Source organism: Octopus bimaculoides, chromosome 6 (genome assembly GCF_046866305.1).
Source record: "Octopus bimaculoides isolate indiv1 chromosome 6, ASM4686630v1, whole genome shotgun sequence".
NCBI classification, from domain to species: domain Eukaryota; kingdom Metazoa; phylum Mollusca; class Cephalopoda; order Octopoda; family Octopodidae; genus Octopus; species Octopus bimaculoides.
This window is the reverse complement of record NC_142933.1, coordinates 47579853-47651941: the sequence shown is the minus strand read 5'-3', so window position 1 is coordinate 47651941 and position 72089 is coordinate 47579853. Positions and strand designations below refer to the sequence as shown.

Genomic DNA, 72089 nt, shown 5'->3' with positions numbered 1-72089 from the left:
CCCTGTATAGCTGGAATGGGGTAGACAGGACTCCCTGAACCGAGGTGAAGGTAAGCTGCCTAGGAGAAGGAAATCTCTTATAAGAAAAAAACCATCCGCAGAACTGAAATACCAAGCTTGTGTCTGCGCGGGATAAATTTACCTCATGGCTAAGGAGAAGTCTTAAGCTTTGGACAGCAATCTCCCTTGAGATGGTGTCGTGTATGTAAAAATATCCGGATGTAGGACTGGCGATTCACTTCTGCATGAGCTACTGAAAGAATAACCCTGATGTCCACTTGCAGCGCCAGGGTTCGAGCCCCTGCTTCTTCAGATCCAAATTCTTACCTTGTTTCCCATGAAACGTATGACCACCTACCTCTAAACTCTTTAGAGTGGGGTAGCTGTGACGAGGTAGATGTAGATGCGGGAACAACAAACAAGTTTATGAAGTGCAAAAGACCTGTTGCCTACAGCACTTTTTAACTCACAAACTTTATCAAAGACAAGCAGAAAACAAGAACTCCTGCATCGTGTAAAGAAGAACAAAGTCGATATCTTGAGCATCCAAGCACACTGGCATCATCACCCTGACACAAATTTGAAGTATGCCAACCTTGATAGATACCAACTTATTACGACCTCTGTTACCAAAAACTTCCAGGGCGCCACTATAGGCGTTGTTGGTATTCTCCTGTCTCCAAGGGCCTCAGAGAACTTGCTCTCTGTTGAGAAAATATCTGACCGCATAATTGTTGCATTCATTGGGTGTTACTGCTCAACTAACAGATGTGATGAGACACTTGCAGACGACTTCTACTTCGATCTGAAGAGAGTAACAGAAAGTGTCTCTTCCCACAACTTTTTTGTTATAGCAGGTGATTGTAATGGACAAATAGGGAGGGATGATGCTCTATTCACCTATAACAAGGAGACTCATCGGAACAGGATAAAACTGATTGATTTTTCTTACGAGTTCCAACTACAGATTGCAAACACAAGGTTTATGAAACACCCAAGGTGTTTGTCAACATTCCAGCATCCATCTAGATCTTATTCACGAATCGACAACATACTTGTGATAAACAAGTGGAGGAACAGTGTCCGAAATGCACAGGCATACTCCTCTTTCACATCTATTGGATCAGATCATAGAGTTACTTCCACATGCTCTGTTCTCATCCTTAGATCATCAGAACCACCAGTGTCAAACCCCATGAAACAGGTGGACTGGTCCAAGTTATCATCAGATAACGACTTAGCGCACTCATTTTCAGTAGATGTCAAAAACCGTTTTGAAATGCTCTCAGAGCACACTGACATCATTGAAATACAATATTATAACCTCGTAACAGTCACAGAAGAAATTGTCCTTTCAAAACTACCAAAGAAAGAAAGAATAAAGCACAGATCTATTCATGCAGATGTCTGTGTGAGAGAAGTAAGGAAGCATCTAGAAAGATCGAAACTTAGACATGAACTGAGGCCTACTAAGAATAACTTCAAAGATGCTTCCAAAGAAGCTCAAGGAACACTAAATGAGGCATATGTCAATGTAGAAACAGATTACATTCTAGCTGAGATTAACAAAATTGCATACTGCCAAGCAACGTGCTGCAGTATGGAAATTAGTAAACACACTAACTGGAAGAAAATTTACGCCCTCCATCAAGCTTAAAGGTGGTTCCTCTGAGAAGCGCAACGCCAACTGGTTTGACCACTTTCAGAAACTTCTTGGAGAACCACCACAAAGTAACGGTCTTCCACTTACTCTACACCAAATATCTAATGTATTAAACATCAACGCGAACCTTTTCACGTTGGATGAACTCAAAGTAGCTCTCAGAAGTTTGGCTAGCAATAAATCTCCAGGACTTGATAACATACCAACATTACTGTGGTAGAGCCAATATTTCATGAAACGTTACTAGATTTCTGCAACGAAACATATGCACATCATTTGCCTCCATCAGCTCAGTTGAAGGGTGGAAATGTCCCTGTCCAAAAAACAGGTGATCTAACAAATGCAACAAATTATAGAAGCATTACTCTGATCCCAATTGCATCAAAAGTTTCTAAACAAACTTCTGCTTGATAGGATTGTACCTATGCTCGATCCACTTCTTCGTAGGAATCAGAATGGATTTAGAAGGGGGCCAGTCAACAACTACTCGAATCCTTTCCATCTGTCGCATACTTGAAGAAATGAAAAAGTTTAACAAGAGCGTCACAATCTGTTTTGTCGACTTCCGCAAAGCATTTGACTCCATCAGCAGAGATCTTATGTTTAAAATTCTTGTACTCTATGGTATTCCTCCCAGGATTGTTGATGCTTTCAGAGCGCTGTACACAAACACCACTGAGTTCTTATAATGATGATGCAGTGGTACAGACATTGAATTACTGTTACTAATTGTATTCAATACCTATGTTGCATCCGTTGCAACACTCTCAACAAAATAATTAGCAGAAATCAGTACTACCCACTTTCAAAGTTAACACCATTTACATTAATTACATATACGCACACCATAAAGTACAGTAGCGTTGAGAAAAACAAGAGAAGAATGAAAGCACTAAATATATCATAAAGGATCGTGAATTATCATCGCAAAATAACCAAGTACTTCTCAGTTTGACAAGCAGAAGAGCCACTTCTATCTTTAAGATTTTCAGGGAGAGTGATAATTGCTATTGTCATTGTCTTTCATCCAGACACTACTTGAAAGATATGTGTCATAAGTTTGATAACAACAGTAATTTACTGATTGATGCTTCCTCTTCTCATGGACTACTTTCGATTAAATTAGGGGAGAGTTGACCAACTTCCATTTGAAAATATGTAACCGATGTAAATCGGCTGATAAATGGCTTCAGAAATACACAAGGATCCAGTAACGTTAATTTTTGAATAAAAATACTGTTATTTTTCAGTATGCACAGTTAGACAAGTAGGAGAAAACAAATTCGATATTGTTATAAATAGAAAATATATCCAGGACCTCCATACTCATTAATGTAGCTAACGTATAAAGTCGAAAAGGCCGCGAGCTGGTAGAGTCGTTAGCACACCATGCAAGATGCTCAGCGGCATTTCGTCCACCTATCCGTTCTGGGTTCAACTTCCATCGAAGACGGATTTGCTTTTAACCCTTTCGGGTTCTATTAAATGAGGTACTTATTGAGCACTGGGGTAGATGTACTCGACCTGCCTCCTCCTCTCAAACTGCTGACCTTGAGGTAAAAGTTGAAACCAAAGACAAATCTAGGATTCTCTGATAAAAAAAAAAGCGTTTGTTTAGTTCGTTTCTTCACCAAAGCTCCAATCCTCGATCAATACAAAACTGGAGGCAACAAGGTAACCCACGTTAGTGGGTAAAGTAGAGAAACAATAACAGAAATTAAAGAAATAAATCTAAATATAAATACCTAGAGATACTACAAAAGAAAAGTGTAACAAGTATTGTTTTTGACTAAACACTTCACATTACAAAACACAATAGGTAACTTGGATGTGAAGATATAGTTGCTCATATTTCTCCTAGATTTCCAGTCTTAATCCAAAAGAATGTATAAGCTCTTGGTGCTGTTTCAATTTTTATACATTGGAAAATATACCAGTATTAAAGAATACTGAAAGAAGGTAGATGGTACAAATTCACACCATAAATGTCTCAGAAAAAGAAAAAGTGACCAAATCTTGAACTACACTCGTTTAACACATAAACGGAAATGAGAAAAAATGCGCAGACTGTATTGTCAAAAGAAACAAAAAACATATTTTTTTATACATATACATATGCAGTCCTATGGACTGAAGTAAACAATTACGATTGTGTTAAACGTTTATGGCTGATGTGACAGACAATTACATATGTATTACTTGATGAGATATTCTCCATAATGGAAGTAGAAAATGTACTTCAGCTAACGAAATATCTATATTATATTTACACAATCATTCAGAAAGAGTTGAAAATATGAGAAAAGGCTAGCAAGAGACGATCGATTGAGTATCTGTTTCGAATTCCAGTATAAAGTTAAGTTGTTTTTTTAAGGGAGAGATACAATTTGACACCAGTACGTGACCGGTACTTTATTTTATTGACTCCAAAGGGATGAAAAACAAAATTGAGCTCGGCGGGATAGGAACTTAAAAGGGGAAGAGCCAGAAGAGCGCAAGTTATTTTTTTCCGACGATGTGACGATTTTGATAGCATGCTGCCTTTAAATATGGCTTCTGATTTGGGTAGAAAGCCAGTGATTTTAACGGGTAGACTTAATCGATACCGCCCACTCTAGTACATGACCAGCATTTTATTTTATCGAACCTGGATGTAGGAAAAGCAATAATGATTTGAACACAATGTAAAGAACAGGGAGAAATGCTACAAGGCAATTTGTCCAAAGATTCAATGATTCAGCCAACCCGCTACCGTGAACATCTAAAGCTAATGAAAGGGAAAATAATAAACATAATGAGAATAAAAATAATTATTACGGATTAACACAAACCTTACTTTGTGATTTTGAAGCACTGGATTATTTGATATCCAAATTTAACACATTAGCAAACATGGCAACACAGCGAAAAAAGAAAACAACAAAAAAGCACGGACAAGAGTAAATGATCAGTATAATTGCGCTGTGAAATATGTGAAAGAAATGCAATTGAACTTCTGTAGTTGTCCTTCGACAAAATTAAAAGAAACGAGAAGAGAAAGAGAAAAAGGAAGAAAAAAACTTGAAGCTGTATTCAGAGATTAAGTCGGCTGAAATGGCAGGCCGGAAGTCAAGAGAGTCCATCCTACTATATTCACATCCTGTTTGCCTTCTGGCGTATTACATCTACGAATCCCATGTTATTTTGTTCTTAATTTACTTTTCTTTCCTTCAGTCTGTCATGACTGAAAATATTTCCACCTATTTTCTTTTACAACATAATTACACGGAGTTTTGTACTCTAGTTTTTGCTGTTTCCTTGTTATTTTGGCCCCGGTACATATTTACAACATACACACAGACACGAACACACACGCGCAAACACAAAATACGCACACACACACACACACACACACACACATTACGCACTGACGCAGACATACTTCAGATTACCGATGATACCTTCATTAGAATATTTAACGAGCCAGTAACAATTTCTTATTAGCTTACAGGTTACTGGTGATAAAACGACTATATCTGAGCGATTCGCTCTCCCAGATTATCAGACAATATCACGATACAGAATAAAGAAAAGACAGTGTAACTTAAATGATAGATCGTGCCCTATACAATATACGAAGGCCCCTTAGGGTACGCATTATACCCATCAGTTACGTGAAATCTTGATATATGAGAAACAATCTTCCCTTGAATTACAAACACGTAATCCAAGGGAAGATTGCATTCGACTTAGTCGATCCAAGTGAAGACTATATACCATAAGTTAGATCGATGAACATAGAGTAAAATCAAGATATACAACACAGCAATTATTCCAGGAGTGTTAGGGTTATAAATATTTGGGTACGCTGCAGGCAATGAGTTGAAATAAAAGATAGAAACAAACAAGATCTATGAAAAGATCAAAGAAACAAAACTAAATGGAAGACACATCGTCAAAGGAATTCGCTAGGCTATAACAATATTCAGCAATACGAAACCTTCCTTCAGTGAACGAAAAATGAACTTAGTGAATTTGAGAGATGCATCAGAGAGCAACATCCAAAATGAGATACTGGCATGAAATAAAGAATGCGCCTACCATGAAAATAGGAAAACAAGAGAATTGCTAAGAATAACAGATACAGTAGACTTGACAATTACTGAACATGTGAGAAAACTTATCGTAATTAGATAAAAACAAAGAAAAAGTGAGAGAATGGGAAACTGGAGAGTAGTGTTTTATAGTCAGTACTGAAATATAGAGAGTTTAAAAATCATTGATGAAGTATAACCAGATGTAGTAATTTTCAGCTCTACGGCTAAATAATCGAAATTGTTTATGAAGATTTCACGATAAAGTAGATAAAAATACATTGGAAGGCATTTAAGAAATTTTAATACATATTAAATGTAAACGGAAAGGATAGCTTTAGCGAAAAAGACAGTGTGAAAAACTGTTCAGACGACACTGCAGACAGTGTTAGGTATTTGAGACAATGATACCAAAATAATGATAGGAGAGGAATAAAAGCAATATCAGATCCTAGATACAAGCATCAATGCTACAGGAAGAAAAGAAATACAAACTTCCTTAAATTTGGGCAGAAAATTCGGAAAGTTCCGGATCATGTGCACCCCATGGGAATATTGAGCAAAACATGAATAGACAGAGATATATACGAAACTGATAAAACCAAGATACCAGAATTTAAGAAAATTATCTTTATTTTGCAAAGATAACTGTGTTAATTTTAGAAGTGAAAAATCTCTGGTTACAAACAATGAAATATTTGAGATATTAAAATTTCATATAATAATAATAATAATAATAATAATAATAATAATAATAATAATAATAATAATAATAATAATAATGATAACATTCTACGCAAAACACTTTCAATACAGTAAACATAAGAGCACCACAGCAAACCACAGCACATACCCAAGGCGCACAGAGCTGCGCTCGGTAGTGAAGTGAAAGCACGTTATAAAAATAAAACTACTGAATAATAATAATAATAATAATAATGATAATAATAATAAATGCTCTGATGCAGTACCAGGCAGTGGTAAGTAAAAATATCCGCATGTAGGACAACCTGAGACCAACATCATAAGTATCAAAACAAGAATCACTAATGGTTAACAGCTACTTAAACTTCAGATCCCTTGATTATTCTTTACAATAACCCCTTGTTTATTTTTAAGTTTCCGAAGTGGTAATTAATATCAAGCAAGTATTCCTGTTATGTCATGTGTTACTTAAAAAATGCTAACGATCAAACAGATAATCATAGCATTAGTATATTGGGCCAAAACTTACCGACATATTTTTCTTTTGTGTTTCGGCAATACTGATTGCTACTCTCTCATGTAAACAAACAACAGCAGACAGTTGCTGGGGGACACAGATTTCCTTATAATATACCGAATGAATATATTTGTAACTCGTTATATTAAGTACACGTTTATAGCTATATTTTTAATTCATAACATTCAGTTGCCAATCTTTCTAAAACTAAATGCCGGTAGGCCTGCCGCAGTACTACAACTAACACTTGTCAGTTATCCACGTCTATACAAAGCCTGACTTTCAGCATATAGAGTGCAGGATGAATTTTAGGGGGAATATTTGAGGAAGAATAAAAACACGCCTTATATGTCGGAAAATACGATATTTGAAAGAATACTTTTGCATAAAGCAAACACTCATATGATTATAAATTTCTGATGAACAATTCCATAACTGAAGAAGAAAGATAATGCGTTTGACAATGCATGCCATACATAGCACCTGTAAATGCTAGCTTGAGCAAGAATGTCACCAACAATAAGCAGATCCTTTAAGTACGTCACGAGTAATTAACAAAGAATTCTGCATAAATAAACAAAAGTTCGATTATTAAAAATATCCATCTCTATCAAAAGAGAAAAATTTTTTACTCCATTTTTGTTTGGTGTTAACAGCTTGCTAAGCCAATCTGAACAAGGGTACAATGAAATGCGAGAAAAAAAATATTTTATATATATGGTCCCAAAGTTGTACACAGCAATAGAAGTATTGCTGTAGGCAATATCCAGGTTTGCTATGAAATTCAGAATATAGAAATGCACCAAGAAGGGCCATGAAAAGATGAATATGAATTAAAATTAAGATTATAGCAGCTAAAAATATGAGAGAATTATACTAAAAAAGAGACTTACAAATTTTAGAAATGAGTGACATAGACAGAGCATAACATACAGATTGAAAATGCAACAAAATGTCCCTGTAATAAGTTATAATATCCCTATTGAACGTTCAGTAATCAAGAATGAATAGACCTAATAACACGAAAATTGACTGAGTTTAGAATAAACGATTCTGAGACTGGTGTAGGGAAATTATATCTGCAGTTAATCGGGGAAGGTAGAGGTTCTCCATCTAGAAAACTATCGTAAAATTACGGCGTTAAGACAATATGAATATAGAGCAATGAAAGAGAAGTATGATCAAAACAAAAAAAAAATGTTTCATGTCTTCAAGGAAGCCGAGGAAATTGTTATGAAATAAAGAAAACTGCTCTGAAAATGGAATTTCAAAAAATCGTGCTGAAACGATGGAGAGAAATTCCCCTCATCACCAATGCCTTAGAAGTGCAGCGCTCAGAGCTGACATCGAAGCAAAGGACTAATGTGTGCCTATCAGAAACGTCGAATAGTACTACGATTAAGGAGTGTATCCTTCAATGTTTTGTAATCGGTACCAGAAATACAACTAATTCTGTAAAAAGATTAACACATCGTGTATCATATTACCGAAAGGGTATGCAGTGTGAGATTGAATTCGAACAAAAGCTTAGTGCATATTCTTAGCTTACAAATAAACGTTTCTAACTTAAATCTAAACTGGGACAATATTTACATCAAGTAATAATATACCTATAACAATGGTACGTAAATATTCTAAATACACGGTCTTGGGCTAAGACTAATAGAAAATTATTTTTTAAAAACAACTCAAATCAGAATGATCGATATTTAAAGTAAGAACGTTTCCTTCTAGAACTGTTTATTGATAAATATCTGAAATTTACAAATATATAAGAAATTTCAAAAATTGACAATATATTTCTAGTTGAATACACCAGATACACGTCGTCCAATATTTTCTACATTGTAATAAAATAATTCTTTCTTTAATTATATAATTAAAGCCCTAGTCAGTGGCATTCGATAAAATATAAAAACACATTTAATGTCAATTTAAACACATTGCATCGGATATTTATTGTTTACTATATTTTTTAAACACTATTTTATATCGGAAAAATTATAGTCATTGTAGGCTAAATCTCTTGCAAAATATCACAAGATTTCTCCTTAGTTCACATTCACTAATTGCACCGATGTTTGATTAAGCTTGGATTTACAATGTTAAATGCATTCAAATATACACAAAACAGCGTTGGATACGATAAGTAGTTGTTCGCCGTAAGCCAGGAAACATTTGAAATTGGCGAGAAGTAAACATAAGAGTAATTGATTTGTAAAGAAGAGGTCATAAAAGCAAGTTTTCTCAACAACACTTCTTGACTCAATGTTATCTGCTGCATTTAAAAGTACCAAAGTAGCCGGTAGCAAGAATAATTAAAGTATAAAGATACAGAAAATGAATCCCATTCATGTATTAGAAAGTGATAGTTATTTAAACGTGATTATCAGACATGAAAATTATAAATATGGTTATGATTAATTCAAAGAATTTTTAATATGTTTCAAAATCGAATTCACTGAGATAAAGTTAGAAATGAATTAGTAACAAGAAAAGCTGAATGAAATATCCAAGTGCAGATCATGAAATGTTTGAAGCAATTAACCAAACAAGTACACATTTTTGTTTACAGAAATTCCTGTAAACATTGCTCCTGAAACTAAACTTATTTTTATAAAACGAAAAAATGCGCTTGAAGTCAGTTGTAAAACAATATTAACGAGAATAACAAACAACTGACATACCTGCCGGACTAATGAAGAACAATTTATAAATGGCGCTAGTAATGATGTTAAAACAATAACGTTTAAGTATGTTTAAAGAAAAATTCCATGGAAAGCTCAACCACAGTTGTTGTAGAGAAATAACTATAAGAGCCCTAATAAAGACATCACGAAAAGGACTCTAAAAAGAATAACTAAAATATCTCGAAAAAGGAATAATTAAAAGGGCCCTTATAATGGAGATGACTTAATAATTTAGTGATCAATAATGTTCTTAAAGGTCTTAAAGAGTTCAAGTATGTAAGCATATATAGAGTAAAATGTAGTAGCGTATCAATGACAAAACTGCGTATATATTTTTTATTATTCTATAGTCCACATCTGATGTATTTCTTATGTCACAAGCATTGCTTTCACGTCAATATTGTTTAGTCCCATACCATCGCTGATTGAGCAAATTTATGATCAATTAATTCCAACCATTGCTCTCCCGTTCTTTAAAGCTCATGATGTGTAGAACTACACGAATCCTTCGCTTTACGAAAGTAACGCATTCCTGAAAATCCGGCTGTAACGTCGCTTTTCAAGAGCACTCACTACTAGTTCTTTTAAAGTCTTATTTGAACGGTCTGATGTCAGTTTATCAAGGAATAAACAATGCGGTTATTATTATGACGAGTTAAAATTATTGCGTGCAAGATTTCAAATCACTCTTCATTGCCAGCCTATGAACTTCTCAGCCCATCCTCATAGATACATGTGTGTGTGTGTGTATGTGTGTGTGTGTGTGTGTGTGTGTGTGTGTGTGCGTGCGTGCGTGCGTGCGTGTACCAATGAATGAAAAAGACAAAGAAAATTCATTAACATGTCTTTAATTATAAGTTACAAATGTTTCTGTACCATCAACGTAATATTTGTGGATTTAAACATTGGAGAGGCACGCACTTCCTCAGACTTGCATCGAAGGTGTACTATTACATTGTACATCCTTCAGACCTTGTTAGGAAAATATGCATATAGTATTATGTTGTATTTAGGCTTGATAGCCTTAATGGTGATGAACACAGCAGGTCGGAATACTCTGGTTAATGTTCAAACCGACCAAACTAAATTGTAAGAAATTTCGTGATATTGTCATCAGAACAATTTTACCTTGCGCATGTTCTTTCCGAATTCCAGGCTGAATAAATTGCACCTTGAAATCCCCTGGTCTTTGTTTATGACAGTTCATGGAAGTTCTATTTATACATATCCTTTGAATATTTAGATTTCCCCTTCCTAACTCGTTTTGTGTCAAAAACACTGCATTAGCTAAATGTTTTTTGAATGCATTTCGTAGAAGAATTGACAAGTATTAGCAATCTGGCTCCATATTTTCTCATAATTTGAAAAAGGAACTGAGTTTGTTCATTGAATCTTGCACAACTTTATTAATTTCATATTTCAGTACCTATCAGCTGTTCTACTTGTGCTGTCAATTTCTCTTCCCCATCACTTATTTCATTTTCTTCCTAGATTTCTTTATATTACTGTAACATTTGTTCAATCCTATCGCTTCTTTCTTTCTCTTTCTCTCTCCATTCTATTAGTTACTCATATAATCACAAATGTTCTTATTCATTTTCACAATCCTCCTTCATAATTATGCACTTTTCATCATGCTATCTTATCAGACTGCATCCATTATTATCATAGTATAGTGGCTGCCCTGTTCAATCTCTTGCTGCCGATTCCGCCTTTCTTCATCTTCCCCTGTCCACTATTAATATTTTTTTTCTGTTTTATTCATCATTTTTACATTTCATTACATTTTTTATTCTTTCTTTCTCTATATTATGTGTACATCTGTCGGCAAAATGTATCAGCAAATGATGTAAAACATCGATCAGAAAATTGTTAAAACGGGGTTTTTAAAGAAAAATCTGTTGTGACATTTGTTCTATCTTAGTTGCACAGACAATTTCTTGTTACTCTTGCCTTCGTAATTACAGTGAATGAGTAATGGGCCGTTTGAAACTTGTAATCAACTTGTAATGATGTATTAAATAAACAACAACCAATATCACATAGCGGATTTAGAGGAATATAAGTTTCTTTTTAATAGAGAAAATGTTGCCGAAATATTTTCTTTATTATATTTCCATTTAGTCTCTTATCCAATTGGCTTTTATTAGGATCTTGATTCAAGCGAATGTAATTATAGATAAGCCACAAAGTATAACTGATTCATATTCAATCCAAATTATGTACCTGGAACTTAAGTTATGCAGTTATTTCATGTCAAATAATATAGAAAAATATAAAGAAAACTCATCTGAAATAGGAAACATTCTTCAGACGGATCTATCATAAATTATTCCCCTCAAAGTGTTTCTTTGTTTCTTATTCTGTATTGTGCACCCTCCTTCGAAACATAGCATGCAACTATAGAGCTACTGGGCCACAGTGTGAGTGAGTCATTATTGAGAAGCATTCTTATATTGGATATTGATGCGATGGTAATAAGTGTCAAAAAGCGATTATAGATGGTTGTATTATGATACATTATGCTATAGAGGTTATTTTCATATTTCTACAGTTGTAGACAGACATGTATAATTTTCTTCAAGAACCGCATTATTTCCTTTGCATCGTCTTTCCCTGTAGTTATTAATATATTTTCAATAAATCATCCTGAAATTGACTTCTACAATTTAACTGTCAATTTTTATTAGGGTTATTGCTTTCTCAAACTAATCGATTGCAGTAATTGTTATTGCGTCTGAATATAGCGCCTTATAGCTTTCATAAGGTAATGCCCCAGAAGAAGAGGTCAGCCTCATATTATGCTGTCATATGCTATAATAGACTACCCCAATAGATATTATGTGTATTTTTCAGAAGTTAGATTATATATTTTTAACATGCATCACTTGTAGCGTATCTTAATAAATCTATTAGACTAGATGCTCTTTTTTCATGAATACGACAAGTCCAGATTGATATTTGTTGGTATCTTCTAAGAATAATATTTAGAATGATATTTATGTAATAGATCTTTTAACTTGGTGTCAAGATGCAATCATTTCTAATTTGATTATCTATATTTGTCTAGGTCAAATTATATGTAGACTTTTAAAAGATCCCTCAAATTTTAATACCAGTTAATAACAGAATAACAATTAGTTTAGTGATTATTAAAAAATCACTTGCCATTTGCTTTCTAAAGGAATATGCAAAATTTTTCCTCGATGATCAAACAAGCATATATTGGAAGCCAATCTCTTAACAGTACTATCAAAATTCAATAATAATACATTGTCAACAAGTATATAGGTGAAATCTATTTATCTAAAACATTATCTTTATTTTCTTTGGACAACTACTATTACATAGAAGGGAGCAATTCAAATGATTTTCGTATACTACACGTCGAAAGACAATATAGATTTCTATTCTTTCATGGCTGTTGTATAAGCTTTTGCTATCTTATCCATTAAAGCTATATATATATATATATATATATATATATATATATATATATATATATAAATTAAACAATGGGGTAAAAAATTGGATATTAATTCATGTCAATTTAATACCAGGTAACTAGCACATTAAAAGATTCAAGGAGATTTTGTTGCTTCGCTGAATTCCCTTTGAGAATTATTTAGTCTTAGTAGACACATGACATGTGATCTTCTTCTAGCACTTTACCAGTCCACCTAATGGCCTCCTGTATATAAACTCCTATATATTTTTATATAAATACATATATATATATATATATATATATATATGTGTGTGTGTGTGTGTGTGTGTGTGTGTGATGATTGTTTCATCTTGACAGATGACAGCCGTCCCATCAATACACGCCACACACCATCCCACACCACAATCCCTCCGTTGATGAGCCCTTAGATGACTTTTAAGACCAGCTGCTGACTAACAGCGTTTAAAAGACAAGTGACAGATATTATTCAAGTTTCTTCTACATCTTTGCCCTTTAGAAACTGATTGTGAAGGAATGTATTTGTGAAATAGCACATGTCTTTTAAGTCCAGATATTGTTTTACAAGTTTTATGACATATGACACAAGACGTCGTAAGAGGAATTTCGATTTTCCTGTGATTTCGTATGATTCACGTATCCTGCTTTTGACAACAGAACAGGATTATACACAATACATATCCAATGTTGACTGTTGATTTCAGTTCTAATTCTTCCTTTGAGACAGACCTTTTTAAGCTCATGCACACATACGAACACACATCTATATGAGTGTGTGTTCATGTATATATATATATATATATATATATATATATATATATATATATATATATATATATATATATATATATATATATATATATATATATATATATATATATATACATATATATATATACGTATACATATACATATATATACATACATATATATATATATAAGTGTGTGTGTGTGTGTGTATATATATATATATATATATATATGTATATATATGACGGACTCTCTTGTCAAAGAAGACCGACCTATGAGTGTTCAGTGAGAAGACAGGAAACAAATCTAACCAAACGGACAATCAACATACATTACTATTACTACTGTTTACTAATGTTTACAATTATTTAACTTCGCCTGGTGACTCCTCCTGTGAATCTTCAGGCCACCAAATGTAATATGAATATCAGCATCGTTTATTAAACTAGCACGTGTTCTAACTGAGAAACAATAACATGGACAATGGTAGTTTGCGAGAAGGCTGTTGTTCTGTTGATTTATTTTCCTATTTTCCCGTAACAGCTCTTAATTAAGTACTCTTTGAGCTTCGAAATTTTGACGCTGGAAAAAGCACTCCTTCCTCCAGTTTGCACGGTATCTCGCAAGTTTCCCAAAATATTTAGATGCTTCAAATTATCTTTCAATTTGTCCTTATTCCGCAGAATTAATCAGCCTACATTATGTTGCGAATTTACAGGCTGGCCATAAAACATTTGTTTCTGTATTCGGCCACTATTCCTGTGAAGGACGTATCCACACTATCACAAATGATCTCACTAAATCACTCAACTTTGCATATTTGTCTAAGGCATCATATATGAAAGCTGTTCAGCGGACTGATGTTCCACACTTCTCCATATAAAAAAGTTGTTAGAACAACTAACTTATACACGTCTATGTTCGTACTTAATAATACATCGTAAGCATTCCAAAGTCGATCATAAAGCTTTCCAAAAACCGTACTGGCCTTACCAATACACGTTTGGAATTTCCTCTTGAGTTTAGCATTGCTTGTTACTGCATAACCCAAATATGTGAAAGCATCAACGGTTTACAGAGCTTTGCCTTCAACAAATATGCTACACAAGATTTCCAGATTGTTACCAGCACCGGCTGATACAATACTTCAATCTTTTTTATTCTTATATTTAAGCCAAAAGATCTGGCTGAAGTACTTGAGTTTACGGTCAATTAGGACACAATCATTTGCAAACAGTTAATCTCTTATTGTCTGAGATACACCTTTAGTCCTCGCTCTGAAATGCTGTTGGTTGAAGATGCCTTCTGCTGTACTACATTCATGAAACACACCTTTTTCTATCAGAAAGCACACAATCACGTATTACTGCAAATCATAGTGCAAATAATACTGGTGCCAAAACAGAACCCTGTTTTGTACCATTTTTAACATTAAAAGGCTGTGACTGACTGCCATTTAAGAGAGCTGATGCTTTCATAATTTCATGTTGGGACAATATGACATTTAGCATTGGGTCGGAATCTTGAGCTTCCACAAAGCCTATCGATATATAGAGTTAAAGGCCTTTGTAAAATCAACAACACCACATATAGGTCTTTGTTATGCTTCTTCTGAACTTGTTGCAAACTGAACATCACAGCCACTGTCCCTCCACCTGACTTGAATCCACACTGACTCTCTGGATAGACAGAACCGACTAAGTCAGGGTAAATTCTGACTCTAGAGAGGATTTTTCCTGCAACAAAAAACAACGATATACCTTGATAATTGTTACATTCACACTTACTGTCATTATACTTATATAGATGTACTACTGTTGTATCTATATATTGTTAAGAGGCAGTTTCTATTTGCCACATTTGGTCTATAAGCTCCGTCAATTTCTCTATCGAAATATTTCTCTAGCTATACCATTCTCTCTTGGAGATTTTCCACTTGTCAATTGTTTTATGATCACTTCCACTTCATCCAAACATGGATCCAATGCAAGAGAGTAGATTACTAGTCTTTGGGAGATATTGATTGAGTTCATATCTACATTTGTATTTGTCCTTTATACATCTTTAAAATGTTCTTTAAAATGTCATTTGAGTTCATTTTGCCAAGGCCGTGCTTACCAAGAATATTTAGCCAACAAAAGTAATCTGATACAATACGGCCATTAAAATATCCCACGAGAAAATTTTTTATTTTGATTGGGTATTTGGTTCAGTAATATTCGTGAATCAGAGTACAATTTATCTTTAGCTGCATCTGCAGAACCAAGTATTCGTGTAGCATATTTTTCTAGGCCAAGTGGGTTTTGCAATAACATAGGACAATCATTAATTTCATTTGGTAAGGATTCTAGTTTATGTATTATATTATTACTAATAGCGAAACCCACACCGGATTCCCCTTTTTTCTGCCTCAGATTTACCAATCCAGAAGGAAGTGTACCCCTTTAACTCCTTTATTGAGCTGACTAGAATCTGGTAGCCTCGTCTTCGAAAGAGCTATAAGTGCTGTTTTGCGCTCAGGATGTTTCTTGTGACCATGAAGTGTGCGTACTTTCCACGCTGTTATACTCATATCTATTTCGCGACCCTTTTCCTTTTGTCGTTTCATATGTTCTCGATTGTATAGGTGAAAGTTCAGTCATTCGCAGTTTAATGACATGATTGCGTGAGCAAGCAATTTTTAGGGTACCTTTTCTAACCCACACCCCACACAAGAGAAAGGAGTGTCATCGTAAATAGGCTGCTTTGTAGTTAGGAAGAGGACACGGACTGTGACATTGTTCACACAAGTTTCACAGAACGGTCATTTGCTTCTTCCCACCATACGTGCAAAACTCAAGCTAGAGACCTCCAGTAACCAGACTCCACCTATCCCCGTCACTATCACTTCATCACCGTAAGATTTGATTTGTCCTCATGTTGTCGCAGAACGACTTGCACTATGAGTTTGTTTAAACTGGAATTTGCTTGTGCAGGTCAAAACCCACACTCTCCACCTAGAAAGCAAATCAGGTCGCAGATCAAGTAGTGATGGTATGACTTGGTCAACTATTGAGGTGAGGGTTGGTGACCCAACACACATATAAACAGACATATAAAAAGTCTATAATATATTTAAAAAAACATATAGAAAGGAATATAAAATGCCTTCTGTCCTTAGGGTCTGCCTTGAGGAGAGAGAGGGCAAATCATTGATGAGAGCAACGAAAGGACTTTCACAAACAAACAACCGATTGATTGTTTAACCAACACATTAAACATATATTTAACTGTTTGTCAAACAAGAAATAAGTGATATTGAACCAGTGTGTATCTTTATTATTATTCGCATAATGACCGTCCCAGGACGCAACAAGATTGCTTCAACGCTGGAATTCACATCAAGACTCTTGCAAACCGAATGCAAAACGTTGTGAGTGAAAGGTTTAGAACAAGATCAAATTGAAAATGTCTATGATCTTCAGAATGCGTATGACAAATAAAGATATCAAAGAAGTTTATTCTCTTAGAAAGCAAGTTTACGACCCCTTCGCTACCTTTTTGTGTCCCCATTAAGGCTAATGATAGCAAACACAAAAGCTTCCAATAATTTCCATCGATAGAAATAATCCCTTCAAATGTTCTACATGTTACCAAGTTTGTCTTTCTAAATCTAATCTCGTTGCCACTAGAGTTTTTGTAAGACAAAGTAGGACTATAATAAGTCCACCACGTGAAAAAACATGAGTCTGCCAGTTATTTAATATATCTTGTTTTTCTATCAGTGATCTTAATAAACACTGCCCGCCAAAGAACATCAATTGTGAGAATTCTTTGATGCATTTAACCGAGAAGGATCGTTTATATGACACTTGTGGTATAAACTTCCTGAGAAAGAAAATTTGAAACATAAAGTAAAAAGCATACGACATACCATTACTGCTAAAGTAAATAAACGTGGCTCGATTTGATTCGTTTGAAGCTTTGTTAAAAACTCATTACACATGGCATACAAGTTTTCTGTTCAGAGAAGCTTATGACTATAGAGTATACAAATTCTGACTGAACAAAATTGGAAAGCTTCATTAGCATAATAGTGGAAACGGAGCAGCAAGAATGAATGAATTCTACACAAAACAGCATTTCGTTTTTCTTTTCTTGTTAGAATAGATTCAAATTTAATGTTAATCTTACATATATAGACTTTTAGTAAACGACGAATTTTGCTTCGTTATAAAAAAGTCAAAGTACTGAAACCATACATTAATGTTGCAGAAATAAGAAGTCCGTCTCTCTAGTTTCATGGTCTCTTCAGATATCGCTTATTCATTTTCTCCCCTCCGAGAAAAGAGTAGTTTATAGCTATATATAGTCTATACAAGCACAGAAGTAGTTAAGTACGCATAACCAATTTGCATAGCTGCGTAAATGGTGGGAGCGTGAATCAATAATTCACTATACCTTAGTAAAAACAAGCATGAGGAAAACGATTTACTTTTCGCAGCAAAGCAAAACTGCATGTTCAATAAAATTATACAAATATAGCTTGTATATACGCTCAGATGTTTATACAACGCAGACACGCACACACGCACGCATGAAAATATGTGTATGTATATATGCAAATGTAAGTGTGCGTGAAGGTCTGTGTGTAAATGTATATACACAAATACACGTTCACACACAGAGGCACACACACACACACACACGTGCACACACATGAATGTACATATGTAGGGATGTAAAAAAAATCTATATTATACCTGACGCAACATGTGTGTGCATATATATATATACATATATATATATATTTCTTTTCTTCCTTTTACTTGCTTTAGACACTTGGCTGCAGCGATGCTGGAGCACCGACTTTAGTCGAAATAATCGCCCCCAGGACTTATTCTTTGTAAGCCAAGTACTTATTCTATCGGATCCTTTTGCCGAACCGCTAAGTTACGGGGACTTAAATACGCCAACATCGGTTGTCAGGCGTCGGTCGGGGGGACAAACACAGACATACAAATACATGCGCACATACACACACACACACACCTATATATATACGACGAGCTTCTTTCAGTTTCCGTCTACCAATCTACTCACAAGGTTTTGGTCGGCCCACGGTTACAGTAGAAGATACTTGTCCAAGGTGCCACGGTATGGGACTGAACCCGGAACCATGTGGTTGGCAAGCAAGCTTCTTACCACGCAGCCGCTCCTACGCCTATATAATTAGATTTTGATTTAGCAACAGCTCTAATAGTGTAAACATATTTAATATTACATATTTTGTGTAAGTTGATTTGTTATTGCCCACAAGGGGCCGACATAGAGGGGACAAACACACATGCGGGGAAATTAACACGTGAAAAATGAATAAAATGAAATTATACAATGAAGGTGAAACGGTCACCCCCGCCCCACTCCGGGATAGTTATGTGATTTTAATTATTTCAAACAAAGAGTCTTTAACAGTTCTTTAAAAATAATCTCAACTTACCACTTTATGTCACTTTTAATGTCATCATAATTTACCACTGGAACGCTGGGTTCAATACTAACCTCGGACGCCAGTGGATTTACATCTGAAGGAAAAGCTTCTTTCAGAGTTCTATATTTTCCTTCCTCCATCAGAATACATCTCATATCCTTATCATATTCCTCTGAAAGATTCACCCTAATAATCCCTTTCATATTCGTTATTTTCCTCTTCAGTTTTTGGGCCGTATGATATGTCACTAAAAAGATTTTGTTTCTCTGTACGCCTTGTGTGTCTGCGTGTTGTGTCTGTGCTTTTAGGTTTCTGTAACTCTGTGTTATCATGTATGTGTCTGTCTGTCTATATTTCTATGTGTCTGTATGTCTGTGTGTTTATGTGTCTGTGAATCTGTGTGTTTATGTGTCTGTAAGTCTGTATGTTTGCTTGGCCTTACTGTTCTGCTTGTAGCATTTTTCTTCGGTGATCCCAAGGGCGTACTGCTTCTACTTCTCGCTGTTGGTTGGTCCACTTCCTCCTGTACATTATGTTTCTTCTGTTGTTGCTCTGTTTAAGGTGGTGAACTCCTCTCTTTCTTCCTTGTTTTGGTCTCCATAAACTGTGTTCTTTTCCACTTCCTGTGTCCTCCTCTCCACTTCCATTACGCCTTCTTGTGTTTCTATTTCTGTGGTTTCCATCGTTTGTTTTTTGACACCTTCTTTTAATGTGCCCCTTCACTCCACACTGATGACACGTCGGAGGCCTCCACTCTAACATTACATCTAGTTTGTCCTCATTGGGCAGCTCCAATATTTCTGGTATTGCTTCGTACTCTTTCTGATTCGCCATAAAAATTATCTCTATCTCATACCCCCAACAATTTACTTGTTGGATCCGGTTTATCAGAATTACTTTCACCTCCTCGTTGTCTCCTTCCTCTCTTGCGATGAAAATTGCAGCTATTATCCATTCTGAATCAATTCTAGGTGGGATCCTGCCCACCTTAATTCTGGTAACTCGTTTACCCAGGTAAGTGGGCAGGTGTGTCCATTTTCCCCCATGTAGCACCTTAGTGGAGTGTCTTTTTGCCTCCTCTTCTGAGACAAAGGTAACCACCACTTAATCGTAACTTTTCCTCTGGTATAAAACGTTATACTTTCCTTTAATTTTTCCAGACATTCGCCCACCTCCTCCTGCGTTGTATTCTCGAGCCCCTTACTTTTTTTTGAAAATGTTCTGTAAATTATCACTTTGCTTTCCATCTTCACCTTGTCTTCCTCTGGTGGGGTCAACTTTGTTTTCGACCCTACCTCTTTACCATATGTTGATATTTCCGGAGCAGGTCCAAATTATGTTCCAGCATATCCGGGACGACAGAACCCTAACTTCCCGTTGCTGCCGCGTAGCTCTTCATTTCACTATTCCGTCACAGGCCATCAAATGATGATGGCGCCATACACAAAAAACTGCTGCAAAGCAGCACAACAAAATTCTCAGCACAAAACAATCCTCAGTACAAGACGATACTCACAAAGCACTTCGCGACTGCGGTATGTTGTCACTAGAAAAATCCCTTTAAGAGGCCGAGTGTTAAAAAGCACTGTATATCTCAAAACCAGGTATCTGGAATTGCCGCGTAGGTGGATATCTATATTTCGCAGTTATCTCAACTCACTTGAGTAACACTCGAAACGATTTCGAATCGCAGGTTCGAAGCGTAAAACCTATCAACTGATAGATTTGACTTATTGCGTGAACCTTCGTATTTTTCTTTTCGTACTTTTCTCATGTTTTCTCCTAAACCTGCAGTTTGTTTTTCAAATACGTTTAACGGTACGCAATTAGCCAGAGAGATTGTTGGGAGATACATGGTATGTTATAGAAACCTGCCTAATTATTGTTTCTCTACAGCAAGAAATTATAAATAGCTCTATTTTAAATTCGGTGTATGAGTGGATTTGGTAGACGGAAACGAAAAGAAATCGGTCGTTGCAGATGTGGCTGAGTGGTAAAAATCACATGGTACCGGGTTTGGAAATCGTCCACATGGGTATATAGAAGAGAGAGGAGAAAGAGAGAAAAGAAAAAAATGGGATAATTGTGGGAAAGAATGTAAAATAAGCGAATGTAAAATAAGATAAAAAAAAAGAAGATAAAGATAAAGACAAGATGCCAGTGTTATTTCTCGTAAGGGTCGGTTCGGGGTGAGAGGTCAGACATTAAGGTTTTGTCCTGCTTTAGGGTTTTTTTTTGTCATTTTTGCTCTAATATGGTATGTACCTGCTAACTTGGAAGCCTAATGCGGATACCTAGCTCCAGCCTCAGCAGTGAACTTGGAACCTAACGGATGACCAATTATTATAGCATTTACTCAGCGTTTAGATCACCAGTGAACTAAACTCCTCATACTCTTTAGGCACACACACACACACACACACACACACACACACACAGATATATATGTGTGTGCATGTATATATGCATATGTGTGTGTGTGTCTGTGTTTGTCCCATCAGCATCGCTTGACAACCGATGCTGGTGGGTTCACGACCTCGCAACTTAGCGGTTAGGATTACAAAGAATAAGTCCTGTGATTGATTTCTTCGACTAAAAATCCCATTAAGGCGGTGCTCCAGCATGGCCGCAGTTAAATGACTGAAACAAGTAAAAGAATATATATATATATATATATATATATATATATATATATATATACAGAGAGAGAGAGAGAGAGAGAGAGAGAGAGAGAGAGAGATTTACGTGATCTGATAAATAAGTGTCTCTTGCCATTGTAACGAAGCTAAAGCACGTAGAGTAAAGCCGCCTGGCACAGATTGACCGTCAACTCGGCTGTGTATGCGCACTAAGTTTTAACGTTCTAGCTCACTTCAGCTGGAAACAAGGTGTGTAGTGTGTGATCGTCGCATTGACCATGACAAATCTGAGTAGGGAATCTGCTCAGAGACCTACGCAAATTTTTCAAAAAGTTTTCTTCTTTCTCGACACTTTCAATGAGATTTTGTGCCACTGATCTCTATACATTCCTCTCAATATACTTTCTGCAACATTGCGTAGGCCTCGGAGCGGGTATCACCATGACAACTTTGTCGTGGTCAATACGACGATCACGCGCTATATAGTTCCTTCCAAGCACTGCTGTAAACAGCGGAAGTGAACTAGAACGTTGAAACTTAGAATGCATACACAGAAGAGTCCAAGGTCAGTCATTCCCAAGTAGCTTCACTCTGCGTGCTTTACCTTCATTACTATGGCAACGATCCGGTTACTTATTGATCAAATCTCATATATATATGTGTGTGCATGTATATATACACACACACACACACACACACACACACATATATATATATATATATATATATATATATATATATATATATATAGAGAGAGAGAGAGAGAGAGAGAGAGAGATTTATGTATGTAATTATACATATATAAATGTATATGTGCATGTGCGTTCTGTATTGGGTATGTGAATTACAATACATATTCTTGGGATGGCCATTAATAAACCTGTGCATTGATTGTATTACATTTTTCATTGTCATAAATGAACTAGATAACCAAATAACCAATTAACCAGTTAATTAAACGATTACCTGATTAATCGTTTTATCAATCTTTGATTCAGCTCGTTTGTCAAATTCTTTTCAGCACCATTCGATATGACAAACTTGCATTAACTAGGTCAGACTCGTTCTGTCACAGCATGCGAAAAGAGTCTGATAAGGAAATGTTTCTGACAAAGCAGGCTGTTGAGTGCTCGAATGATAAATCAAGCAAACGAATAAGTTTGAGGTTTTATATTTAACTAGCTGACTAATAATTGCAAACAAAGTAAAATAACCCGTGTATTTATTTCTTAAATTAGGAAACAGCATAACGCTACACATCTGCTTCAACACAGGATTTCACAAGAAGATCGGCAATATTTCTATATACAGTAATCCCTGGCCATATCACGGTTCACTTATCGCGGTTTATTATTTGAGCTTACGTCAATTCCTCTGTGGTGTCGTTTTGCATTTATAATAAAATAAATTTATACAAATTATAAAATAATAAAAAAATAAATACTGTACAGTACGGTTTCTACTTCGCAGATTTTCACCTATCGCGGAGGTTTTGGGAACGTAACACCCGCAATAGTCGAGGGATTACTGTATATGTGTGTGTGTATGTCTCCCTCTCTCTCTCTCTCTCGTTCTCTCTCTCTCGTTCTCTCTCTCTCCCTCTATCTCTCTCTCTCTCTCTCTCTCTCTCTCTATATATATATATATATATATATATATATATTCTTTCATTCTTTTACTATTTTACCTGCTTCAGTCTTGTGACTGCGGCCATGCTCGAGCACCGCCTTTAGTCGAACAGATCAACCCCAGGACTTATTCTTTGTAAGCCTAGTACTTTTGTCGAACCGGTAAGTTACAGGGATCTAAACACAGCAACATCGGTTGTCATGCGACAGTGGGAGAACAAACACAAACTAATTCATATATATATATAATATATATATATATATATATATATATATATATATATATATATATATATATATATATGCACGCATATATATACGACAGGCTTCTTTCAGTTTCCAAACCCACCCAGAAGGCTTTGGTTGGCCCGAGGTTACAGTAGAAGACACTTGCCCAAGGTATCACCGATTGGAACTGAACCTGGAACCATGTGGTTGGGAAGTAAGCTTCTTGCCACGCAGCCGCTCCTGCGCCTATACATACATACATACATACATACATACACACACATACACGTGTGTGTGTGTGTGTGTGGGGTGTCTGTGTGTGTGTGTGTACGTATCAGGATACTTAGTTGCATATAACAAATATACCTTGATACATATTCGGACGAATATTTGGTTAGAAAAAGTTAAACGCCAGCAAGTCAGATGTCAATGTATAGATAGATATAAACCTCTAAAACCCATATAATTGTTAGCTCAACGTGACCGCAGTCCATATGATGAAACCAAAGGAAGAAACATTTAAGTATGTGTGCTTGTATGTATGTACTCGTATGCACGTGTGCATTTATATGTATATGCATATTTACACACACACACACTCACACGCACACACACATATATATATATGTATAATAATAATAATAATAATAATAATAATAATAATAATAATAATAATAATAATAATAAGATACCAGGAAACCCCAAAATGGCTGAAGTTCAAAAGATAGTGCTCATGGGAACTGCCCATATCCTACGTAAAATACTGTCTATGTGATCTCAAATTTTAAAACAAACACAATTTTCTTATGATTTCTTAAACATTCACTAGAACAACCCTATGTACAAATCCAAATATATGGTACTCTAGGCATAACACCTACATGAACTTCTGGATATCCTTGTTGCTTATTTTGATTATATATATATATATATATATATATATATATATATATATGGGTGGGGGTTACACGTGTTTAGTGCAATTCTTTGGTATGTACTATTGGAATAGGCATAATACAATTTAGCTAAAAACAGACAACTTTTGTTATGAAATGAATTAAGCGCATGTTTTATCTATGATTACAATAGAGAAGATAAACGGATTAATGTAGACGAGGATTATTTTCAGAAAAGATCATGGGAAAAAGAATTTCTAAATAAATTTTACACCTATTATCATCAATAAATTGAGTGACTATTCGTAGTTTAAGAATTGTGACAAAACATCTTTCATATAACATTTTTCAAAACATTTCTACATAAGAAAGGTTAATAGAAAATTGTAAGGCAAATAGCGTAAGTTGCATGCTGCAACGTTTCTTTCTTTCAGACTAAGACCCTTGACATTTATCTTGATGCATAATGTTGACAAGTTATGGAAGCGATTCAATAGATTACTCATCAGCCGAGAATTCTGACAAAAGAACTTTACAATCGATTTTTTTTCCTCCTGCAGCCTGCTACGAATTGCATCATAGTACAATCCAGACAAGAAATCTGTGTATTCTAAGTTGTGGCTAAGAAAGCAGATTGGTTAGTTAAACTCATGAATAATATAGTGTCAATGAAGTATATAAATGTTAGAATGTATATTGTAAAACAAGAATATGATAATGCATTTAGATATATTTTAGCTATTTGATTCTTTACACAGTGAATGCGTCCTGCCATGTTGTATCGTTGTTTTTAGTTTTTAATTTATGCTTATGCAAATACATTAGCAGCGTTGCAGAAATAAATCATAGCATAAATGCATCCAAATCCTGTTAAACTGACATGTGTTAGCTTTGTTCATCATTTTCAGTCGAGCATATAATTACATGTGGTCTGAATGATTATTATCCTGGATAACATATGGTGTTTATATATGTTGTTAATATTGGTTTCAAATTTTGGCATTAGGCCAGAAAATTCGGGCGAGTGAGTAAGTCGATTACATCGACTCCACTTCTCAGCTAGTACTTGTTTTATCGACCACGAAAGGATGAAAGGCGAAGTCGACCTCCGAAGAATTTAAACTCAGCACGTAAAGATGGACGAAATGTCGCAAAGCATTTTATCCGCCATGCCAACGATTCTGTCAGCCACCTTATCACTATTATTGATATATCATTAATGTTAGTAATATTAAAATCCTCAATAGTGGCGAGGCGGCAGAATCGTTAGCACGCCGGGCAAAATGCTTAGTGGCATTTCCTCCGTTCTTTCGTTCTAAGTTCAAATTCCGCCGAGGTCGACTTTGCCTTACAACTCTTTGTGGTCGATAATATAAGTACCAGCTGAGCCACTGAGCCGATGTAATCGACCTACTCCCACCCCCGAAATTACCCTAAAAAGCGCGGCGAGCAGGCAGAAACATTAGCAAGGCAGGCAAAATGCTTAGTTGCATTTCATCCGTTCTTACATTCTAAGTTCAAATTACACCGAGGTCAGCTTTGCTTTTCATCCTTTTGTGGTTGATAAAATAAGTACCAGTTGACCAATGTAATCGATTTAACCCTCCCCATATGGCTGGCCTTGTGCCAAAATTTGAAACCAGTCTTAGAACCCTCAATATGGATAAAGTAGAGATTAAAATCATAGAAAGAGAAACAAAAACAAAAAATAGGTGAAGGCATGGCTGTGAGTGGATTTGGTAGACGGAAACTAAAAGAAGCCCATCGTGTGTATATATATATATATATATATATATATATATATATATATATATATATATATATATATATATATATATATATATATATATATTCACGATAGAATAAGTACTAGGCTTGCAAAGAATAAGTCCTGGGATTGATTTCTTTGACTAAAATCTTTTAAGGCGGCGCTCCAGCATGGCCGCAGTCATATGACTGAAAGAAGTAAAAGAATAAAAAAACAAATGAATATATAATTGACACATGAATATATTTATAAACGAATTAGATTCAAACATTCAAAACTTAAATTATGCTTTTGACAATTACCCTAACTGTTAAAAAAGTGTCAGAATTTACAGTGGTGAATCTATGAATGTACCGGAGATAAACCTCTGTTGCATTCCATTTTGTATGCTTGATACGAAAAATATTCCAGTTTTTCAGTAGTTGAACAAGTACAATGGCATTCAGTTTTACATAGAATTTGAACTAAATAAATTTGAATGTGGATATTCTTTTCTTTTATTTGTTTCAGTCATTTGACTGCAGCCATGCTGGAGCACCGCCTTTAGCCGAGCAAATCGACACCAGGACTTATTATATAATAATATTTTAATTTTTTTTTATTTGTCACAAGGCTAAATTCATTAATACAATAAAACGTACAAAACATTTGGCAATAAATAAGAGAAAGCTAGATAAAAACCAAGCGAGGGTAAAGACGTTGCATGATATATGAAGAGGTGGTAATGTTCTGTTAAGTCATTTAAAAATGTTAAAGGAACAGAAACACACGCACACATATACACACACATACATATATAGATATGTGTATGTATGTATATATATATATATATATATATATATATATATATATATATATATATATATATATATATATATATATATATATATATGCATATAGGCGCTACTGGTAACATGTAACCCAGTACAACCTGTTGCATGGTTGGGTCGCCGGCGACTAAACTGGCTACCCCATCAAGCTTGTTTGCTGATGAGGGTGATTGTCGGATAGCCTGCAGGATGAAAAAGGGACCTGTGAAAAGGTGGAAGATCATAAGCATTCAACGGCCATCCAGCAATATGTTTACATGTGTGTCTGTGTGTGTGTGTGTATGCATGTAAGTATATAAGCGCGGGGACGTGGAAATACCTGGGTTGGTGTCCAGGCACACGGCTGGCCCACTGGGAATGTGAGGTCCTTCTTTTGTTGTCACATCTCTCTAGGAGAAGGAAACTCTGAGAGAAAACCTGTGGCTCTGACAATATTCGATTATGTATACCAGTTCTTCTTTTCGAGTTTATATTGTCCATGTTCAGAGAGTGAGATTGGATTTGTTCAAATCCTTTCCCCACTATAAAAGAATCATCATTCATCGCTTGAAAATAAAAGTAAGATCTATCACATAAATGGCTGGTTGAAGCCTTCACATGTGTGGGACTTTCGATCGGGCGAACTTGAGTTTGCACCCTAACCCTAATATATTTCCTATACTGTAGTGAAACACGTGTAACAAGGAATTAAAAATGTACAAAATTTGCCAGCTTTTGTTTTAATATATACATGAATATATATATATATATATATATATATATATATATATATATATATATATATATATATTAAAACAAAATCTGGAAAATTTAGTACATTTTTAATTCCTTGTTACACGTGTTTCACTACTGTATAGAAAATACATTGTGAATATAAATATTAATATTGGTTTCAAATTTTAGCAGAAGGCCAGCAATTTTGAGTGAGGAACTAGGTCGGTTACATTGACTACAGTACTGACTGGTACTTATTTTATTGAATCCGAAATAACGAAAGGCTAAGTCATCCTCGGTGGAATTTGGACTCAAAACGTAAAGGCGAATGAAATACTACTAGAGGTTTATCCTTATTCCTGATCGAATTTATGTGAGTATCAGATTACTACCTATAACCTTAAATACCCACAAGCTTTGAATAATTTTGTGTTGAAAACCCTCCGGATAAGCTTTCCTATCTCTACAAGACATTCTATTCCAATCTCATTCAACCATTTGTTTATATCATTATTTATTGTTCCTCCAAGGCAGAGAACTGGCAGAATCGTCAGCGCACTGGACGAAATGCTTAGCGGTATTTCGCCCGTCGCTACGTTCTGAGTTCAAATTCCCCCAAGGTCGACACTACCTATCATCCTCTCGGGGTCGATAAAATAAATATAAGTTGTGTACTGGGTCGATGTAATCGACAATCGCCTCCCCCAAATTTCAGGCCTTATGCATATAGTAGAAAGTAATATTGTCTTCTGAGGTCAGTAGGGTTTGTATATCCATCAAATCTCGTCTGCTAATTACATGTTGCTCCTGGTTTACTTGGCATTCTCCACTAATGCTTATTGTGTCATAAAGGCGATAACAATATAAGCTCCAATATCATTGCCAGTAAATTACTGTGTTCTTAGTATTGTGTTGATTCGTGTATGGCAAAATTATTGAGTGGGCAGGTGTGTGATGTACCAGCACAGGTTCCGTATGCTTTACCTCAAAGTTAGATGAGATGCTCTCAGTACTTCGTTGTCTGATCAAGAAGAGTTATGTTTGCATTTGCCTCCTTGACAAAAGGATAAAGCTCCTTCCCGATTAATAAAGACCCATAAAGCTGGTTTTTCGTTTTCTGTGGCGCATATATTCTCACACCGGTCCGTCGATGAAATATTCATTTTTACCAGCTGAGTGGACTGGAGCAACGTGAAGTGAAGTGTTTATCTCAAGAACACAACGCATCTCCTGAAAGGAATCGAAACTACAATCGTGTGATCATTAGCACAGCACTTCTGGCCACTAAGCCACGCGTCTACTCTTTGTTGACTACGACTGAAATTTTGGGGCAGAGGGTACTTAATGTATTGACCTCGAAAGGATGAAAGACAAAGCCGACCTCGGCGGAATTTGAACTTCGAACTAAGCATTTTTTACACATGAATAAGGAAATCTGGGAAGGATGCACTCGTCTTACTCACGGCCAGTCTGTCCATATTCAGTGTCTGTATGTTATTGGTAGCGCTGCTAAAGGGAAAAATTACTTTTTGATGTTTGCTACAGCTGGCAAAAACTATATGTGTGTTCGTGTGTGCGTACGCATGTGTAAACGTTGTGGTTAAGGGCTTTTAGTACTAGTTCTGGGGGTCCCGGACAAATCGTCCTAGTCCTGATTCCCTTTCTTTGAATTATTAACAAATGTATTTGAATTAGAACTATTACATATTATATAATGATTGTTTCAAATTTTGTCACAAGCCCAGCAACTTTAAGGGAATGGATCTAGTCGATTACATCGACCCCAGTGCTCAACTAGTGTTCCATTTTATTGACCCCAATAAGATAGAAGTCAGAACGTAAAGAGCCGGAAGAAATGCCGCTAGACATTTTATCCTACGCACTTACGGTTCCGCAAGTTCGCTTCATTCGTGTGTAGTATAATAATAATAATAATAATAATAATAATAATAATAATAATAATAATTATTATTATTATTATTATTATTATTATTATTATTATTATTATTATTATTATTATTATTATGCCAATACACACAGATAGAGAAATTAAGGCAAATAGACCAGATATAGTTGTCAAAGATCATGAAGAAAAAAAATGCTTTCTAATTGATGTATCAATACCAGCAGATGACAACGTTTCTCTAAAAGAAATGGAAAAACTTTCAAAATACAAAGACCTGGAAATAGAGATAACTCGAATGTGGAATCTAAAAACAGAGACAATTCCTATCATAGTAGGTGCCTTAGGTATAATAAAAAAATATTCAGACAAATACATAACAAAAACCCCAGGACTTACAAATATATATAACATACAGAAAATTGCACTACTGGGTACTGCACACATTCTACGCAAAACACTTTCAATACAGTAAACATAAGAGCACCACAGCAAACCACAGCACATACCCAAGGCGCACAGAGCTGCGCTCGGTAGTGAAGTGAAAGCACGTTATAAAACTAAAACTACTGAATAATAATAATAATAATAATAATAATAATAATAATAATAATAATAATAATAATAATAATCCTTTCTACTATAGGCATAGGCACAAGGCCCGAAATTTGGGGACAGAGGATAGTCGATTACATCGACCCCAGTATTTCACTGGTACTTAATTTATTGGCCCCGCCAAAAGGATGAAAGACAAAGTCGACCTCGGAGGAATTTGAACTACGAACTAAGCATTTTGCCCGGCGTGTTTACGATTCTGCAAGTTCACCGACTTAACATAGTATAAAAATAATGTTTAGAAGTCTAAGGTGGCGAGATGGCAGAAACATTAGCACGCCGGACGAAATGCTTAGCGGTAGTTCAAATACCGCTGAGGTCGACTTTGCCTTTCATCCTTTCGGGGTCGATAAATTAAGTACCAGTTACGCACTGGGGCGGATGTAATCGACTTAATCCCTTTGTCTGCCCTTGTTTGTCCCATCTATGTTTAGCCCCTTGTGGGCAATAATGAAATAAGTAACATTAGCACGCCGGGCAAAATGCTTAGCGGTATTTCGTCTGTCTCTACGTTCTATGTTCAAATTCCGCCGAGATCGACTTTGCCTTTCATCCTTTCGAGGTCGATAAATTAAGTACCGGTTGCGCACTGGGGTCGATCTAATCGACTGACTCTCTCCTGAAAGATTTCGGGCCTTGTGCCCAGAGTAGAAAAGAATATTTAGAAGTCTAATTATCATCGTGTCCTTTCTCAGCGGTATTATTCCTCCTTGAATACAGCGGGAAAAATTTGCCGTTTTATACGAACAGTAATAAGCCGGAAGGTCCTTTTCTCCTAAGATCATAGTGACCCCAAACTTGTCCAATAGAACTGCTATGTCGTATCACGTTGAAATATTTAAGCAACCAGAAACTCACAACTGGTTTGTGTGTGACAATTGTGTTATAAGATCTCTAATCAAAATCAAGTAATATTCCAAAAAGAGGAAAACAAATAGAACTGAAAATCTATGATTTACTTGGGACGTCATCCTGCAAGAACAAAAAGATTGCTAAAGCCTATCAGTTACTTTCAATGCATCATATAACAACGTATAAATTAACAGTAACATTTTAACACTTAGCGTGTTCAGTTCAGTGCTGCAAACTGTTCGTTCCAAGCTTTCTAGCTCCTTTAGATATACTTCCTACTCCCTATGAACACCTTGATATATGAACAAAATTTCAGAAAACTGCTTATCCCACATGATGGAAATAAATGAAATTTACATCAATTTTGATGTTGAACTTAACTTTAGAGATGGTTTGCTCATTAAAATATCGCAGCTTTAAAGAAATTTAAAAAAAACGAACATGGTCTTGCTATTTAATTGAAGCTGATCTTCAAATCATTTTTAAGCAATTCAACATGAGTCATATAATAGAGTGCGAGAGGAGCGCTAAAGAAAGCAGCTGCTTTTGCACAATAGTAGTAGAAAAGGGATTTAGAGAAAAAGAAGTGTGAAACAGCGGCACTAGCAGCAGCAGTCAGTGTAGAAGCTAACGCAGCAAAAGCACTCACAAGGAGATATAATTTAACATTAAATCGCTAAAGAATTATCAGCACAACTGGCATCGAATTCCATTTATTTTTATGCCTTTAGGAAATGGCACATGGCTTTTTTGCAGTATAGCCTAATTTACGTAATCATTTCCTGTAATTGTAAAATATCTGTCACCGGGATAAACTACTAATTTTGTGACATACATGACAAATATGTCAAAATTCTAATACCTAACATATTTCAGAATAATACGTGAATAATATCTAGAAAAACGAGTAGAAAAAAATTAAAAATCCACTCAATAATACAGAAGCCTTACATTACTTTTCTTTCAGTTCTACTTAAAGCAGTTATAAGATTGCTATAAAGCATGTATTTTAAAGATTTTAGTATTTCGGAAGAATATCTTTTTACAACACTGAAATTTTTTTTTGAGTTATACTGATTTTTCACTGAACAAAAGAGAAAATATTCCAGAGTTATGAATTGCTGTTAATTTAGCTCCGTAGCTAAAATAATTCTAAATTATTGAAATAACTTACAAGTTGGAAATTTCTGAGGCATAAACGCAAACACACACACACACACACACACACACAACCACATACATAGGGAATAGATAGATAGATGGATAGATAGATAGACAAACAGACAGAAGACATACAGACAAACAGACAAACTGACAAATACATACATACATAGTCAGACATATATACAGACAGACAGATTGACAGACAGACAGAGAGATAGATAGATAGATAGATAGATAGATAGATAGATAGATAGATAGATAGATAGATAGATAAACAGACAGACAGATATATAGATATGCATACACATACATGCACATATTCAGAGATACAGGCAGACAGATGTAGGAGAGACAGACTATAATCTGAATTCGATTCGTTTATAGTGTAAGATATATAATATAAGTTATGTAGGTAGTGTTGAATATGAGCTGGCAGACTGGTTCGAACGTTGGAAAAATACCTCATAGTATTTGTTCCGGCTCTTTAAGAATTTTAGTTCATATCTCGCTGAGGTCAACTTTGCATTTCAACTTTTTGGGACCAATAAAATAAAGTACTTGTCAAGCACTGAAGTTGATGATTACCGATATAGCTCTCATTCTCAAAATGTGTTATCCTTGCGCCTAAATTAGAAATTAAGTACTTAATAAAAGGTGTAGGTGATTTTATTGAACTTTGTTGCTCTCAACATAACCTCAACCGTTTGCTCTCAACAGAGATATTTCAGTGAGCAAGACGCCGGTTTTAAATAAACATGTTTCATTGACGAAATGTCAACGTCATTACATTTGTAGACGTCAGCATTGTATATTTAAACGATTTATTAACCAATCCGTTATATAAAGAAAAAAAAAATTACCATCATCCGTATGCTTCATAAAAATTGTATTTAAATTTTTTCGTTGGATATATCATTCACAAAGCTTCCGAACACTTACAGTCACGTCTCAGCGTATAAACAATTTCTACGTTTACATGCGAAGCTTGCGTCAGTGAAGCAGTAGTTAGGCAGCAGTGAAGGAAATGAAAATAGCCTGTTATTCTCGGATATTACAAATAAATGAAGTAGCTGATTGCGCTGCCGAACAATTTCCTCTAAGATGAAATAATGTTATGATTTCTGAGTAAAATAAACGCAGTATATAAAGGAGATAGAGGGATAGTGAAATGATTTAGTGGACTAACTTCACAATCAAAATACGTTATGTGTTGTTATTAAAGGAATTTTACCTTTACCGCTTACGCAGTATGCAGTATGAACTGATATATGTACATATGTTCATGCATGAATATATACATATGCATGTATGTATGTATGTATGTATGTAAGTATGCATGTATGTATGGGAATACATATATATATATATGTATATGTACACACAATCACACACACACATGTATATATTTTTATATATTTACACATGCAAACATGCTTATAAGTGTGTGTGTGTGTGTGTGCGTGTTTGTATGCATGTATACACACATACACACACACGCGCGGCGTACGCACACACACACAAACATATACACATTATGTTTCTTATAATTTTCGTCTTTTGCCTTTTACTAGTGTCACTTATTAGATTGCAGTTGCGTGCGTATGTTTATTCCGGCCCGGTACGTGTCTTATATTCTTTCTATTTGTCGAACCGCTGCATTATAGTGTATAAAGGGAGATACATAGTCAGTCATAAATATCGATACCACCTCTCACGTATATGCAGGCACACACAACATACCCTTGCCAACACACGCACACCTCCTGCCAACGCACACGCGCATACACACACACACACACACACACACACACACACACACACACACACAAACAAAGCACACAAACATTTATTTCAGTGATCTAGATAAGTGGTTCCCAAACTTATTCTGATTGACCCTCCCTTGGTACCCAGGCCATATTTCAAGCGCACCCCCCCCCCACCAATACCGCAAGTATAGATCTCTTTCTATTGCAAATTCAAATCAACTGTATTTCACAAAGAAAGCTTAACCTAGTTAACACATCATTTTGCTGTTTTTACAAAATAAAGGAGTAAATATACATCCCACCAGTAACCACGTTGTTTTCATATTTTTCATGCGATGAATGTACATTGTGTAGGGGCATCAACTTCTCGACATCCGGCTGAAAGGTACTAAGAAGTTGAAGTTGTCTCAGATTCGTACGTTCAATAATTTTCAATTTGTTTCTTTCCACAAAAATAATCTGGGCAACTGCACTGAAGCCCCGATCTTCAAAATATACTGGGAAAGTAATAAAGTACATCTTGACTTTGTTCCACCGTGCAGGGTATCAGTTACAGATATCCATTTGCAATAAAAAAAAAACCCTGGTGTGATTTTCTGAACTTTGGCGTTAGCTCAACGTCATTTTAAAGTGAAACCTGTTCTTCCTCTCCAATTTTTGGTTCCTCAGTACTGATATCTAGGAATCATCTAGATTGGTATTTTAATCTAAAATAAATATCCTGAAGTCTGTCAGACATGTCACTGTGCAATGTATCCAGCAGAGAACAATACACTTGAATGGCATCTTCTGAAATGCGCTTTTCCTTCTCCATTTCAGAGAGGTTCGGAAACTGGAAGAACTAACGACGGCTTATGTTACATTTGAACAGCTGTAACTTGGGAAGAAACGTGGAGAGGGATGGTTTCCTTGCTGTTGCAGATTAACTTCAATGAATTTTGTGAATATATATGATTGTGTGTTGGCACTCCGTCGCTTACGACGTCGAGGGTTCCAGTTGATCCGATCAACGGAACAGCCTGCTCGTGAAATTAACGTGCAAGTGGCTGAGCACTCCACAGACACGTGTACCTCGGGGATATTCAGCGTGACACATTGTGACAAGGCTGACCCTTTGAATTACAGGCACAACAGAAACAGGAAGTAAGAGTGAGAGAAAGTTGTGGTAGAAGAGTATAGCAGGGTTTGCCACCATCCCCTGCCGGAGCCTCGTGGAACTTTAGCTGTTTTCGATCAATAAACACTCACAACGCCCGGTCTGGAAATCGAAACTGTGATCCTATGACCGCGAGTTCGCTGCCCTAACCAGTGGGCCATTGCGCCTCCACTTGTGAATATATAATATATGCAATAACATATTTGATGTTTCTTGGTTCATCACAAAGAACAGAATAAGAGCCTTGCAAGGATAGAAACTGTCAGGCAGTGTCCCTTTAAAAGCCACCGAATTTCTATGTGTAGCAACAAACGTTCAAAATCTTTATCGTTTTATAAATCCTAATTCTTGTAAGACAGCTATTCTGAAAGTTCCACTGCAATGACGTGTACTTCTCACAATACTCCACAAAGAGTTATCTTTTACTTGTTTCGTTCACGAAACTGCGGTCATGCTGGGGCGTTGTTTTGAAGAAATTTTAGTTGAATGAATCGACACCAGTACTTGTCGTTTTACTTTTTCTCTAAATCTGGTACTTTGCCAAACCGCTAAGTTACGGAAACGTAAACATATCAGCGCCAGTTGTCAAACAGTGGTGGAATGTAAACACACACACACACGCAGGCACGCACGCATGCACACACACACACACACACACACACACACACACACACACACACACACACACACACACACATATACACCACAGGCTTCTTTCAGTTTCCATCAATCAAATCGACTCACAAAGATTTGGTCGGCCAGAGTCTATAAGAGAAGACACTTGCCCAATTTTCTAACATGAAGTAAAATAACTAACTTATCTCATCATATTCTTTTGGTCAGGGTTATAGAAATCGTTTATTTTCGTTTAGTGCTTATATATGAAATACCGCGTTTGATTACGTAAACGAAACAGTTTCACTTGAAGTAACTTAACGTGATGTGCTGAGTTTATATATAAAACGAAAGAAAATATTTAATGGCGATAAGAAACAGCTTATATATCTCACATCACTCATCTAAGAGGATTTTTTAAACTAGTTCATTTATCAAAGAAATATTTAGTGTTGCTACATTCAAGTGATGTAACTATGTTTAATCTTCAGTATCCATGAAGGAATTTAATGGCATTTTATTTGATTTCAGTTGAAGTTATGAATAATAAAATATTTCTGCTTCAAGCGTTTATTTTGTTTACACGGAGAAATATTTCAGTATTTTGTTCTCAGAATGGCAGTAGCTTTAGATATTAGTGAAGTATCATGCTACTTGTTTAGTTTTATTTACACAACGTTTCAGGTGCATGCATTCATTTCTGTGAATTGCGAAGAAATGTTCGTTTTTATATTTCAGCTTTTTAAATTTTCAATTTACTAGCAACACAGAAACTTTCATGGTTTTTAAATTACCTTAAGAAAAGCAGACATAAAACAGAAACCTATGGTGAGTTACAATGTACATTGGAAGCGCTTCGTGAACTTGCTACTACATTATTTCAAAAATCTTAATCGGGATCTTTCAGTAATATTATAGAAACCCCATTTTATATGTTTATACGTACATGCATATATATATATATATATATATATATATATATATATATATATATATATACATATATATATATATATATATATGTGTGTGTGTGTGTGTGTGTGTGTGTGTGTGTGTGTGTGTGTGTGTGTGTGTGTGTGTGTGTATTATTAAAAGCAGCAGAAATATCACAAAAAACGGTTACTCAGAGTTTTCACGTTCCCGTTCGTTGGAGTTTTGTTAGAATTCCTAACAAAACTGTCCGACGAACGGGAACGTGAAACTCTGAGTAACAGTTTGTGCGATATTTCTGCTGCTTTCAATAAAGCACATTACTCTACCTCTGGTATTTGAGTACTCTTTTTCCACCTTGTTTCACATTTATGTGCTTACTCCGGTATATATATATATATATATATATATATATATATAGTGAGTTACCTGACTGTTTTAATTGGTATGAAATATTAATGGTAATTTTTTATATAAAATTAGATGAATCCTTAGGCCCCACCCGTCTTCAGTTAGTTTTGTTATTTACAGTTTAGTCAGAGATGAAATGCAGTATCTATTACCCTTTGGGAGCCTCTGAGATGGGTTGGAGGAAGGGATGAAGGTATTCTCAAACAGGCAACTAGTCTCGAATGCGTGAAAGAAAGTGAACATAACGAGAAAACTCAAGGCGCAGGTGATTGTGTTAAAGCTAGGCGCATGTGATGGTGTTAAACTCAGACAACATTTCCTAAAGTAGCCGGAACAAATACTCTGACTTTGCATCGCCGTATCAATTTTACCAAACCACCACTCTGGGCTGGTACTTTATCGAAGGATGGAACATAAAGCCGATTTCTGTGGGTTTTGAACTCAGAAAGCAATGAGCGGTAATAAATAGGGAAAGTATTTTGTTACACTCTCTACAGATTCGGTCAAGTCACCGGCTGCTTAATTTTAAAGTATATTCATTATAATTACTAAATTAGTTGCAAGAAAACTTGTTGCAAGTTTAGTAGTACTGTAGTTATGAATACTTCATGAAATATAGTTGAATCTGCTTTGACTATGTATCCTTTTCCTCGTTCTAATATGAATTATAAACATTGAAAAAAACTCTCTCATAAAGTTTTGGAATTGAGAAAACCGGTTCTAATCCCATAAATTTATGAGCTTAATCAATAATTCATGAACCTAATCAATAACTTGAGAACGCTGTATGATTATGCAAACAGATAAATGCAAATCAATAGGACGAGGGCTTGCGGTAGTATGGAATATTGCTACTGATTTTAGTGTTCTTTTTTTTAAAGGAAATTAATAAGTAGCAAATATTGATTTCTTACAAAGGCACCATGTTAATGTACGTTGAGAAGTGGCAGAGTCGATTGAACCACCGTCCCTGCATTACTGGTTTTATTTCAGCGTTTTTAAAGACATCAAAGTCGATCTCCGATGTAGGTGAAATGCATTTAAGTATACTAATAATTGTTTTTCCTGAGTTAAAAACTTCAAATTAAAACAATACATTCAAACTAAAAATCTGATATCTTAATTGATATTCCGATTAAACGGGTGACAAACTTTATTTATTAACTTCTCTCTCATGTTTCTCTGCTGCAATGTTCCGGGGATATCCAGCTTTTAAAACAAAGTAATATAAGATAGAATAATATGACTTGAAGGACAACTGATTGCTGTATATGATACATCTAGCTAACGTATCTTGCCATGTCTCGCTTATTAGTTCATTAGCACATATAAGCATGCATATGGCTATAGCGTGTTATTTGAGGGAAATAAGGCTGCTATTTATACCAGATAGTAGAATGTATTTAGAGGGAGATAGGTATAGCTACAATGAACCATACCTCAGCAAGTGGTCTGAGGGTGATTTGGGTACTATATTTTTTTCTTACAAATCATGCATCCACATATCAGTCCCCATTGTTGATTCAAACACATAATTAGCGTAGAAAATCGGTGTCCACTGCAATATAAATGACTGTTGCCCATTTTTAACCAGATTAAATTTTATAAGATGAAATATATCTTTGATTTATCAGCAGCTCTTCTAATTTTTGAATACTCTGTAATTGTTGTTAGGTAGTTACTGACAATGGAATGCAATTTTGGGCGAAAGTTACGTTGCACTCTTTCTAAAAGCGAATTCATTATAAATTACTTACTTCGAGCAAGCGAGTCAGAGAGAGAGAGGGGGAGAGAGGAGGAGAGAGGGTGAGAGAGGAGGGAGAGAGGAGGGAGAGAGAGGGATGGAGAGGGTGAGAAGGAAGGTAAGAAAAAATAGGAAGAATGAAGAAAAGGGAAAACAGCGAGTTTGACGTCACCCAACCATACAACCACCATAACTCATTTACCTTTGTTTCTCCATTTGTATCTCTTATTCTCTATGAATCTCTCTTCGATTAATCTAGAGCAAGACAGGAGAGAAATTACAAAGAATGTTAGTCATTATTACTTCATTTCACCTTTGTATTTTTCCACTTTCTTTTATTATAGTCAGTAGGGTACGGTTGAGGAAGATTTTACTGCTTTTTCTGAAAATAAGATATGGTTTGGGATTTGAAAACAAACGTTATACATAGCTTGCTTCTGGGAGGCCGAATAAAATAATATTTATGGGTTTTGTGGCTGTTACATTTGAATTTTCGGAATAAAACTTGGCCACAAACAGACAATTCACATTTATAATAAGTACATTAATGCTAGAAACTGAAATTAAAATTACCCTGATAAAATTGATTATAAAAGGTGTCTATCGTGAAATAATCATTAAAACAATGACACTGAATTATATAATGTATTTCCTGCATCAACAGTGTTGTTTTGCAGATGACGAAATGTATGAAAAATTACTACAGTTAGAACAATTTCTCTTATGCAAATTCAAGAGCTTCATAAAAACACTTAATGTTTTTTTGTGTTTGGGAAAAATAATTAAAGTAAAAATGAGAATGAATATTGATTTTCTTTTAAACACATTAATGCTTACTTTAATAGCGAATACCTACTAAAAGCAGCTATTGAGTATTTTGCTACAAAAAAAAAAAAAAGAACTGTCTTTTAAAGGATAACATATTTGAGATAGAATTTTCTAAAAATATTTTGTAAATACAATATTCTGTAACAAAATATTAATTCGTAATGCTCTACAAGTGAAAACTGTGTCAAAAACATTCAATTCGAACGTAGACATAATTACATTCATTTTTAAAAAAGTCATTTGGTTATAGAACTACACATCTTTACGCATATGCATGTGCGTTTGTATATGTCTCAGTCTCTTTGTCTCTGTCTATCTTTCTCTGTCTCTGTCTCTCTCTCGCTCTCTCATATATGTATGCATACATACATATATATATAATATAGGTGCAGGAATGACTATGTGACAAGAAGGTTGATTTCTAACCACATGGTTCGGGTTTACGTCCCAATAACTGAGAGGTTCGGCAAAAGCATTCGATAGAATAAGTGCAAGGCTTAAAAAGTATAGGGTTTGATTCCTTCGACTGAAATTCTTCAAGGCGATGCCATAGCATAGCCGCAGTCTAATGACTGAAACAAGTAAATGATAAAAGATAAGATGTATATATATATATATATATATATATATATATATATATATATATATATATATATATATATATATATATATATATATATATATATATATATATATATAGAGAGAGAGAGAGAGAGAGAGAGAGAGAGATAGATAGATAGATAGATGTCGGTATGTACATATATGTATAGATATATGCATATAATTATATATTATATATTATATTACTATAAATATATTATTAGATCAGAGTGTGAGTCACTTTGAAGTCTATATATTCGAACGGTGAAATCAGCAACGCCACCTGTCCAAGCAGCTACTCTGTGTTGATAAAGCGCCATAACCCAGAAACTGGTCCACAGATGTTGTGGAGAGAAAGTAGCACTCAACACAGTTGAGGTTAAATATATTTTCAAAGTTTCACTCAGTTTCACATGATTTAAAATTCATGAGCGCATAGGATGCGTCGATCTTATCAGTTGCTACGAGCAAAGTGCAATTTCAGAGAGGAAAACAACATGGCTTCTAGATGTTCAAACCTCTATTGGCCAGTTTAGGTTACAAGGCAATAATGCTATCAAAGCGACACTAACTATTATTTTTGTTGTTAGCGCCACTAACAATTGTATTGTTAGCCCAATTTGTTCGTAGCGTGCTTGGCCCACTTAGAGATAGACAGCGGTATAATGTATTAAGCGCATCAGTTTCTTGCATTGGATGTGCATGGAGTGGTCTATTGGCACGAATTAGTAGCTCAGTCATTGTTCAGTGGAGTAGGAACACATTAACATCAGCTCTTACGTGAGTGTAACCATATTTAATGGTGTTGGGTTATAGTTGCAGCTCCATGACAAACATGGGTGGGCTGTAGTCTATCCGGCGCGAGGGATTAAATACACTACCCTTGTGTGAGGCCTAGGGTGGTATATTTAGGTAGTCAACTGCTAGTGGCCTGAAGTTCATAAACATGGTGTACCTCTGGTAGCAACGATATAATAGTTCATTTTTCCCATTGATGGTTATTGCGGAATGGTGTAATATGGGAGGGCTGGCAATTGCGAACTCCAGGTGATTAGGGTGAGTAGTGTCTTGTTACGCCGTTGGATGATGTATGGGTGGGTCTATAAACTACAGCATTTGAGAGGGAGGATACTCCTAATGGACCGTTGGTATGATTCTGAAAATTACAGATTGTGGTGCACGAGTGTTTTTGCGTTTATTGTAGCATGCGATGCTTGAAGCAATGTTGTCAATTCAGAAGTAACTTACCTTGACCACTACATTCACCTACCTTTCAATAAAAATACACGTGGGCAGCATCTACCTCACTTTCCTTTTCAAGTGGAACTTGAAGAAGTTGTGAGAATTTGGTCCTAGAGCAAAGTACTTGTCTTCACTCATTTCAGCCTCGTCCACCGCGCTACTTATTATGCCATAGCCACCAAACTTTCTGCCCTCCAGAGAAAGGAAGGCGACGGGGCGATTCTCACGATGGATTCGGCTCTCAGCTGGATCCGTCCCACACGCGACACCAAGTGACCGGACATTAGATAATTGTTTGTAGAACGGCTTCCTTGCTCTGCGCACATCTCGGGCAAGCCTGTGTGACAGCACTTCCACGCCTTTATTTCCAACCAGCACAGCCCAAGCTGTATCACTTCCAAGCAAGGGATTTGCAGAAAGTATCCATAGGTTCTGGTCCAAAAGTCCTCCGCATAACACCACCCATTTCAACTCTCCCGACGTTCAGAGTTTCCCTGAGGACGTTGTCGATCTTGCCCATCACTAATCTACTATAGAACTCCAAGGTAAAACTTCCACTGCACGTATTGCCCGATGTGCAGAGAGCCGCGAAGCGCTTGACGACACTTCAGGTGCTAAGCACCCTGTCTCTGTCTATGCTTGATCTATGACTAGCATCATCAATGTGATGAGTTGCGGAAAACCTCACCGCCATGGAATCTCTAGATATCGCAGCCTCAGAGCATGTTTGCACATTTTTATCCACAGCATGCCCAGTTCTCCTCACAGCTGCTGCTGACAGGAAATGGATCTTCTGATAAACGGATTCTGCCATTTTTACTGAAAGCAGAAGAGAAAACGTTCTAGCTTGATCAGCAACGGTCAGGCGGTAGTAAATGACTCATCCGATGCTTTCGTCGAGCAACTCACAACGCTGTCGGTAAGCATGGTCCTACCTCTCCGAGTGTGGAGCTGCAGGCCCACCGATTTTTCCTGAACAATCTTTGCTCCTTACACTATTTCGTTCTACCTTATGATAGTGTCAATAGCCTCCGTATCAGAGATATCGTCAGCATAAGCTGATTCGAATCTTCGTATTCTAGTTCACGCTGGAATGCACCGCGAAACATTTAGTTTCCGCAGCAATAACTCGAGAGCCAGTATATACAGAATGGGTGAGAGCGAGCATCCTTTACGACCGAATGCTCGAAATTACTGCCGATAGGTAGTAATGTATTTTGTTCGCCGAATAGATGTCGTATTTTGGAGCGAACCAGCCTATGGAAACACAAGCGATACTAGCTACTATGTGGGCTGCCTCCATTATTGGATGTCGAAGGACTGTTTTATCATCTTGTATATATCTCAGACCTGTTGGCGCTTCTGTGCCTCTAGAGCTCGTCTGGAACCAGTAGACCTTTGTAGGACTTTTGGAAATTATACATATTCCTCTCTCCAAAGAGGCTGCTCAGGCTGTTCTGACCGGTGCGCTGTATCGTTCCAAGTTCATTGCTCATATCTACCAACTTCTATGATATGTACAATCTACTTTCCCACTTAGGACATTGTCAATCACGACAAGGCTAAAAGGCTAAATATCGCTAGTCATTTCATTCCGATGCACTAACGATTTTGCTAATACCACGCCCCGGTATGAGCACAAACCGCAGAGTGTTGGAGCTGGCGACATGCAAAATCCTCTGGAGTTTCCCAATCCAAACAGATCAGGTGTTAGAGCATAACAAACTGGACCTAGTGGTGTGGACAAGGTGCGTCACACATGTTATATAGTTGATGATGCATGCCCTTTTGATACATAAATAGTCAAAAAGAAGGCGAAAAAATAAACATGTACAATCCTCTTGAGTGTGAAATATCTCGGCTATGGAAAATGAAGAAGGGGAAGATAGTGCCAATTATCCACCATAAAATAGACTTGGTGAGACACCTGGCACCATCATTCGTACCGCCCTTCTTCCCATGTACGTTGGAGACGGCAATTTCCTCGGTGCGACGCCTCACCGAGCTCTGTATTGTCTGCCCTCGGTATTAACAAGGACCTCTGCTTCGCCGTACTGCCTCGCAATGTTTTGGATGTCCTGCCATATGTCGTTCAAGGCTTTCCCTAACTGGTCGCGTTTAGCATTTTCGAGTTTCCTTGTCTTTGTGTTCACGCAACTGTAGGCAACTGTCCACTTGTCTGTTGCTTCAAGCATGTCGCCTGGAAGCATCAGTTCTGCCCACCTTCCATTCATTTTCTTATATTTTGCCGCCTCGCTTAGTTTTTCTATTTTGTTCTCCACTGAGATGTTAACTAATTCCTTATCTGCGTGATATTTGCAAAAGTCTCTTTCCCGCCGCTAGCTCCATTTTCGTTAATCTCTTCGCAGCAGTTGCTTTCAGTGTTGTTCTTCGAGTTACTACAATTACCATGTAGTGAGGAAGACTTTACTCCTTCCTTCCTCTCGCCTTTCTGCTTTTTATCTTCTTTCTTTTTTGTCGACTCTTCTTCTTCTTCTTCTTCTTCTTCTTCTTCTTCTTCTTCTTCTTCTTCTTCTTCTTCTTCTTCTTCTTCTTCTTCTTCTTCTTCTTCTTCTTCTTCTTCTTCTTCTTCTTCTTCTTCCTACTGTCTACTGCCAATCATGGTGGGAAGGACGGGGAAGTCCTCGTGCAAATTGCCGTACAACCTTCTTTCACCACTTCCGCTTCTTGTCGCCACTTTCAATGTTTACTTTCTTCGAAACAAAGTTTTGAAGAAAATGGAAAACAAAAAGGTTTGTATCACCCCCAAAATGGGGCTTTAGTTAACAAACGTCAGCTCCCACCCCCCCATCCCGAAGGGCAGTTGGCTTGAAAAACGATTTAAGCAACAAAATACAGTATAGAACCTTTTAAACAAGTGAATTAGTCATAAACTTACAGCGCTCCAAAAACACACCTCCAGCTATGGCGACAATAATGATTATAATAATAATAATAACAATAATAATAATAATAATAATAATAATAATAATAATAATAATAATGATAATAATAATTATTGTTATTATTATTATTATTATTATTATTATTATTATTATTATTATTATTATAGATAAGGTTACTTGTAGCCCGATATTAGAAATTTTTCCATCAATCTAATCTGTTGTGAATAAGTGAAATAACAGATATACAGGAAAAAATGGATGTTTAGGAAGGAAATAGATGCACATGACTTGAACATGCAGCTTTCAAAAAGACATTTTGTGTAAATTTCAAAAAATAAGAACTGAGAGAAAATGGAAATTAGCAATTATGATTGTAAACGGAATTGTTCGTCACGTAAAATATGTCAATAAACAATTTTAATTTTAAAATTTATCGTTTGTAACCTCAATAATTTGTTTCAATAGCTCTGTGTGCTACGCAGAAAAATTATAAGTACGTCAGCAAATATTTTTTATTGCAGTCATTTCTTACTCCATATTTAACCATAACTATTACCCAAACTACTTTACGTATTGAGATAAATAGCAGTTAGTCAACTTGGTGAAGTTTTATAATCTGTATGCTAGACATAGGTAATTAGAATATTATAAGCAATATGATTCTATCACGAAAATCTACGGAATCAAAAAATAAACACAGCAACTATTCGACGATAAGACTTCAAACAGAACAATATAGTGGCATATTGTGAAATTTTATCTTGTTAAGTCAAAACAACAACAATACAAACACACCAGTTAGACAGAAATTGATCAGAGCCGAATACAATGCAATTCTTTACTATCAAACGAAACCATTCAGGTAAATACACTGAATCGACTTAACAACTCTGGCGAAAAAGCAATCCTGAAATCGGCCACAAACAAATAGTATAAAATTATCAAATGCATGAAGAGCCATTTACCAGATCAGTCGAATAACTAAACTGAACAGAAAAATATAAAAACAGAAATATTAAGGGAAAGTAATACAGTACGTCCACAATACAAATACAGAACACAGAACAGCATAATTTTCATTCACCAGGAACAGACAACTTCAAGCTCAAAGCTGCCAAGTAATTAATAAAAGAGTAGAACGATTAGCGCCAACAGAAATAAATGAATGCAGTGACTCAGAATACATGATAAAGGAAATTAAACAGAAGTTTAAAGAAATAGAATTTATACAAACAATACAACATAAAACAAACAGATCTCTAATCAAACAAGTGAACTGTGCATTAGAAGTAATTACGGAGAAAATCTATGTTTCAGGCGATAAAACTTTAGACAGGAGACTGCTTCAGTGGGTTTGCTGACAGATAACTTATAGAGTATTTGAGAACAAAAACAAAAACTGAATTATACATCAGTTTACATGCTTAAATCATAAACGACCATCAAGCAGCGAGGCAACTCTTTATATTAATAGTAATCCTTCGTCATGTATTGTTAACAACAGGAAACAAAAATTAAAAATATGTAGGTGCAAAAATGAAACTGTTAGTATCCTTGCTTTTTATAGCTACGTGACTTTTTATTTATTTACTTAAGTTATTATGGCACGGCAAACAGTGGATAATTAACATATTAAGGTAACTTTTATGTTATAACAAGCAGTTGCTATATCGTAAGGATTAATAATCCTGTTTATAAAAGGGGATTTATATGTTGAATATTTGATGCCTTAGCTAGCTCAACGTTGTAATAGTATGTTTTTTTTTTCTTTTTGTTCTATGTTTACTGAACTACATTAGCTCTCGTGGAGATATTCGATAAAATAAATTACACACAAGGAAAATCAATATTTGAATCTGTTCGGATTTGTTAAATTCGCATTTTCCCTTAGGGTAATATTTGAAATACTTTCTTGCATAGCATGTGGATGTAAATGCATTTTTAACAATTCAGTTATTTCTATATTTGACTCTATATGCTTCATTGCTAGTCACGTTTATGACAAATAATTTTCAATTTAGTTTCATTCATCGAAACAGCCAGTATTGAGACTATATTTTTGCTTGATGGAATTTATACGTCACAAAACAATTTTTTTTTCGTGCACGCATTTAGCTCCCTCCAAATGTTTCTTTCCTCGTATAAATGAGCATGTTGTTATTTACATAAACAGAGTAGTTGTGTATTTATCACGAAATATCGTTTTCAGCGATTTTCCTGCAGCATTACAATTAGAACATACTATAATCTATTGTGCTTAGTAACATACTCTTCTTGCATGCTATATAAAAGATACATTAATGGTTTGTAGTAGTACAGTTAGCAAGTACATTAAGCGAATGCAAGTGCATTAAGTAAATGCATATCATATTTGAAATCAATTCATACATATAAAGTATATGTCCTAAAATAGACACCTTCGATAAGTTAGGTTAGAAACTTTGATACATATAACATGATACGAAATACTGTACTGTTTTATACCAGTAAGGATATACGAAATGCAATGCAAACTTTTTGTTTATATTTATTTCTACAATGGCTTCATTTTCATATCGATTAATGGAAATATGTCTACCAATATATCATCTTTTTAATAATGTACTGAAATTAAAACCAATAACACACCTAGGCCTTATGGGCTGGTAAAATGAGATATTAATTCACAAATACAACATGCATAACAGAGTAACTATTGCGAATTGTAGAATCTTATTTAGGTAGGTGAATCTTATTTAATTGCATCCAGCTGTATGTGCAATGACACTTTTGATGAATTTATTATTTCAGTTATCGCTTATAAACCATGTATATAAAACAGTTTTCATGAAAACTAATGTGATATTTTAAAAAGACTTCGCAAATATAGCGCAAAATCGGCGAGTCACTCATAACTGTCGGGTTTTGTAGCCTGCATTTCTGCTTTAAATACTGATGTCCCTTCTTTTAATCACAATTATTTATTACTTTTACGTATTTCTCACAACGTGCTACAAATCGGAATAATCCACAATTCACTTTTAATGTCCAAATCTGGCATTAATTACTAGCGCCCAAAGAAATCATTTAAAAGTTTATAACTCTAGTCAAATAGCTACCATTAATTCACTGATAGATCAGCTCACAATTCTAAAATATTTACCTCAAACCACATACCAGATTCAATATTTGAAAACTTTATCGTAGATAAAAGAAAGTATTTACATTTTTATCAAAATATGCTTTCGGTTTCTTAAAAATACGATTCAGTCATACTGAAATGAAAGGGAAAATAAATTGCAATAAATTAAAACGTCTGGTTATAAAAAGAATCTGCTTTATCACCTTTTGAAAATCAACGGTAAATTTTAGTGAGAGGAAGACCGAAGAGATATGGTTCTTATTACACTTCTCTCAAACGTCTGTTGTATTTGAGTAAAAAGTATGTTAACAAATCGGTTTTAAACAGAGAGTCTGAATTACTGAATTGTCGGAGGTAGTCTTCGAAATTTTCGGCCTCGAAGCCACTTTCATTGATTGCTTGATGTGCATTGCTATTCCCCTGTCTCAGCTGTTGCTCTCATTGTTGTTTGGTATATGTTGGGATAGTTTCTGATCCTGTAATTCCTCACGACCGTCTCAGTTGATCCATCTATAATTTTTACGTAGGTTTGATGTAAATTTCCGTAGCTTTTTATCGATCGTGATATAAGTTATGCGTTTGACATTAAAAAGGAAACGATTTCAAAAATATATTGTTTGGATCGTTTAAATTCATCGTATTTATGGATTTTTCATGTATCCTCTCACCATTTCAAGTCATATCTTGACCGTTAATTTTGACCCCAACTCAGAAAGCGTGCGTGTGTGCGTACGTGTTTGCGTGTATGTGTGTATGTTGTGTGTATGTGTGTGTGTTGTGTGTATGTGTGTGTGTTGTGTGTATGTGTGTATGTTATGTGTATGTGTGTGTATGCGTGTATGTGCGTCTCTTTGTGTTTTTGATTTGTTTCTTATCACACCTAACATAGATGTACTACAGTTTTATTGTGTTTCGACCCCATGCGAGATTTTTCTAACTTCTCATCTATGATATTTCCAACTTCCACTGGCTCCTTTTATACGCCCGCGTTACTTATTTTTAGCTATGTGTTATATCTTTGTGTTTATCACTTATTTTAACTTAAGTAATGTATCGAAGTATATTAATGTTACAGCAGATATACTTGTGTTTCAATGCTTTATAGCTTTAATACTTCTTTTAACCACTGTCTTTCTATAAGTGATATATAAATATAAGATCCAATGATCGAGATTACCGTTCACTAGATTAAGAACAAGATCGTACTTCGATGCGAAAAATTCCATAACCTTCTGTCTCAATAAACTACTATTGTTCTTGAAAGTTGTTATTTTTTAAATATTTACTAAGGATTGCATGAAGCTAACTTTCTTCCTACACCTCGATCCTTTGATCTTATATTTATATATCACTTGCTCCTAACCTAGTGAACGTTAACTGTGTGGAAGACACGAAAATCGAGAAAATGAAATTAAACTTTTCGCTTGAGGATATCCCATTTACCACCAAAACGGTGTATTTGCCCGCGGTATACGTTTCGCTTGGATATTTACCACTTCCGATGTTCCGCTCGCTATGAAACATACGTAGCCCGGATCTTATATACTCTATTCCTTAACTCTTCTATATACATACATACATACATACATACATACATACATACATACATGCATACATACATACATACACACACACACACACACACACACACACACACACACATATATATATGTGTGTGTGTTTGTGTGTATGTGTGTGTGTGTGTGTGTGTGTGTGTGTGTGTGTGTGTGTGTGTGTGTGTGTGTGTGTGTGTGTGTAATAGCTGCTTATGTGAAATGTATTGTTAGTTTCATTCTAAATACAGATACGAAAAGAGAATATTTGATCGTGCTCTAAATTCTGTAACCAAATAATATGGTATTTATTTCATTTGTGATTATTCTAATGCTAATGGAGTATATTTAGTCTTTATTACTTTTACGAATCCGATGGAAATTTCAATTTGTGAGATTCAGTACATCGTTCCATTCCTTTAATTATGCATGACTGCAGAGATGGTCCAGCATCGTACATTCTCTAATTCCTTGACCAAATTCACATTCCTAATTGAGGAACATTCACTCTCTAATATCTCTAAAGACAATAACCCGCAAGCGTGTTGTGTCCTCCCCACCCTTCTCTCCTTCTTTCTTACTCTCCGTTTTCCTGGTCTTCATTATATGCGTTCGCCTGACATTGTTGCTTCTATACCCACCTATACCAAAATTACTGAATGCTACTACATTCCTTTTCCACATCTCTGTTGATTCATCTTACGTCCGACGTAAATATGGAATTGAACTCAGCAGATTTGTTTGTTTTCGTTTGAAATTGTAACTGCGTTAGTTCAGTTGCTCTTCAGCGTAGAATTTCCAGGTTTGAAGTATTTCTTAAAGATTCCTTCTTTACTCTACAGTGTTACCTTTACAGGTATACATTTAAAGTATCTGCGTGACTTCACTTACTTTTCTAAAACCATATCCTATTTTATGAGTCTTGCAAAAGGTAAAAAAAATACCCATTCTCGGCAGACACGGTGAAAAATAAATGTCGAATTGTCCGCCGAACATGTGCTGGTTATGAAGTCTGGTCTCACTGATGGCTATATGCACACTCTGTGACTTGATGTTATTTAACAGGTACCCTTGTTTCCAAGGCGACCCCAAGCCACGTACATTTATGCAAACTATTCTAAGCATGTTCCTATCGAAAGTTATGCTTTACACACGAAAGGAAAAGGAAAAGAATGAGAGAGAGAGAGAGGGAGTCACTTACTGTTCGAAAGTTGATTGTTCTTCACCGCACAATCTTCTCTCAGAAGGTTTTTGTATATTTTTTTGATAAGTACTTTTGAAATTTCCCTACTGCATCCGAGTAGAGAGATTTCAGTGTGTTGTGTGTGTTTTGTGTCACGTGTATGATTTTTATGTGTCGTAGTGGTGTTGATTGAGGGTGATTGTTTGTTTCGACATTGTTTCCTGTTATGCTAGATAAATAAATAGATAGATAAATAGATAGATAGATAGATAGATAGATAGATAGATAGATAGATAGATAGATAGATAGGGATAGTGAAGAATTTGAACATTCAAATCTTTTCTTTATTTACAGTTGGTTTATCCATGAAAATTTTCTAACACGTGTTTCAGTAGCCTTAATTGCATACTGTTGCACTTTAGTAGTTTGAATTAGGCTTGTAGTAGTAGTAGTAGTAGTAGTAGTAGTAGTAGTAGTAGTAGTAAACCATGACGTTCATCGATGAGCTGTTTTTCACAACTGATTGTTTGGGTAAAGTTCAGTAGTATCAGCAACAGCGCTTGCTGAAGTTGGCAAATTTCCTTGGTCATTTGGGGAGCAGTTATTTATAGAATACTTTTCTTTTGAATGATTCTACATTCTTTATAGTCAAATGACTTTTATGGATATCAGATTTGGTTACGTTATTTGAATTTTTGTGAAGATTATTAATAACAGTAATCGATAATAACTAATCTAGTCGTGGATAATTACTTAGATAATTACTAATAATTCACTACAACTATTAATAACCTTCACAAAAGTTCAAATAACATAACTAACTCTGAAATCCGTCAAAAAGACATGTGACTCTAGAGAACGTAGAATTATTCAAAAGAAAAGTATTCTATAAATAACTACTCCCCAAATGACCAAGAAAATTTGGCAACTTCAGCAAACACTGCTGCTGATGCTGCCGAACTTTATCAAAACGATCAGTTGTGATGACAGCTCATCCATGAACGTCATGGTTTACTACTTCTACTACCAAGCCTAATTCAAATAATTAAAGGAGGAAAATTCCTCTTCGAACAGTGTGGTACGTATTTATACACGCGGAAGAGATCGTACTAATAATGCATAAATCGCTGCACATAAATATGCGACAATATGCAATTAATACGACCGAAACACGTGTCGAAAAATTATCATGAATAAACCAACAGTAAATAAAGAAAAAGTGTTCAATTTCTTCATTCTTCTTATTATCAGTATTGTGCTCTAAGTAGCCAAGAAAAAAATGTAATATTGGATAGAAGTTAAAGGAAATCTCTATATCTATAAAACAGACGATGTTTGTGTGTGTGTGTACGTGAATGTGGTTTATGCACGTCCACAAATTAGCACACATGTCGCTCCAATTTTAGGAGGTGATGTGCCATGACTTTATGTGCATTTTAGCGAAATTTTTCTCTCAGAGGCACCCGCGTATAGCTGTAAAAACGATAAACTTTTACCAATTTTGAAGTTTGTTGACATGGCGAAGTCAAATCTGTGCGTACGCGCGTGAAGGCGAGAGAGAGAGAGAGAGAGAAAAAAATTGTATGTTTGTGAGAGGGAGGGTGAAGGAGAGTGGCATTTTCTTTGCCAGCGTCTGACAAAAAAAAAGTAGGAGAGGGCGGCTATTTCTTAACAGTTGTGGTAAGAAAAAAATACCTTCTCTCTCTCTCTCCCTCCCTTACACACACATGCCAGTTATCTCTCTCTCTTTCTTTCTTTCTTTCTTTCTTTCTTTCTTTCTCTCTCTTTCTTTCTTTCTTTCTCTCTCCTTCTCTCACACACACAGCAACATTACACACAAAACACATGTTGCCAAAAAGAAATAGACGCTATCTTTTTATAGTGAGTATGCGAGACAAAAAGTGTGGTGTGTATGTGAAGTTCTTTTGTTAATGTGAGAGAGCAGCATGTGTGTGTGTGTGTAATGTTGCTGTGTGTGTGTAATGTTGCTGTGTGTGTGAGACAGGGAGAGAGAGAGAGAGAAAGAAAGAAAGAAAGAAAGAAAGAAAGAAAGAAAGAAAGAGAGATAAATGTATGTAAGGGAGGGAGAGAGATAGAGAGGGAGAGCGTTCATCAAAAATTTAAATGTCAATTTTTTTTTTCTTCTTAAACATGAGATATAGGTTCAATGTTTTTGAAAGACAATATATTTTATAATGAGATTATATATACTTTCTCACACAACAATTAAAATATATTTACTTTAAATCATTTATTTATTTTATATCGTTCATCTTTCTCCACCCACGCCCTTCTCATTCACACACATGCTACTTTGGGAGCGAAAGAGTTTTGTTTATATTTCACGCCGGTACGAGCCCTTAATATCGGCCTTTTCCGTAACAAGTGTCTTCGGCGATTTTTCGCCATCCATTTCTTTAACAACAATGAAACAACGAGGTATGTAACAATTTGTCAGTGTTCTATTTATTTTTTTCTTTGTGAAAATCGTGCGAGTGTTATCTATAAATTTAGCTGTACTTGGTAAATTTAAGATTTAAAAATGTTTTCCTTATTTTTTATCTCTGTATGTTGGTTCATTCAATTAGAAAATAAAACCTAATGACGATGTAATTAGCAACAAGCACATTTGGTTTCTTAGTTTTTGTTTGTTTTTTTGTTTAAATTCTTTACTTGACTGTTATATTTCTTACGAAGAGTGAAAAAATGTTTTCCATATTCTTAATCTCCGTATTTTCCCCGTACATTGAAAAATAGATGGTGAAAAGATCAATGTGTGTGTGGCTGGATTTCCGAGGCTGAAAATGTAAAATGCTTTTTATACTTCTTAAACATGAGATATAGTTTCAAAAACAGGGTTTGGTAGCATATTTCTTACGTAGAGAGTCTGCATTCTTATTTTTTAAATTTTATTATATATTTAAATTTCATTCTATTCTGTTGCATTTTGCTTTATTTTTCAGCTGTTTGTTTGACGAAACAAGTTACTCTTCATTGAAAACGACCGCGTAACGTTGTCTGTGTTTGAAAACCAGCTTCATTTGTGGCTCTATTTAATCATATTTCTCCATTGTTTCAAAAACAGGGTTTTGTAGCATATTTCTTACGTAGAGAGTCTGCATTCTTAATCTATTTAATCTATTCGCAAAACACGTTGGCATAGAGGGCTAGAAGGGTCAATGAGACTTCTGACGAAAGTAATTTGCAATTGGCTCAGACCTCTTTGCATGCTTTGAGCAGGAGAGTCACTGAAAGTGACGACGAAAGAGCTATGCGACTACAAAGGAGGAGGTCGTATGACCGTTCGGTGCGTTTTCAAGAAATGAGCTCAGCTCGATCTGCTCGCAATTCAAAAAATGCTGCTGCCACTGCCAATACAAGAGCAACTGAGACAGCTGAACAACGAGCAATACTCAATTCAAAGAATGCTGCTGCCACTGCCAAAGCAAGAGCCTCCGAGACTATCGAACGACGGGCAGCTCGCAATTCTAAGAATGCTGCTGCCACTGCCAATTCAAGAGCCTCCGAGACTGCGGAACAACGAGCAGTCCGAAATTCGCAAAACACTGCTGCCATTACTACTACGCGATCTGCTAAAACTCGTCTACAGAGATATGGTAGGCTACAGAGGAATAGTCATTGGCGAGAGACTGCTCGCGGCATTACAAGCCCCAAAAGTTCCTATTGGCTCATGAAGGTTTTCAACTATGAACCGACGATAAGCTACTCCTCCCGCTCTGAAATCGAGATTGAGGGTATGTGCTACACCTGTAAGCACTGCAATGCTAAGAAATGGTCAGCCGAACCACCTGGGATGTGCTGCTCAAATGGCAAAGTGCAGCTGCCATCACTTGAAGACCCTCCACAACCTTTGAAGGACCTGCTGGCAGGGTCTGCGCCAAAGTCATCCAGATTTCTTCAACTTATCAGGACATACAATTGCGCTTTCCAGATGACCTCCTTTGGGGCTAAAGTTGTCCGAGAGGAAAGGTGGATGCCAACTTTTAAGGTCCAGGGGCAGGTTTACCACCTCATTGGGTCACTCCAGCCCCCTAACAATAGTTCACCGGCGTTTTTGCAGCTTTATTTCATCTCTGACTACAATCAACAGGCCGCAGCACGAGTAGCGAATTTCCAGGCGAATGGAGACAACACAGAGGCTGAAACTTTCGACAGAGACATCTTACTTGGCCTACAAACAATGCTGCACGAGCACAACAGTTACATCATCAGCTTCAAATGCGCATTGGAGAACACACTCTGTCCCAACTACAATGTCATCATTAACGCTGACAAGAGGCCATCTGGGGGGCATGCTCGCTGCTTCAATGCTCCCGCATGCAATGAGGTGGCAGTCGTTCTTCATGGGGACCAACACAACCCCAGAGATATAGTTATCTCATGCCGTGGCGGCGGCCTTCGTAGGATTAGTGAAACTCACCGCTCTTACGACAGTCTACAGTACCCCCTTTTGTTTACTTGCGGGGAGAATGGTTACCATTTCGGCATTCAACATCGTCAACCCAACGACCCCTCTGTGACATTGGCCAAAACAGTGTCGTCAAGGGCATATTATGCCTACAGATTTATGTTGCGAGTGAACAGCTTCAATCACTTTCATCGGTCGCGAGACCTACTTCATAAGTTTGCAGTGGACATGGCTGCCAAGGTTGAATCCGAGCGTCTGTGTTTTATAAAAACACACCAGAAAGAGCTACGCAGTGACAGCTACATCCATATACGAGATGGGATCCAGAATGATGCTGATCCCCGAAGCCTGGGAAAGACCTGGATATTACCCTCCAGCTACACGGGGGGACCCAGGTACATGCACGAACGAACCCAGGACGCAATGACATACGTCCGAAATTATGGTCATCCGGACCTGTTTATTACGTTCACGTGCAACCCAAAGTGGGTGGAAATAACCTGTGAACTTTACCCTGGGCAACAACCTGCTCATAGGCATGACCTACTTGCTCGAGTGTTCCAGTTGATGTCATTAATCAAAAAGGGGAAGATTTTTGGGCCAGTCAAGTGCGACATGTACACCGTGGAATGGCAGAAGAGAGGAAATCCACATGCTCACATTCTGATTTGGCTAGCGACGAAAATCAACTCTAATGATGTTGATGCAATCATCTCAGCTGAGATTCCTAACCCTGTCATCGACCATGAGTTATATGACATTGTCAGCATGAACATGATTCATGGTCCGTGTGGGATGGGTGTTGATGGCTATCATGCATGCTTACAGAACTGGTCATGTAGTAAGGGATTCCCTAAGCAATTTGTTGATGAGACACGGGCTAATGGAGACGGGTACCCCCTGTACAGACGGAGACGGCCTGAGAACAGTGGCTTCACCACAACAGTAAAGGGAAGTAAAGTCGACAATCGGTGGGTTGTCCCTTACTGCCCGCTTCTCTTGAAGATTTTTAATGCCCATATAAATGTTGAATTTTGCAGTTCCGTTAAAGCAATAAAGTACATTTGTAAGTACATTAACAAAGGCTCCGATGCCGCCGTTTTTGGCTTTCAAAGTGCCAGTGGAAGAGATGAAGTTTCTGAGTACCTGTCGGGGCGGTACATCAGAAGCAATGAGGCTTTTTGGCGTATTTTCAGTTTCCCACTCCACCAGAGGCATCCAGCAATCATGCATCTGATTGTTCATTTCGAGAATGGTCAGCGTGTATACTTTTCTGAGCACAATGCTGCCCAATTGGCTGCCCTGCCGAAGGAGACAACTCTTACTGGTTTCTTTAAGTTGTGTCAGATTGACACATTTGCAAAGCGTCTTATTTATCCGCAACTGCCATCCTACTTTGTGTGGGATAAAAACGTTTGGACACGGAGACAGTCGGGGGTTGATGTAGATGGGCATCCAGGCATTAAGTTTTCGGATTGCCTCGGGAGGGTATACACGGTGCACCCAAGCCAGCAGGAGTGTTTTTACTTGCGACTCCTTCTTCATGAAGTTGTCGGTCCAGAAAGCTTCCGCGATATCAGAACTGTTGACAATGTGTGTTATGACACATTTCGGGCAGCCTGCTTTCAGCGTGGGCTTTTGGAGGATGACTCACAATGGGATTCTACTTTGGCTGAAGGGGCTTTGCTAAACTCACCCAAAAGCCTACGGCAAGTCTTCGCTATTTTGCTCCAAAAATGTGGGTTGTCCGATCCAGTTTCTTTGTGGGTGAAGTACAGGGACCCTATGTCCGAGGACTTCCTTTGGATGGCAAAGCAACAGTGCCCTAATGCTGACATTGGATACAATGACCTGATCTACAATAATGCGCTGATTGAAATTGAGGATGCCCTGCTCAAAATGGGTGGGGCGGCATTGAACACATTCGGTTTGCCTTCCTCATTGCGACAGGACATTAACACACTCGCACCAAAGTTACTTCTGGAGTTGTCGTATGACGCTGATGGGCTTGCGGAGTACCTGAGAGTAAATGAACTGAAATTGCTCGCTGATCAGAGGCTGGCGTACGAAACTGTCGTCAGTGCTGTTGAAAAACAAGTGGGCGGCATTTTTTTCCCCGATGCTCCTGGAGGTACCGGCAAACCCTTTGTAACAAGATTAATACTTGCTAAGATTCGTCGCGAGAAACAAATTGCGCTAGCTGTTGCATCCTCGGGAATCGCTGCTACGTTATTGCCAGGTGGTAGGACGGCGCACTCGGCATTCAAGCTGCCTTTGGATTTGGTGAGGGCCGAGGTTCCTACTTGCAATATTAGCAAAAATTCAGAGGAAGCTGAAGTTCTTAGACAGTGCCGTCTTATTGTATGGGACGAATGCACAATGGCCAATAAGGGTGCCCCTGAGGCACTCGATCGGTCACTGAAAGATATCAGGGATTCTACAGCTTCTATGGGTGGTGTAACTCTATTACTTTCAGGAGATTTCCGACAAACCCTTCCTGTCATCCCTAAAGGAACCAGGGCTGATAAAGTGCGTGCATGCCTTAAGTCATCCATGTTGTGGCCCCAGGTTAAGATGTTAAGCCTAAGCACAAACATGCGTGCGCACTTGCTTGGTGATATCACGTCTGCAGCATTTGCTGAAGACATTTTAGCCCTTGGAGAAGGGAAGGTTCCTAATAATGATAAGGGTGACATGTCCATCTCTGAACTGTGCAACACAGTGGACAACCCTTCTGACCTTTTGGAAACAGTGTTCCCCAATCTGGAAAGTAACTATGCAGACATCAATTGGCTCAGTGAAAGAACTATCCTGGCCCCCAAAAACGTAGCTGTCAGTGCTATCAATGACCAGCTCATAAGCCGAATTCTGGGTGAGGAGCGCATCTACAAATCGGTTGACCGGACCTCTGACCCCCAAGACATTGTCAATTACCCTATCGAGTTTCTCAACTCATTGGAGCCAGCAGGGCTTCCACCTCACATTCTTAGGCTAAGGGTTGGATGCCCAATTATGCTAATCAGAAACTTGCTTCCGCCTAAACAGTGCAACGGGACCCGCTTAGTAGTTACGTCCCTGATGCCCCACTTGATTGAGGCCACCATTGTTACAGAGTGCGGGAGAGGTGAACATGTTTTCATTTCAAGGATGCACCTTTATCCCTCGGGGTCAGACATACCATTTCACTTCCACAGATCGCAGTTCCCGGTGAGACCATGCTTTGCCATGTCCATCAACAAATCCCAAGGCCAAACACTATCGGTGGCAGGCATCCATTTGGAGGAGCCATGCTTTTCACATGGGCAACTTTATGTGGCCTGCTCCCGTGTGGGTAGTAGAAACGCTCTTTTTGTGTATGCTCCTCAGGGCAGAACACGCAATGTTGTCTATAGCGAAGTTTTATAGACAAGTTGTCATTGCAGCCGATGTGGTTATAAACAGTGATCCAGAAGCATTGGCCGGACATATTCGCAAATCATGGCAACATGAATTATGGACTCTTCCACTTTTTTATTGGACAATGCTGACTTCTCCAACAATAATGCTCACTCAGCTGATATCAGTGATTAGCTAAGTTGCTCATAAAGTTAACCTAGAGGGACAGGCCCCTTATTTTTTGGTTAAGGCTGTGGTAAGTTTTCCTAAGCTGTTCCAATCCAAATCCCCAATGCAACACTTCATAATCCTAGATTAATCCCGGGCAACACCGGGCTATACTGCTAGTATACCATAAAACGCACCATCTGAAAGAATCAGCCTTGACATATCCCTCTTCTTACTATGTGTGTGTGTGTGTGTGTGTGTGTGTGTGTGTGTGTGTGTGTGTGTGTTTGTGTGTGTGTGTGTGTGTGTGTGTACATAGCTATATATACATGTGTGTGTGTCTGTGTATTTTGTGTGCATACTTTTAGCTAATGTTTCATTATGGGATAAATGGAATGGAAATAAAGAAATGTCATACCATATTCAGTTCTTGTATATTCGCATTTGTTAGTTTGAGAATGTGTTTTAATATTTGCGGGTTTTCTTGTATAAATTTCAATTATTCATTTAAAATAGTAACCTTTCATAGAAAATAGAATCCATAATTCAGTCGGTGAACAATAATATCTCTCATGTCTCACTTTGAAAACTCTACTTTGGCAATATTTTTCTTCTGTTCAAATAATGTTAATTTTGATTAACATATATATTCTTAATACTACAAATAATATTGAATTCATTTAAATTGTACGTTAGTGTTAAGAAGTAATGAAATTCATAAGAAATTTTATATCAACAACATTTTTCTTAAATTTCGCTAATAAATCCGACCTCATTCAAATAAAATTAAATATATATAAAAAAACATAGTTGTATTATTGGCTGTTTATAATGAGAAGTCGATGAATGAAGAATGTATCTGACAGATAGTTTTGATCTTTCATTGAACATTTCTTAATGTGTGTATACTGCATTCTATAATATATTGATTCTACTCCGAGATTGATTATGAGTTTCATAATATAGATCCACACAGCTATCAAATAAACATTTCCTTTGAATCATGAAAAACGATGTTTAACGGACCCTAAAAATTTCATTAATATTTGCTCTGTTATTTGTATTATCGAAACAGAATGAAGTATATTTATGAATCCAAACTAGTACGATACAATAATTTTTCTTTAATTTGTTCCAGTCATTCAATCGTGGCCATGCTGGGGCACTGCTTTGAAGGTTTTAGACGAACAAATCGACTCCAGTATTTATTTTAAAGTCTAGTACTTATTCTATCGGTCTCTTTTTGCCGAACCGCTAGTTTACGGATACGTAAACAAACCAACACTGACTGTCAAGTAAAGATGGTGTACAAACACACGATTATACACACGCACACACACACACACATACACACACACACACACACACATTACATCTCCCAAATCCACTCATGAGTCATAAAGCTTCCTTGGCATATTGACCAAGAAGACACTTGCCCATGGTGTCATGCAATGCAGGATGACCAAACCCAGAACCATGTGGATTGAACCAAGCTTCTTACTACACAACCACAAATAAAAGATATTCATGAAAATATCTTAAAATATTAAAAAGTTGATAAGATCAACTAAATATTTCATATTTATTTAATTTGAAAAGATTTTTAGTTTACTTTACCTTTTTTCCATGACATACGTTATATTGTCGACATAAGTAAATTTAATACAACACTCCAAACGTTTCTATTTCAAAACGTATACATTAAGCCTTCAACAGGTAAATAATATTTAATAAAACTCACTTAAACAAAGACCAGTTCTTTCTTGGCTCTCCACGCATCACGGACAATTCCTATTGATGGCACTTCTCAGCCTGTAGATCTGAAATTAAAATGGCAACGCTCACCAACCTTGCTCTTAGCACTATCAAACTCGGTGTTACGAAATTACCCACGATCCGTGAGTTGAAAGCACTGTGGAAACGAATAATCAAACAATCTAGAGTCCTCACCCCATTTTTACATAGTCGGTTATTCCCGTTTATAAACTTCTATCGAATGCTTGCTCGATTGACAGTAGACCGTGAGCGCCTAGTATAATAGAGGTATCAGATGTACAACTTTGATCTGTGATTGACTCACGACTGTTGCGTCAAACATGACTTGTAGATGATAATAAATCACAGAAGTGATGTAGAGGTTCACCGCCGCTGCTCAGTTATTCGGCAAGAGATTCCAACCTGTGTATTTCTAATGGACTATGACAAATCAGCTCGAATGCTCGTCGCAGTTCCTGTCTACTTCGTAATCTGGATCGAACCAATCAACGAAAAGCGTATTCATAACTTCAGTCTAGTGCGAGATGACGGCGTTTCCACTGCCGGTTCTTCAGTTGCGGAGATGCATGCTCCCTAACTTGAATTGATTAAAAAGTACGCTAGTTCCTACTTTCTAATTGTTTCGAAACTTTGATACCTATTTTGACTTCTGTGGTATTGTATGACAATGCTAACACGGTTCTTTTGTGTCTCAGTTCATGCGAGATTACAAAAGCATCGGTCATTGGGTCCATAGAACATGAATCGCTTCTCGGCAGTAAAAACTACTTTGATAACATCAACAGAAGTAGTTAAAAATAATTTTGCGCAGTTTACCCTTGCCTTCTTAGGTTTTTTGCTTAAATAAATCTTCCTCTTGACTTTTCCGTACATGTATCCAATTTCTTTCAGTGTTATTTGAAATGTTGGAATATTTACATCTATTTCACATTTCTCCTTCACCTTCAATGCCGTTTACCTTTTTTCCAGCAACCAAGACATGGGTCACAGTCATCTTCATTCGCCTTTGAGTTCTTTTCCAAGCAACTTTTTTCTTCCTCTTTTCTTCCTATTCCGGTTATAGTCATTCTTTAACATATACACCACTGTAGACTTCGAAATCTTCAAACCAACAGCTATTTTCTTCAGGCTTAGGCCATCTTCTCTCTTCTATCAAACTAAAGAACTCATTTCTTTTCAATGCAATTTCATCCGAAAAATTTTTTGTCAATTAAAGAAAGATTTCTTGAAGAATAATACTTATTGAAGTACTGCATACTGCCTTTGTACTAGAAAATTTGCATAAAAATTTGAAGGGATTGCTCAGGGTGACATTAAAGTAAGCATTCTATTATGTCCGAAAAATAATGTCGCGTAATTTATATCAAAATATGTAAAAAGAAATGCTCGCAGCACACAAAAGACTGAAACAAGCATCTTACTTTAAGTTAATTTAAAGCTCACAAATATGTGCGTAGCTACTCTAAGTAGCTCTACAAAATAAACTTTCTAGAAGTACAATTTTTAAGCCGTCTGAAAAAAATTGTCAAGCTCTGTATTAGTGGCAAACCCATTATCTATTAATACTGCCATTGTTGATATCCGGGTAGTTGTTGTTCCGTAGACCGAATTTCTTACACACCTCTACTCTATTTTCTTATATTCTTTTCAATGAGTTGCTTGTTTATGTGTAAATTGGACAAGCGTTTATGCTGATAATATATAAAATTGAAGATACTGTATAGTTGGTGAATATAGATTACCACGTGTTGTGGTATCTCTTGTTTTGTTTGTTAAGTGTGATACCGTGGGTACTAAATTTTGTTCACTCTTTCGCCGGCTCTTGAGAAAGCCTTCATCAACATTTTGTATTTTGGTTGTTTGTTCTTCTGTTTATTGTAACTTATTTAGCTTGTCTGGTAGTTTCTTCAATATGTTCATTCAGATGAGGTCGCGTTTATTGAATGTGTAATCGTCCTTGTATTGTGTTCTTTCTTTTGTGGAGCAGTATGCGTTTTGTAGATTCTGTTGAGATGCTTTGATTGATTGACGGTTGCCCATCTTATTAATTTTTTTCCCTTTTCAGTAAGTATTCTTTCTGTCACTTGTTCTATCCCAGCTTTTGAGACCTTATTGTTTATAGTAAATTCCCGTATATTTGCACATGTGTTATTTGCAACTTTATATTTTCTCAAATTCTTTGTTTTCTCTAGTATTATTATGTATCTTTCATAGTGCACATGTTATTAGGTTATAGTGTTGATGTGTAACACTTTAATGTAATTTTTTGGTCTAAGATACTAGGTGATATCTCCTTTTTAAGAAAATACTTTTATCTTTGAACGGGATATTTTGTTTTCTTCTTTAATGCAAACTATCAAATTTACCCCGGTCACCCTATATATATATCAGCTTTGTGATGGTGATTTAGAATGTTGTCAAATGTTTTCTTGCTATACTGTATATGTTCTACTTAATTTCCAATGCTTTTATGCTGGAGCTGTAATATATAAATGAAACAGCTAGTGCGTTTATGATTACTTGTTTATTTCTAGTACTGAGATCAGGTCATAATAGGTTTCTTTCAATAGAATTGTTAATGAATGTGAATGCTAAGCGCTGACATTGTAAGCAGTCTGTGTATTATTACTTCTCTCACAGGTATAGGGCTGCTCTCTAAGTTTTCCTTTTCACTTCTAATGATATAATAGTTTTCCATTGTACTATGACAAACTTTTTTATTTTATTAGTGTTTGAGTTTCTTAGATTGTGTAGAATATTTTTAAGTGTCCACCAGTGTGAAATACTAGAAAATACCTTCTCGGAGTCAATCGAAGCAATACAGGGGGTTATTTTCACCATTTAATGTCGACTATCACGCTCGATTCACTGGTAGCGGTTGTCTTCAGCTATACAACCTTTTCTGGTAGTGTTTCTTATTCTTATAGAAATATTACCGTTTTCTAGATGCCTAAACAGCCTCTTTTACTGTATCAATCTAACGACATAACTCGTTAATAAGTAAAGGTCTATAATATAGTGACTGCCTGGTATTCTTTTGTGGAATTAGTATATTTCCACTTTCGGTATCCATTCAGGCTTTAATTCGTATCTGCTAACCACTTTATTGAATGCTGTTGCTATATAATCATGGGTACTGGCCATGTACTTCATCCAGAAACGGGAGACTTTTTCTATCCTAGATACATTGCAGTTGTAGTGATATTACTTATGGGAGAACAACATTGAGGCGCTATTGTGTTTTTTCTTCATTTCTGAAGCACTGTACATTTTTATTGTGTTGAGTGTCGTTGCTTCATATTCCTTCCCATACACCTGAACTTGGCGTTGGCAGTAGCGTCCTGCGTTGGGTTGTCTTCTGATGTTATAGTTATTTGTTGATGTCTTCTCTTTAATGTTCTGGCATTTGTTTAAAACAGTTTGTTCTCCTAGGAGAAGCGTTTAATTCAGTTTGTTTTTGCTGCTATGCTTTGTTTGAGCTTTGCATTTGCTTCCAGAATAGCTTCATGTTTATGTATTTATTGTTATTTGTGTTTTTTTATTATGTTAAATGGCTCGCTAAGTAAAGATAGTCATTATTACTTTTTACTTATGGTAGAGTGGGATTGGAGCAAATCCGAGGTAAACTTCATCACTACCACTGTTGTAGAATAAATGAGATCCTGCAGTCTGTCAAAATTCGATACCTTTTTCTTTTATCTAGCACAGAATATCTTGAAAGGTCCAATCATATCTATTCTTTCATAAAGTCGTTTATTCATTTGTAGCTAATGAACGCGCTTGTGTTGCTCCTTATTCATTGATTCTTTGCTTTTTTCTGTTGTCTTTATCATTTCAGTTATATCATTCTTAATACTGTTTTGTTTATCCGTTTGGATGCTTCTTGTTCTTTCATTTGCTGATAGGTATGGGATGGAGGGCTTGCATTTGTTTTGGCTGTGGGGTCGATTGTGTATGTGTATAGGGGCTTCTTTGATATTCGTAATCTTGTTTAGACTTTAATTTACTGCACAACCTTAGTTGTTCCTTGCATGGTCTGTTAAAAATCAATTTTATTTTGGTTTTGAGTTCTCGCTTATGGTATCGCTGTTTCCGATGTGTGCTTTTCTTTCGTTTCTGGAGTGTTACGTGCTTTGTTTATGATAGATTCTATTTTGCCTTCATTAGATTACGGCACTTTGTTTTTCTAATTTTATTGTACAATTTGTCTCTATATTTGTTTATTTGTGTTTTAAAAACTTTCCAAATGTGGATAATATAATGTGTTATATTTTCCTCATTTCTTTGTAGTTGTTTTCAATAACTTAGATGTCTCTTTTATGATACTTGTGTATTTTGGGTAGTGTTGTTGTGTAATATGCACGTAACATTTCAGTGCAGTTTGTTTTCTTCGGTCCAGCAACCTCTTCTGATTGTATGTGCATTTTGGAGGCTTATAGTAAGAGACGGGCCTTTCGGTCTAATAATTTTTTTTTTTTTGACAAGACATCATCTTAGACTATAGTGTTAGTAGCTTCTTTAGTGATCGCAATAGGTTCACAATACAAAATTTTATATGGTTTCTTTTGCCTATTGATTTATTTCCAGGAATTGTGGGGAGTATCTACTACCATTAGTTTTATTTTGCGATAGTCTGTTTAAATTGATTAATGTTTTACGCACTATGAATAAAAATGAAATGGAATTATCATGACATTATGGAAGGAAATTCTCTTCTTGTCAACGCATGAAGATCCATAGAAAGGAAAAGGTTATATGAAAACTAATGAATGAAAAGCGGCACACACAGCTAGCAGATATCACTTTGGAAAGCCAACGCCAGTAGTCAAACAGCAGTGCAAAAGATATCTATGTTGTTAATTCAGATAGAGAATTAGTACTGACTCTTGATATCAAACTAAGTGAGCCACCCACTATTGTAAAAAGAGATGGTAGGAGAGATTAGATGAAGAAATAGTTCACAGAATAGACTAGATGATAAGAAGGAGCACATAATAATAGAAATTTGCCAAATTTAGAGATATTGCTTTTGGAACCAGCAAGGACGACTATGAAGTTAGATTTTAGATATATTCAATTTATTATTCTTGATAATGTCTAGCATTGCCAATTCATCTAACGGTTATTTGAGAATGTTATTATTATAAATTCTTACTGGGACAGCTGAGTATTGATGTCCATTATCTTGTTTTGTATTTCCGCTTTAAGTATTGATTTGATGCGTCTGTAATATTTCTTCCTGTTTTTTTTCTTTCATATCTGTGTATTGTACTCGATCTCTATTTCATTGTTTACAAGGAATTTGGAAATCTGCGTTTGGTCTTATATTCTTTCTTTATGCAGTGTGATATTGGTCTCCTTAATTAACTTTTCTCTCCTCTGAGTTGACTTGATACGTCTTTTTAATCGAAATCTCATGTAGTGTTTGTGACAGCTTAGATGTTTATCATCTGTAGCGTGAGGTTTTACATATACAACAGATGGTTATCTAATCTCCCACAACACTTGTACTCGATTCCTGTTTAATTTAGCATTTTAGCTTACAGAACTTGCACCATGCAAAAAGTGGGTGAATACCAAGTTTTTTTCGAATAAATGTGGGATTAGATCTGTAACATTTTTTTGTTTACAAAATTGTTTAAACTCACGCCGTGATTAATTTGTCTGCTGGTTATTGACGCTATCTTACTCGGGGCTAATATTCGCCGGATATACATGCATGTTAGACTAACCATTCGTTGATCAGCAATTCATTATACTGCAGCATTCCACTTCATTTTCTAAACAACTTGTGGTTTTCAAGAAGTGTGTTCATCTTCTGTAGTATTACTGTACTACTGCAAGATTACCCAAACTGCAGGGAATAAGTTTTAAGGTCTTTTTTGTTGTTTTTTTAGCCTAAATCATTAAGATGATTTCTCTTCAGTGTGACAATCAAGCATTATCTCTTGCTCCTTCAGCATTTTAAGTGTGCGTATGTGTCCTTGCTAAATGTGTTTACCAGATATATGGAACCATATTATTTCATGGTGGCTTCTGCATGTTTGTTTATAGTAACAGTTTGAATACTTCGGTTGATATCAACTTCTCGGCGTTTAGAATTGTAATTGTTATTTTAAGCAACATTACTTGGGCTTATTTCTTCACTAACCATGTTCTTTCCTGGATTTCTGCTTGCCTTATTGTTGTTGCTATATATATATATATATATTTTTACCTAGTTCTTCATAAAATGGTGTAGGCTTGGAATGGATCAGATTGTTTTGTTCATTAATGGTTTGCTGAAGATATTTTGTAAATTAACAAGAATCGGGTATTCTTTAAATTCAGTTTTTTTATGGTTGTGTTATATTTCTGTAGCATTTGTCGTGTCTTCCTTTGCCCAACTGTATCTTTTCGTCATTAGTCTTTCCTTTATGACAGATACTCTCTTTTATATTTCTTTGTTTTCGAATGGTTTTACTTGCCTTTTGATATTCCCATACAAGTAGTTGTAAGTGATTACGCACTTTTGTTTGTAAGTGCTATATTATTCCATTTATCTCATGATATTGATATTCGTGTTTGTTTTCATTAAGTTTGCGTTGGACAGATTGCATTCTTGATTGTTGTTTTTTCCTTGTTTGTTCCATGGGAAGATTTATTGATTTTAATTGTTCAATTCTTTCCACTTTTAGACTATTGTAATATCTTTACAATTTTCTATATTTCAGTACAGTTCATATTCCGTTTTATTTATATTTTCATACTGTTTTAGTTTTATTTTCCTGATTCAGAGTTCTTTGAGAGTTCTATTATTTTTTCTTAGCTTTTCTTATTCATTTATTTTGTACATTTTAAGCCTATCTCCATGGTTTACGTTCTCAATTCTACTCTGTGTTCATTATTTCGTGTTTCTTTTAAGCGTTCTTTTTCTGATTTTTAAAATATTTTTCTTATTTTCAGAAAGGATTTTCTTAAATTAGCTTGTTATATTTGCGATCCAATGTTACATTTAGCCATGTGTTATTTTCCTTTGAAATTCTATGCGAGAATATTGACGTAGCTTCATTTTTGGATGGAATGCAGCTGTATACTTATTCTTCTCTTGGCAATTTGTGCCATTTCTGTTTGATTTACGATACGTGAGAAATCGAATATTTAAATTGTCATTATTTCTGTGTTCTGTATGCTCTATTTCCTCCAATTTGCTATACATAAATTCTAATTATGCATTTTTCGTTTAGCCTAGGGTGAATGACACGATTTCTTATTCGTATTGTGTGTCATTTTTTGCGAGTGATCAATCACTAGTTCTCTGCTAGTTTGTATACACAGGTGTTCGAAAGCTGGTCAGTACGAACATAAGTAACGCATGAGATAGTGGTCAATAGGTCATAAAAGTATACGTACACAATTACCTTTGAATTTGGACTTTGGAAATGAAGAGCCTCATCTCCATTTCTTCAAGGGTCGCTTACAATCATCGCGATGATTTTTGTTTAACTCCACTAAAAGGTAAAATGTGATTGATAAGTGAGGTTTTTTTGTGCAAGTCATTCGTACTTGTTACACTAGCTTCTTTATGTAAGTTCATATCCTTGAATCACTTGAGTTATTTCTCTTTTATCTTTTAATCATACAAGTTATTAATGGCCAAACCCGTTCGTAACATTTTTGTATTTATAAAAAAAATTGTCAATCTATCAAAGCAGGTAATTGCAAATTATAGTATGCTGATAAGATAAAATAAGATGGAATGATGTTGTTAGTTCTCTTCTCTCTTATAAACAAATTAGCGTGTAAATTAAATTTATGTAATTAATACTTAATTTCTTGAAATCAGCACATATTTTCTTTGGGAGTAGCCATCAAATATCACTCAAATTAGGAAGTAATTGAGAAATTATTACATACATCTTTCCGTTTATCACGCTTTAATATTTTTTTTTTTATGTAGATTCATGCCATCGGTTTATTTCTGTTGTTTCACGTCAATGTTTTCAAAATTATGCAAATTACGACGACTGGCGAAACACTTGGTATTTCTTCTATGTAAAAAAAAAGAACTTCCCGAGAGTTCAAAGCAAGTTTTGAATTGTTTATACAATACTTAGTACTCCATTTGGACCATCATATGTCCTAGAGCTGCTATTTTGCTGAAAAGTTTAGATTTCCCCGCAGGTATGAAAATAGTATTTTACAAGATCTAGTCTTAATCGCTTAAAACAATGTTTCCTTTTCATTGAAAAATTTCGCGAATCAGCGTTTGGCTTTTGTTTTCTTTCTCCACTCCAATTAGAAGATAATTGCAATTAATTGGGAAATTTTTCGTACGGCATTCAGTCCATCATTTAAATTATTTATTAAAACTTGTACTTTTTAATTCTTATTCCTTCCTTTGTTAACTATAGCCCTGGGATAGAAATACCGTCATATTCTGTTTATGTCTCTTATTGTACTAATAGTATTTATCAACCTCATAAAATATCAACTAGTGATGCAAGTCATCCATGTTTCTCTCGGTTGGCTGATCTGATGATGCTCGGACACTTATGCGCAGATGTTCAATGATAAAATATAAAAGCTATCAACTATCTCAACAAAACATTTCTTGTTATAGTACAATTTACATATATACACTGGCGAAACACAAAGACAGATGCAGAGAGAGAGAGACAGAGAGAGATAGATAGATAGAGAGAGAGAGAGAGAGAGAGAGAGAGAGAGAGAATAAAGAGAGGAGACAGAAAGCACGTGATGGTGCAGGAGAAAGAGAAAGAGTAAGAGAAAGGGTAAATAGTGAATAGGTAAAAGGATTATCTGTAATGAAAGAACAGGAACAACACTGCCAATTGGATTTCTGTATAGTCTACATACAGTAACAGCAGTCTACAATCTGTGCATTTATCACTTTTTGAAAGTATCACCTCTTTGCTTTGCGAGTCGCTACCGAATAAAAGACAAATTTTAAAAGACATCATACAGTACATCACTGCATCTCCAATTTGTTGAGCCAGTGATTATTTTTCATTTATTTCATTTGCCTCATTTAGAAATAAAATATTTTTACATTCACATTCTGCTTGTTGTTTTTCAAACGTAGTGCAGATAGTTGAAATTCTTAGTTACATCTTTTTGAAGTGTTAATATTTATTTTTAACAATCGTCAGTTATTTACTCGATGTAATACCTTCTGCGACACGCTTAATTCACTGAAATTGCTGCGACATCTGTATGCAACAATTATTAAATATAATAGTGTATTATTTTCCTATACTATTCACTGAAGACCGCATTAGCGTTGTAAGTAGTAGTTAAATTTTATAAATTCAAATAAGTAGCAGATAAAATAACAGATTAACAGATTTTAAAATCATATTTTATAAAACGTTTCTGTTTTTTTACTTAATGAAATCCGAATCTCTGTACCGTAATGTCAAACTTAAAACTATAATTGCTGTTATTAAATATAAAATCCCATCTTGATTTATCGGTAACTTTTCCGCTACTAGAAGAGTGCTAACGTTTGAATATTTATATTTCTTCAGCCATTAATAATGTGATGCTAATTCAGCAGTGAATCATCATCATATCGTCGCTTGCAATATATCAGCCAAAACCCATGTTGAATTTTCGAGTGCCAGTTAGTTGTAACATAAAAGAAAGAATAAAAGCAACGGTGTATGAAATGCACATGCGTAGAATTTAAAGAAGAGATGATTTTCACACTCATAGCGTGGTCGTGTGCTTGGGCTCCAGCGAACATAGACAGCATGCAATGGTAAACAGAAGTCATATGGTTCGAAAGTGGAATATTTGCTGTTGTTCGACTTGAATATATAACAAAAACAGAGACTGTTTTCAAATTTAAGCACACTTATATCGTTCAAACATTTAAAACATTACTAAAAGGAAATAAACATCTAAATATTAGATGTATATACACAAACATTTATATATAATGTGTGTGTGTGTGCGTGTGTGTGTGTGTGTGTGTGTGTGTGTGTGTGTGTGTATACACGCTTACTTATGTGCATATGTGTACTTTTGTGCATTTATGATAACTTTTCTCATTTTATTTTAGTCTTATATTTTTGTTGTTAAAACTATGTCTTGTTTTGGCTAAGTTCTTTATTATTTTATGATTATGTTGTGTATTTTAAATTTACTGTAGTTTTTAATGCTTACAATTGTGACTGACATAACAGTATTGCTAGGAAAGTACGAAAATAATTTTGTTTCGTTCTGAGCAGGCATGATATTCTCAAATAATTAATAAGCTAATAAAAATGAATAACAAAAGTTACATCAAAGTATACCAAATATATCACAATCTTGGCCTACAGAGACTTCTGTAATATAATTATTGGTAGCTCTCATTGATTCTAGACATCAGTTTTAATACAAGGTAGAATAATAGAATAATGTGGCACTGATGTCCTATTACGCACATTTAAGACGTAAATTATTAGGATTTCTACATTCTGAAACAGAGACCTTGTGATTGTACATGTGTTCTATATCTTTTGGCTATACTGTTCGTGTAGTTCGTTAATATGGTTGTAGTTTGACACTTCGTTGGTGTAAAGTAGATAATATGTTACGTATCTACAGAATATGATGATTTCTCAGAAACAAATTAGTGTAAAAGCGTTCATTTAAATTCGTACAACTTTTCAAACGTGTAACATACCTTAAAATGTAAGATAGAGCAATTAGATAAAATATTATTTTGGATTATTCGTAGCGTTTTCGGTGTTAATGATTGCAGTGGTTATACTACAGAAATGCAAAATATGCATCATTTAAAATTCAACAAGATATATCTGATATAAAATCTGAAAAATAGAATTCATCTTATAATTCAAGCACATACTCAGAAATGCAGAAAATAAGGTAACAACCAACACAAATTTCCCAAACAGCTATAAATATTTTATTAAAGCATAATTCTGATCGGATGGGGGTAGTGTTTGTTAGAACATCAGTTCTGGAAAGTGAACAAGAAGTGATAGTTCGCAGCCGCGGCGGAGAAGTGCCAGGTAACAACTGATTTAAATAGAAAGTGGTCTATTGTATTATCGTTTTAGATTTTCGTTTTCGAAATGATTTCATTTGCTCTAAAAATTTTCAACTTTAACGTGAAATGAGCATTAGTTCATATTATAATGTAGTCGTGCCTATTTACGTGTGCTGAATAAAATTAAGATTGAATTAAAAAAAAGATTGTTAACAAAATAAAGAAGGTTTCTGTGCTTCTCAGGGTAATATAATTGCTACTTTCCAATGCTGTTAGTGATGCCCACGTTATACGGGGGAGGAAGACAAAGCTGGAAAAATTATATTACTGAAAGTTTTGGTTATATAATTATCACTTCAAACTAATATCGTCTTAGAATACTTTCAGTCCCGTTTTACTAATTCTATATTTCAAAACAAAAACAAAAACAAGAAATAATGTTAAATCTTATCTTTCTGATGAAAAATGATTGAAACATGGAAATAAGTTTTAAATCAAAACTAGTATTATCTTGATTAATAAACACTTCTTTCTATGAATATTTCTGTAAGCAGGTGTTTATATATGCATATATATGTATATGTATATATAGCTATATCTATATATATATATATATATATATATATATATATATATATATATATATATGTAAGTATTATGTATGTCTATATATGTATATATATATGTATATGTATATATGTATATATATGTAT

General features: G+C 35.7%; 1 protein-coding gene across 1 annotated transcript; it reads left to right on the top strand.

The window, feature by feature from the left end:
- The first annotated feature begins 53948 nt into the window (after positions 1–53948).
- On the top strand, positions 53949–64682 carry LOC149135049 (uncharacterized). Its single transcript, XM_089353465.1, has 2 exons — positions 53949–58052; positions 64665–64682. The coding sequence occupies exons 1-2, from the start codon at positions 53949–53951 to the stop codon at positions 64680–64682; spliced, it is 4122 nt and encodes a 1373-aa protein (XP_089209591.1).
- The last annotated feature ends 7407 nt before the right edge of the window (positions 64683–72089 follow it).

Bases quoted from the DNA above. Each gene is read 5' to 3' on its own strand.
- LOC149135049 (XM_089353465.1), top strand. From the start codon at position 53,949: ATGAGCTCAGCTCGATCTGCTCGCAATTCAAAAAATGCTGCTGCCACT.